General features: G+C 47.1%; 4 protein-coding genes across 9 annotated transcripts in view; 2 read left to right on the top strand and 2 right to left on the bottom strand.

Moving 5' to 3' along the window:
• Positions 1 to 3640: 3640 nt before the first annotated feature.
• Positions 3641 to 4651, bottom strand: LOC120699023 (translation initiation factor IF-2-like). Its single transcript, XM_039982870.1, has 2 exons — positions 4035 to 4651; positions 3641 to 3960 (listed from the first exon to the last, which is right to left on the bottom strand). The coding sequence occupies exon 1, from the start codon at positions 4533 to 4535 to the stop codon at positions 4047 to 4049; it is 489 nt and encodes a 162-aa protein (XP_039838804.1). The 5' UTR covers positions 4536 to 4651; the 3' UTR covers positions 3641 to 3960; positions 4035 to 4046.
• A 4192-nt stretch (positions 4652 to 8843) lies between these two features.
• On the bottom strand, positions 8844 to 23315 carry LOC120699022 (LEAF RUST 10 DISEASE-RESISTANCE LOCUS RECEPTOR-LIKE PROTEIN KINASE-like 1.2). 4 transcript variants are annotated; one of them, XM_039982867.1, is made up of 4 exons: positions 22365 to 23315; positions 10428 to 10455; positions 10078 to 10349; positions 8844 to 9968 (listed from the first exon to the last, which is right to left on the bottom strand). In XM_039982867.1, the coding sequence occupies exons 3-4, from the start codon at positions 10313 to 10315 to the stop codon at positions 9031 to 9033; spliced, it is 1176 nt and encodes a 391-aa protein (XP_039838801.1). In that variant the 5' UTR covers positions 10316 to 10349; positions 10428 to 10455; positions 22365 to 23315; the 3' UTR covers positions 8844 to 9030. The 4 variants fall into 4 exon arrangements, with proteins under 4 accessions (XP_039838801.1, XP_039838802.1, XP_039838803.1 ...); XM_039982868.1 differs by having other exon boundaries at positions 10078 to 10455; positions 22365 to 22471; positions 22572 to 22713; XM_039982869.1 differs by lacking the exon at positions 22365 to 23315 and adding an exon at positions 10626 to 11598.
• Positions 23316 to 25356: 2041 nt separating this feature from the next.
• On the top strand, positions 25357 to 33873 carry LOC120699021. The gene is made up of 4 exons (XM_039982865.1): positions 25357 to 26003; positions 33075 to 33315; positions 33430 to 33462; positions 33700 to 33873. Exons 1-3 carry the CDS (start codon positions 25535 to 25537, stop codon positions 33434 to 33436), a joined length of 717 nt encoding a protein of 238 aa, XP_039838799.1. The 5' UTR covers positions 25357 to 25534; the 3' UTR covers positions 33437 to 33462; positions 33700 to 33873.
• Positions 33874 to 61560: 27687 nt separating this feature from the next.
• LOC120699020 overlaps positions 61561 to 63864 on the top strand; it is a 4681-nt gene continuing 2377 nt past the window's right edge. For 2 of the 3 annotated variants that reach the window (XM_039982864.1, XM_039982863.1), the window contains exon 1: positions 61561 to 62761. In XM_039982864.1, the coding sequence (XP_039838798.1) occupies positions 61675 to 62761 (1087 nt within the window). In that variant the 5' untranslated portion in view covers positions 61561 to 61674. Of the gene's footprint in view, positions 62762 to 63542; positions 63633 to 63864 lie in introns of all 3 variants that reach the window. The other variant, XM_039982861.1, reaches the window with a different exon arrangement.

Below are 63864 nucleotides of genomic sequence, written 5' to 3'. Positions count from 1 at the left end.
CAACGATCTCTTTCAGAGGAGGAAACCTAGGAGTATATGAGATACGCCAAGTCTGGAAGACATGGTCTCAACCAGCACTCCACATTACACCTTCGGTAGATGGGAAACCGGGTGTTGGGTTGCTTTCCACGGTATAGTCATGTGTTGTATAGCATGCCGTCTTCAGCTTTATCCACGGCGGATAGCAGCTTGCTCAACCACCAGAGACGACTTTGCCCTGGAAATGTGTGGTGGATTGATGCAGCCTAGCAGGCATCCTCACCATAATTTCTTACAAAATCCCTGCAAAAAACATGTTTGTGTGGTTCACATAAGACACTAGCGATATTCCTTTTCAGAGTGTTTAGTACAAAAACTAAATGTAGAAGAGAGGTGTGGTGGTGGGCTAGCTGTTGGCTTTGGGGTTCCTTTTCTGCCCTGTTCTCCGTATGAGCTTGTTGGTTCCCCTAGTTGCCTGGCACCAACCCACAGAGATGGAGGGTTCAGGACTTCAGGTTCAGGCGTTCAGCAATCAGCAGTGGACAATCCACCAGCTAGCCGTGCAGTGGCGAAGCCAGCCCGAGAATTCACCTAGGGCGGACTCATACTCTAAGATTTTCGCTACCAACGATAACTTGCATGTTTTGAGTAAAAATCGTAGAACAACCAATGATAACTCTCAGATTTATCCTCTGCAGCTCGGCCGAGGGGACCTAGGGCGGACTCATACTCTAAGATTTTCGCTACCAACGATAACTTACATGTTTTGAGCAAAAATCGTAGAACAACCAACGATAACTCTTAAGATTTATCCTCTGCAGCTCGGCCAAGGGGACCTAGAGCAGCCGCCCTAGTGGTGGCTCCGCCCATGTCGCCGTGGTCATGGCGGCACAGACAGAGAACCAAACAAGACAAACTTCTGTTGGGGCCATCACGCCCTGGAAAACAGTCTTCCCATAATTCATGTAAAATTTTCGAAACACTGCTCTAAGGAGGGCAACCAATGCAATGTCTTGGCCACCACCATGCATTTGCCCAAATCAAACCAACACCGCCATGACCATAATGTTGGGCAACGACAATGAGCAATCTTTTCTTTATACAAAATCTATCAGAGTTGAAAGGTGAAAAGCAGATTTTTAGGTTGAAATTTGTATATGCCAGGTCAAGGTTAACTTGTAAAAAGTCGCAGTTAAAATTTAGTCTTTTTTTTTCTTTTGTTCTACAAATAGTAAGTTTTTCTCCAAAATTATAGAGGATTGAATAGTGAAGCTACTAGGTTGAGCCCGTCCCTGCCGAACTGCGGCCACTAGCAGATATGCTACAGCTTGGCGCCCCTTGTATCCTGCTCCTGCCATCGTAAGGGGTCCCTGGCAATGGCGAGTTGGCAGCCCAAGGGACAGATGGCCCGCTTTGATGGCCACGATGCGGCAAAACCAAACACAACGAGCTTCTGTTTGGACCACCGTATCAATACCGTGGTCCGTGGGCCCGTCTAGTCTTCCAGTGCCTTTTAGTCTAAGAATGACAAAAGCAGCTTTGTACCACTACGACCAGGCCACGGACAGTCATAATCTTACCTAGAAGAACTCGTACAAAAATGTTGTTCGTTATGGGATACCATACTAGGAAAAGAGTTCGGTCTGAAAATACTTCTGCATTTTCACCTCATTTTAGATGCATATGATTCAAACATACTCCCATCCTTATGTTACCTCCATTTGAATGTAAAAGTTGGAAGGAGAACACGAACTCTTATGCTGCTCAAGCCAGTCTTCAAAATGAATTACCGTTTATTAACAGTTATATAGGATATATAATTCCTTTTTCTCCTTTCCAAAATATCTATACAGAAACTAGAATAAAGTATGCACACGGGCTTGCTCAACAAACCATGCACATGCATGAATCATATAGTATGTCAGGTGCATTCACCTTCGCTTACACTTCTGTACCAGAGAAAACGACAGGCAGTCAAAGATTCCACCATTCAGTAACCAGTATTATGCAAGCATGTCATATGAGTCTAAGTGCTTCTGCTGACACTACATGCCTGCTCTGCACACAGAACCATTCAACATCGCTGCTGGTACCACAGATGCAGTATCCCAGCTGCATCAATTTAATTCCTCCAGGTCTCGATCATGGAACTAGTTTTCTCAACTGGCATATGAGAGCTACTGTTCACTCAAGATTCAGGCCTTGTTTAGATGCAAAGTTCAAAATTCCAAATTTCAAAACTAGCACATGCATGGAGCACTAAATCTAGACGAAATAAAAAGCTAATTGCATAGTTTGCTTATAAATTACGAGACGAATCTAATGAGCCTAACTAGGCATGACTAGACACTAAATTGCTACAGTAACAATACAGTAACATGTGCTAATGACAGATTAATTAGCCTTAATAAATTCGTCTCGTAATTTACAGACGAGTTCTGTAATTATTTTTGTGATTAGTCTATGTTTAATACTTCAAATGTGCAAAGATTCTCTTTCAAAAAGTTTACAAGGTGCAACTAAACAAGGCCTCAACAAGCAATCATGCAACTGTAAAGTATGAAACATACAGCATCAAGAAGGAAACTGGCATCTCCCCTGGCAACAGCTAAATCAGGACATCATGTGTGTCCATCGAAAGGAATAGCTAAATCTGCAGTCTTATTTAACAAAAGCACTAATGTAGGGACATTTCGTCCCCACCTAGAGATCGATGCCAAGTACTTCTACAGAGGAGCCTGAACATGCAAAGTTCATCATCGTCGCTGATAAAGCGGGCGAGACAAGAACTGAGGCTTGACATGCTACACTATTATGTATTTATGCTCGACAATGACAGCTTAGGAGTACAACTGTACAGGAATTGCCGCCCATACAAGCTGGATAATTCATTAGTGCCCATGCAAGTGCATTACAAAAAAAAAAAGCGCAAAGTGTGCCAAGACATGCAAAAATTTAAAACACAGGTTGCTATGATCACATGGAAGGTGATGGTGCCAAGAAAATATATCAATCACCAGCTTTATTGTGTTAATATGATAGGGACTGAAGGTGGGATACAGATGACAATTTCTATAAACCTACCAATCACTAGCTGAATTATGTTCATATGAAACAGACAGATGAAAGAAAGTTCAGTGAGCTAAACCATATCACACGCAGACCAAACCCAGCAATGACACAAAAGAAGAGTTGCCAGGATGTCACCACTCACCACAACCACTAGATAGCTTTTCTATATTTGTGAAATATATTCTGGTGAAAGATGACTGCTTCTGACTGAAGATACATATTAGATATCTGTAATGTAGATGATTAGTGACCAGCCCTCCAAAAAACAACTTTGAACTAAGCTGTGGTGATGTCAAATGTTAATGTCTTCCATTTGTTAAAAAAATCTATCAAAACTTGATATCGTCCTAGCAGAGCACCAACTTGCACGGGCATTAGTACCACATACCTGACCATTCATTCAAGCCAAAAGATAACAATGTGGTACAGTTAGCAATTTATAACTGATTCGTAAGGTGTGTCGAAACTCAAACTCAAAGAATAAACAATAGAAATGATGAAGAAATATCATCTCCACAAACATGTCATAAAATTCTGGCTTTCCTATCAATGAAAACAAATCTCCAGGCTCAGTAACAAGTATGAAGAATAAACCATGGTGGCAATATCAAATTCCTGATTATTTCATTTAATTAGTAACAAAGAAAGGCACCACTACTATCCATTATAGCCACCACCCAACAGAACTGACAGATGAATCTACATAGTGAAGAAAGTGCGCGCACCACAAACAGTGTCATGAACTTGCATTGCATCCGCCGCCGAATAGCTTATGATATACACTCACAATCTCAAATCCACTTCCAATTAGTAGTCGAACAGATAGATAAACAGACAACATCTGGAGCATTACCTTCCAAAAAAAAGGAGGAAAAAAAACTAAATCGCAAACATTCCAAGAACTCCGGTTCCTTTCTTGGGGGGGGGGGGGGGGGGGGGGGGGGGGGGGGCTGCCACCGTCCAAGAAGGAGAGCCAGCCAGATAGCTATCAGAGGTTACCATCCGTGGTGGAAGATCTCGGAGCACTTGCCCTTGAACCACCGGAGCCCCCGCCGCAGCGACGCCTTCACCTTGCCCTCCACCGAGTAGGCCTTGTAGCTGGCCACCCTTCGACGCCGCTTCATCTCCGGGTCGCTGAGGCACCACATGCTGGCTCCGCCCCCTCCGCCTTTCCTGCCAGCGCCGCCTCCCCCCATGCGCCCCTCCTTCCACCCAGGCGGCGGGGGCAGCGCCAGCGTGTGTCCCGGCGGAGGTGGAAGGTGCGGCGGAGGCGCCGTGGTGTAGATCTCGATCCGCCGGTCGCCGCCGGGGCCGGCGCCAGGGAAAGCGTCGTCCTTGGCGAAGGCTGGGGAGAAGTAGCCGTTGTTAGAGTGCGGGGAGGCCGAGGAGGAGAAGTAGCCGTTGGCGTGCGTGAAGGCCGGGTCCGGCGCGGAGGACGGCGGCGAGCGGAGGTCGCCCCGGTAGGGACGGTGGTAGTCACCCATGGGCGGTGGTGGGAGGCGGAGGAGGGCGGAGAGGAGATGGGTAGGAAAGCACGGGAGATTCAGGCAACAGTGGTTCGGTTTTTGTTGGTGGCCGGTGGGACCCACCGGTGGAGAGTGAGAAGAGGGCAAAGACGGGAATTAAAGTAGAGCACGGGGTGGAAGAAAGGGATCTTTGCTTTACGGGCTTTGTTCGTAGGAATCGAATAGGCCCAAATACAATGGCTTGGAGAGTTTGGTGGATTGAACTCTCTATTGTTTTCAAACATTTTTTTTTTGTGCAACAAGATATTAGAAATCTCTAAATCTCTAAACTTGGACCAAGCCTGAGCACCTCATTGAACCACGTCAACAGTTTTTTTCATACCGTCCAATTTTGATCCAGCCATCTAAAATCGGCCGGGCATATAGCATCTGGCGTTTCCAGAACCGTCCCGAGCGTTGGCTCCCTCGACCGATCGACCCGTAGCCACTTCCGCGACTCGGTCACGCCCCCGCATAGCCACGCGATGGCCTGACGGGCTCGCCGGCGGCACTCGTCCAAGCGGCAGTTGTGGCTAGCAGTCCCAGCACCAAAGCTCCTCCAGTCCTCCATTGCGCGCTTCGAGGCGTGGCGGCTGCACGGCCCGTAGGACCCATCACTAGGACTACAACGACAAAGCTCCTTCACAAGAAAGAGTATGTGTTTAAATATGGACAATCTCAACATGCCACTGATCTCAAGTAGTACACTGAGATGTTTGCACTTTTATTCATAATAGCAGGTCAGTGTGGATTGAATTGTTCAGAAATGTCACTTTGATGCTGTATAGATACTCTCATCTCTTCTTGCCATTCAGTATAACGTGCATGTTAGCATGTATGTTGAAATAATCAGTGGTTCCTATTAAAGCATGTGTGGTAAAGGCATATATAGTAGTTCATAAAAAAATACTCTTGAAATGCTACAGCATATATCTGGTTGCTTTATCTCTTCTTGTTGCTGTTTGATAGGGGTGCAATTATTGCTGATGTTCACCATCACTCTTTGTTGTTGTTTGATACTGTACTTACGTTTGGCAGATAATCTCTCTAGTCTTTCTGTTTATAGTTCCCACTGTAAACTGTCTGTTTATAGTTCTCCACTTGTTTGTTGAAATGGCTAGTTTGATTGAAAATGATGACAAGGTGCACGTTACTGTCGAATTCTCCACTTGTTAGCAAAAAAGTAACGCAACAATTGTATTTACCATATGTGCTATATCATGTGCAGGTCTGCAATTAGAAGCTGAGACTGATGCAAAACTTGAGGTCGTGCGTAAACTATGGATTTGCTGGAAGCTACTTTTTTTTCCAGAATTGTGAGAGGTTTTGCTAGATTAACCAGCTGCTCGCCATTGGATGGTTGAAGGAGTTTACCGAGGCATCCAGCTCCACAAGGTCTGTAAGGTTCAGATGTGGCATCGACTGGTTTGCAATTGCGAGAGAGCAGCCGGAAAGATGAAGAGCCCTCAAAGAAGGAATCATGTTTATTACATGAGGCCAATCCCCTACTGTGCTGAGATTGACCCTGTTGAGGTTAAGATATTGTATGGAAGGAAGACGTGTTAACCGTGAGAGATCTGTTGAGCTTGCGGCTCCCATATCGGAAAGATCCAGAGACTGCAGGTTTGATAAGTTGCCAAGCTGAGGAGGCACGTCGCCATGAAAGTTTATGTAGGAGAGGTTAAGATACTTGAGGCTCTTCAGAGAACCCAAGAACTCAGGAAGACGACCAGTTGGCCCTGCTAGTTCCTTGTGGCTGAGATCAAGGTGCTTCAGATGTTTCAGAGCAAGCAAAGAAGGACTTATCTCACCAACCAAATATGCTTTAAATTTGGCGCAGCTAAGTCGAAGCTCGTGGACGTGGCCAGTCCGGTTGCTGCACCGGACGCCACTCCACCGGCGGCAGTTCGGCTCACCTTCTTGCCGCCAAGAGTTGAGGAGTCCTGTTTGATCGCTGGTGATGCCACGCTTGAATGTCAGCAGTGCGTCCCTCTCGTGCGGCAGACAGCTCGGGCTCCCAGTGGTGTTACCACCAGTGGATGGCTGGGACTGCTGCTGCTGTGCATGCGTCGCGAGGAAGAAGCAGCAGGTGATGACGAGCAGAACGAGCATGACTACAGCTGGGCGAAGCATGGTGGCAAACTGGCAACCGGCAACGGCCGACGATGTGACTATGTTCAACTGCCCGTGGGCATTGCTTTATTAAAAGGCATGGTAGCTAGAAGCACAGCAAGATCAGTTCTGGTGTGTTATTTAGGTCGTTGCGGCAGAATGTGGTTGGTTCAGCGCGTCGCCGGCCAGTCACGCAAGTGTTGAAGCAGTCAGTTCGTGAACGCGATAACAGATTGCCGGCCTGTCACCTCACACAAGAGCGCCATGTCGCACGAGATGAAGAGCCATGTTGCCAGCTTGTCGCTTATGTTAATCTCGGCACATATTTTTGTTTTCAAAGTTGTGGTAGGCCCTTTTCAAAACTAGTACAAATCTCAGAGCCCATATTCTATTGTCCTGGTACTTACAAACAAAATAAACATCTACGTTCACTCTAGTTGATATCTACTATCTTAGTATTTAGCTAACAAAAGAAGTTTTTGCGTTCGCTCTCAAGGTCTCAGAAATCTCATGTTAATAAAAAAGAAAATAAAATTATCCACCACTTCCATTACATAAAAATTAGTCAAAAATATCCATATATATATATATATTTATTTAAATTACCCACCACTACTATTTTGTACAAATTTAGCCTAAAACACACATAGCCCTATTTAAAAATCACCCACCACCACTATTGCATAAAAATTAGCCTAAAATACCTTAATACTATTAAAATAAAAAAATTAAGTAAAATATCTTATATCTTTGGTCCATCCCTTCCGTAATGAAAGAATTAACCAAAACATTCATGCTTTGTTAAAAAAACTATCTACATTTTCTATTAGGATGAAATTAACACAATACATTATAAAAGTATAAATATTAAATTTCCTTTAGCTAGGTAAAACTGACAAATTCTACCATTAATTAATTAAAAATAAAAATAATAGAAGTTATTTAATCAAAAGAAAAATAAAATAAAGATGTATATATGTAGAGAGTATATTTATATGAGATTGACCAACAGAGATAATAATCTTAACAAAGAAAAAGATTATGATAATAGGTCTGAAATATTTTTATCAATAATCTAACATAATGTGCGTCAAGAGGGCACCTATAAGAGAAAGATAAAAATTCAAAAAAAAAATAAGAATGCAAAAATAGATTATAAACATTTGAATTCTAGATAGCCGTACATATACGTGGGACCAAAAAAAAGGTCAAGCAGAACCCTACTCTAGCCCTAAGGGACACCCAAATCACCTCCCACAGCCCCCAACCCTGGTGGCTCTGCCCTCAGCCCCCATTTGGTGGGGCCATGGCCAACCACCTCCTACCTACCCCGCCGGCCACCCGCCTCCTTCCCGTGCATCTCCGCTCGCCACCACCTCGGTGCCACCGTCCGAGCTCCAGTGAGGCTCGCTGACCCATGCCGCCAATAGATCTGGTCCCGACGCAGTCGAATCTGTCATCGCTAGGCCAGTGGGGTTGCAGTCTGCTACGCCGCCATTCGCTACGCCGTCGGCCCCAAGCTGCATCGCCGGTCACGCTCCATGCTCGCCGCAGCTCGTCTTCCTCCATGCCCGCCGCTGCATCACGCCCTCCTCCTCGGCTGCCTCCGTGCCACCTCATCTTGTCCGCCTTCGCGACCGCTGCCACCGTAGCTCAACCTCCTCCGTGCCGCCACAGCTCATTGCCACCCATCATCGCCGCTGAACTAGCCCGGTCGTCGTCCTCTATGATTTTTTTTATTTTTGAATTTTTTTTCTTGAGAAAATGGATGGGAAAGAAAGGAATAGATCGAATTTAGAGGGACTCTGAGATGAGGGCCAACCCCAAAGGCCATATGTAGGTCGTGATTTGGAGGCTATTGCTGGAGTGATCTAACAAAAACAAACACCTCCATAGAATAACATTGAACAAGATGAGGTTGCAGCCAATCTAGTTGTGGTATTCACTTGCCATGACGGAGTATTTCGGGCATTAAAAAAATGCTAAAACTGAATTAGAGGACCTTACGTTCTAAACAGACTTGTCTGCTTTTGTGGATGTCAGCTGAAACCACGCCCAATAACTTTAGGATGTGGAAAGTCACACGAAGTTCCTTGTGTATGTCTGAACATGGAAATGCCGCAGAAAGATTCGAACCGTCGTATGCAAGACGATGTTCCATCTTACGCTCGTACAGAAACAGAATGCAAATCACTTAAAGCATCTTCAGTTGCATTAGTGCAGAGGGTCAGAGGAATCCTCCGATCATCCATACCAACAATCTGAGCAACCGTACCTATCAATCTAGCTCATGGCCCATGTTTAATAGAAGAGTGTGCACACAGGTCACTGAAAGAAAAGGAAACATTTCTCTGAATAAGCCTCAACTGCTGTTATGGGCCGTCGTGGACGGGCTTGTCCACGGGTACATGACGGTGTCCGGCGACCCGTCCCTGCTCTTCTTCATCAGCAGTCCCACGTCATCCTCAGCCTGCTCCATCCTCTGCAACTCTCTCAGCGCGTCCAGCACCTCCCTAATCGGCGGCCTCACGTCCTGCTCCGGCTGCAGGCACCGGAACGCCATCTCGGCCACGACGTCGACCGTCCATCCGTCCGTCGCGTACCCGAGCCGCGGGTCCACCAGCCGGTCGATCCCGTGGTCCTGGATCATGAGCACGGCCATGTTGGCCAGGTTCACGTCTGCGCCGGTGCGGTTCATGTCCACCGCCGGCTTGGACGAGATGAGCTCCACCAGCACCACGCCGAAGCTGTACACGTCGCTCTTGTCGGTGAGCTGGTACCGCTGGTGGTACATGGGGTCGAGGTACCCCGGCGTGCCCTGCGGCGCGGTGGACACGTGCGTGGCGTCGGCGGGGAACAGCCGGGACAGCCCGAAGTCGGCGACCTTCACGTGGAACCCTTCGTCCTGGAGGATGTTGTTGGTCTTGACGTCGCGGTGCACCACCTGCCGCGGCTCCACGGCGTGGAGGTAGTCCAGCGCGCTCGCCGTCTCGACGGCGATGCCGAGCCGCGTGGGCCACGGGAGCAGCGGCGGCGGCGGCGAGGACCCCGTGGCCGGTCCGGCGCCGGCGCGCGCGCCGTGGAGGTGGTCGGCGAGCGTGCCGTTGGGGACGAACTCGTAGACGAGGAGGAGGTCGCGGTCCCGGCTGCTCTGCTGCGAGGTGCAGCCGTAGAGCGTGACCAGGTTGGGGTGGCGCAGCCGCGACAGGATGTCCACCTCGTTCAGGAACTGCTCCACGCCCTTGTAGCTGTTATTGTACTGCAGCTTCACCGCCACCACGCTGCCGTCGCTCAGAATGCCTGCAATGGAATATGGATATGGACACCGCCATTTCTCTTACCTCTGAGCCAGCTGAACTCACCAACCATGGAACACTAGAGCTGAAGCTGAAAATTAGTGAACACGTGCCTTTGTAGACTGTCCCGAAGCCGCCGACGCCGAGCTCGCGGGCTTCGCTGAACCCGTCGGTCGCCTCGTCGAGCTCCTCGTAGCTGAAGATGTGCGTGCGCGGCGAGCCGGTCATGCTGAATTCTTTCCTAAGAGACGCTAGCGGCGTGCCGTCACGGATGAGGCCGTCCAGTGAGGCGGATCGTTTCTTCTTCCTTCGCTTGTGTAGTATGACGAAAATGGCGGCGCCCATCATCATCAGGAACAGAAGAAGAGCTGCTGCGATTCCTGCTTGTTACAGTTTGGTGTGAATGCAGGGTACCGAAGACAAGAATGCCAGGCTTTTTCGTTCTGATAATATGGCTGTCCTGCTTGCTTTGATTGTCAACCCTTTTGTGCCTGCATGTTCAATGTGGAAATTTTGGTTCAGTCAGAGATGAAAAAAAAAACAATTTGGCCGTATGTTAGTATTAGTAGAAAGGAAAAAGAAATGCACAAAAGTATCGTTGTGATCAGTAAAAAAAAGTCTTTAATCAGCCTAACAATGATCAGGAAAAAATGTTGCAGACCCGTTATTTTCTGGCAGATCAAGGTTAAAATGCACAGTACTTGTTTCTTCGACTTCCGTAAGGAAAACTTCAAATATACTGATCTTCTGCACTACTACTATATGGTTGTACTGAATGACAAGTAGGTCGTACTTTATTAGTCAATGGAAGATTAAAGCTAAGTTTTTGATAGGAACAGATATATAGTTTACAGAAGTAGGGACAGCATAGAAAGAACGATAGCAATGACAAAGAGGCCTCTACTGGAGTACTGGACAAGCAAGTAGACATTGAAGTATTGGACAGGACGAGATTACAGCCAACGAAACATGAAACATCAAGAGTTGAAGCATGGAAGAAGGAAGCAGCCAAAGTGTTCACAGATCACGACGGCAAATGTGTACCAAGAGTTGAAGCAGAGGATATTCTCTGTCCCTGGCCTTGCGAGAAGGTCACTTGGCAAGTTGGCAGAAAATATCTAATGACAACGAGCGGTAATCTATCCATGGAAGACTTGGGAAGACTTGGACAAAGGAACACTCAGCATCTTACTAATAGACCTGACTGAAGACTTTAGCTGGAAACCTCATCCATTCTTTACTGCCGGGGGAATAAGAACAGGTATCAATCCCCTTCAGATTAGTAACCCAGTTCCCTACTCTCGAAGGCATCATCTCTGTGGATTCACTAACTTCCACGCAAATCGATCAGGACTCCACCGTGCGTGTTAGTCAGGAAAACATCAAGCATATGGTTGGACCAAATCGTCAGCCGACAAAAGGTTGAACAGTCGTGCTTATCAGAAAAAGCATAGTGGGTTGTGGCTTGCTGCTGCTCTCCATTGACCAGCCAGTGGTCAGTAGCCACAGCTCACAGGGATTGGCTTCTGCTGCTACTTGAGAGCCGCTTGCATTGTTAAGGATTGCTAGAAAAAGCATAAATGCAGAACCATATTTGCCACTAGTTTTGAGAAACGAACAAATGAGGAACGAGAGTACTCTATCCTGCCTGTGATGAGTGAATTGTCAACCGTGCGGTGTGATCGTGCGCTTGGTCTTTGGATTGCAGGTACACGGGCGTCGAGGGTCGACGGGGAGCTGCCGTGGAGGTGCTGTAGCCGATGGACCGTGCGGTGGACGGCGGTGATGGGCAGCCGGGACCGGAGCTCGGACCGGGCGGCAGCTGTGGCGTCCACTCCTGGATCGAGGGCGCAAGCGACGACGGAAGGCGAGTTTCTTGGTTTGCGCCACAAAACCAAAGAGGCGGACGGCGGTTGAAGACGCCAAGCCGTGGAGGCACTGGCGTCGGTCTCGGGACTGACGGAGGCGACGGGCGTCGACGGCGTCTAGGGCCTCGCTGCGGGCGAGGAGGTGACGGGCGTCGGGCGGCGTCTAGGGCCGTCAGAAGGCCGAGGCGGGAACGGCGTCTAGGGCCACGGCGTGGAGGCGGGAATCTTCCCGCGCGATGAGTTTTGGCGGTTTTCTCAAAACCGGCCACTTACCCGGGTTTCGCGGACCCTCCAAAACCGCGGACCGGATCTTCGTCGATGTGGCGGCATCGCAGCAAAGACTTCGAGTCGAAGAAAGAAGCTCCGCCGTCGATCGAGGCTGTACAGCGGGGTGCTGCTGACCCGACCGGTCTGACCGGTCTGGCCGCAGCAGCCGGGTATAAATACCCCCCACCAGCCCGTGGCTGGTGGAGTCTCTTGAGCCTTTTGTTTTCTCTTCGTTTTTCCTTCTCCCTGCCCCTGCTCTAGGTTAGGGCCAAGGTCTCCAACGCAAAGGGAGGTTAGATTATAGCTAATCTCTTCGATTTAGAGGGTGGATGATGGTGTGGTCGGCTCTAGCCTTTGTATAGGTGAATTCCTCCGTGAATTATGAATGAAATTGTGTTGAGATTCACCCGTGTGTGCTAAGCTTTTCGTCCTCCCCTCCCCTTTGTGTTTTTGGACTTGATTTTTCCTCCTTTGAGGTGTTTTGTGTTTGGAGGAGTCAAGTTCTTCGATTCGTGGTTTGATGGACTCGTTGTGATGATTCTAATCTATCTAGCCTAGTGCAAAACCCGCAGGAATCGCGAGTTCTCACGGATTGAGATTTTTGGGTTCTTGAGAAAACCCCAATTCTCTTTGATCTTCCCTTAATTTCTCTCGATCTGTTAATTTTTTGGGAAAGTTCTTTTGGGGATATGTTCATGGGGTAGATGCAAAGCTTTCCTCTAAGTTTCGCTGGATTTGGACTTCGTTTGCTCGAGATTTGACATTTGGAGTTTTGTTGGCGGGCTGTCTGGGAGCGACCGATCTGACGGGTCTAGAGTTTGAATTCCCTACCCGACCAGTCTGACCGGTCTGTGCAACCGGTCTGACCGGTCTCTGCAGTCCAGTTCTGTGTTTCGACTCGCTTTGCTTTTGCGCTGCGACCTGGGTCTTCTGCTTCGAGATAGCTTGTCCATAGCTATTCTCGCTGATCTAGGTTCGAGGGCTTGCGGTGATTTTGGGACATAGGCCGACGTTTCAAATTTCGAAGAAATTTTGATCGGCTCCCATTCACCCCCTCTGGTCGCCAGTTTCGGTCCCTCAATTGGTATCAGAGCACAGTTGACATTTTCAGTACCTTAACCGGTTCGAAAACCACTTGGCGACCATTGCGAGTCTTGGTAAGATCCCGATGTTTTCCGGCAAGGACTATGCTTACTGGAAGGTTCGCATGAGAGCCTTCTTGCAGAGCATGGGAGCCGAGGTCTGGGAAATTACCACGAACCAGCTTTACGAGGTGCTGGCTATTCGGACCATGCCTCTTCAGGTCACCCAGCACGAGGCTAACGCCAAGGCCGTCAATGCCTTGTTCGCTGGTGTTTCTCGTGCGGAGTTCTCACACGTCCAGGGTTTTCAGGAAGCCCACAAAATTTGGACGTGCCTTGAGAACTACCACGAGGGTACACCTCAGGTGAAGGCCAGACTGTTCGAGACTCACCGGCGTGAGTACGAGAACTTCACACAGGAGCCGGGTGAGAGCATTGACTTGATGTTCAGTCGTTTTCAGTCGATTGTGAACAAAGTCAATGCTAACAGATCTGCTGGTGCCCTTGAGTACACAGAGTACGAGAAGGCTCTCAAGTTGCTCTACGCGCTTGACCGCTCTGTGTGGGATCTCAAGGTGAACACGATCATTGAGTCTGCAGGCTATGAGACTCTGACCGTGAACGAGTTTTTCAGCAAGCTCAAGGCCACGGAGGTCGATAACCAGACACGAGCCAAGCTCAATGGTGCCCCTCCTTCCAAGAGCATCGCTCTTGTGACTGGCCCAGGTGGTGGATCGAGCTCTAACGCTAACTCTGCTCTTGGCTTTTCTCTTGCCTCTCTGCCTTCTGTTTCAGATGAGCAGCTGGAGACGCTAGGCGACGACGACTTGTACCTCCTCAGCAGCAAGTTCCAGCGCGTCTACCACAACAGGCAGAGGAAGAAGAACCCCGGGTGCTATAACTGCGGCCATTTGAATCACTTCATCGCCGATTGCCCCAAGAAGTCCGGCTGTGGCCAGAACAACTCCTTCGACTACTACCGCCACCGCGACCGCGACGAGGGAGGCTCCAACAAGGAGCGTCGGCGCCACAAGCACCGCAGTCATGACCGGGGAGGACGCTTCGACAAGGAGTCGCTCAAGAAGCGCTTCCAGTACAAGGCCAAGAAGCGGGAGAAGGCCTTCCTGGCGCAACTCAGCGACCTCGACAAGAGCTCCGACACCGACCGCTCTTCTTCACCGACCTCTGACGACGACGACAAGAAGAAGAAGAAGAAGCGGGATAAGGAAGCCACCGGCTTCATCGGCCTTTGCTTGGCGGCTGGTCGGCGCAAGAGCTTCTGCACCATGGCGGGCGAAGCCGATGGTGCTCGTGCGTCTTCGGGTGGACATGCTACACCGACGCACTCCGGCTCTTCTCCTGGATCCGAGAGCGATTCAGAGGTAAACTCCACGATCGACCTGCTTGATACAGAGGTTAGGGAGTTGTACGCCGCTCTCGACAACCAGAAGAGGCTGCTTAAGAAAGCAGCTAGAGAGCGTAGAAAGCTTAGGGCTGAGCTGGCTTGTGCTAGGGAGAAATCTAGTGAGGATGAGTGCGCTGGCTGCATATCTCACATGAATGATCTTGTTGCTCTCCGTGCCAAGCATGATGAGAACGTCGCGAACTTAGATGTTGCTAAGACTTCGCTTTCTGACGTGTCTCACGAGCTAGCCAAGGCCAAGCATGAGCTTGAACTTGTCAAGGACGCTCCCATTGTTAGTGATGTGCTTGAATGCGATGAGTGTCCTATATTCAAGTCTGATCTAGCTTCTTTGCAGTTCAAGTTTGCTACTGTTGTTTATGAACTAGAGGAGCTTAGATCTAGGCCTGCTTTGCTTGGCGCTTGTAAGTTTTGTCCCACGCTTAGGTCGGAGCTAGAGGAGAAGAACGTTTTGATCAAGTCTTTTGGAAAGACTAAGGTCGTAGAGTCTAGCCCACTTATTGACTGTTCTGTTTGCCTTGGTTTGATCTCTGATTTGGATAATCTTGCGGTAGAGAAAACCAACTTGGAGAATGAGAACACATACCTTAGGGCGATTCTGAGTTGGGTTTCTAGCAGTGAGCCGCAGTTGGGCATGATGATTAAGTAGTTCAAGCGTGGTGATGGGTTTGGGGTCGGTTACACATACACAAAGTCAGACTTTGACAGGTTGTATGGTAAGATTGGCAAGGCTGCTGGAAACACTGCTAGCACGAGCACGCAGCCTTCGCTTGTTGACCCCGCGGATGGTGTGCTTAAAGAACCACCGAAAGCAACTCCGCAGAAGTAGGTTTGGGTTCCAAAGCCCAATGCGCTGAGGAATCCCCTCGACACGCTCCCTGCTGCCACAGCCCAGGTTGCCCAGAAGAAGAGGGCTGCTCCTCCCCGTCCGCAGGCTAGGCCTCCACCTCCCAAGCGTGAGGTGAGGTACCACTGCGAGTTCTGTGACATGGAAGGTCACCTGGAGGAGTTTTGCTTCAGGAGGAAGCGGGTTGTGAGGAGAGAGAGCAGGAGAGACGGAACACGGACATGTACTCTGCTCGGGTGCATGGTCCTTCTCGGCGTGGTGGTAGGCAAGATGCTAGGGCGCGCCGTGTAGGTGGAGGTCAGGGAGACGGTGGTGGTTACCGTGCTCCAGCGGGTGGTCGCTTTGCCGGTCGTGCTCCTGGTCGTTTTCAATACGGCTATGGACCACGGGACCGAGGCTTTGAAGGAGGTTTCGATGCTCCACGCTTTCCTCGCGGTGGTGTTCGTCAGTCACGCGGTAGACGGGACGGGGGATACGCTTTGCCTGGTTTTGCTAACCCTTCTTTAGAGCAAATGGCTCGACACTGGTTTGCTTCTCACTTTGCTAACCCCAGTGTTGAGACATTTGCTCACCCTTTGTCTCACTATTGATGTGCAGGTTGGAGGCTTGGAGAACAGGTGGATCATGGACTCCGGTTGTTCGCGCCGCATGACCGGAAATGACAAATGGTTCTCCAGCCTCACCCCGATGCGCTCAAAGGAGTACATTGTGTTCGGGGATAATGGAAGAGGAAAGGTACGTGAACTTGGCGCTGTTCGAGTTTCTGATCGCTTTACCCTGAGAGAAGTTGCTTTGGTTTCGAATCTTGGCTTTAATTTGATCTCTGTTTCGCAACTTCTTGATGAGGGGTTTGAAGTTCGCTTCAAGGAGGGCTGTTCGCGTGTTCTTGATTCCAGAGGAGATTTAGTTTGTCGGATTACACCTCGCGATCGGGTTCTCTTGGTTGAGTTCTCTGGAACTCCTCTTGGCCCTTCTCGTTGCTTGTTGGCTGGTCCTTCTTCTGATTTGTGGAAGTGGCATAGGAGACTTGGACATTTGAGCTTCGATTTGTTGTCGAGACTAAACTCACTTGGCCTGATCCGAGGATTGCCCAAATTGAAGTTTGAAAAGGACCTTGTTTGCCATCCGTGTCGCCACGGGAAGATGATTGCTACTTCACATCCACCTGTTAATCTGGTGATGACCGCTCACCCTGGAGAGTTGCTACATATGGACACAGTTGGTCCTTCTAGGGTGATGTCTGTTGGTGGGAAGTGGTACGTTCTTGTGATTGTGGACGACTTTTCTCGCTATTCTTGGGTCTTTTTCATGAGAACCAAGGATGAGGCTTTCGAGTTTGTTCGAGACTTGATCTTGAGGTTGAAAAACGAGTTACCCCAGGCCATGAGAGCGATCCACAGTGACAATGGCACAGAATTAAAAAACGCTCGTTTTGACGTCTTTTGCAGTGATCAAGGGCTTGAACACCAGTATTCTTCTCCCTACACTCCACAGCAGAATGGAGTTGTAGAGCGGAAGAATCGGACGCTGGTTGAGATGGCGAGGATGATGCTCGATGAGCATAGGACTCCTCGCAAATACTGGGCTGAGGCGGTTAACACCGCTTGTTACGTGTCCAACCGCATTTTCTTGCGTGCTTTGATGCACAGGACTTCTTATGAGCTGCGGTTTGGACGCCAGCCCCGTGTTGACCATCTCAGAGTTTTCGATTGCCGGTGCTTTGTGCTGAAAGATGGAAATCTTGATAAGTTAGAGTCTCGTTCGTCTGACGGCATTTTTCTCGGTTATGCTTCTCACTCTAGAGTGTACCGTGTGCTAATTATTGATACTAACATCGTCAGAGAGACTTATGAAGTCACGTTCGACGAGACTGCACCGTGCAATTATTCTGTCTTTGAAGTTGCAGGAGATGATGAGCTGGGCACCTCCATCTTTGAAGATGATGAGGAAGAAACTGCGGAGGGCGAGGCTGAGGCTACCACGCGTGCTGTGGACCCAGTTGCCTCCGCCACGAGCTCAGACGATGATGACGGCCCCGATCCGACTATGTCTATTTCACGGGGGCTGATCGAGGAGGTGACTCAGGCTTCGCCAGCTGCACTTGAGAAGGCACCAGCTTTGGTTGAGGAGGAGGCGACTTCGACACGGGAAGCACCGCGGCACATTCAGCGTCGCCATCCACCTCAACAGATGCTAGGGGATCTCAACAAGCGAGTCACCAGGTCCAAGGTAACAAGTATCACTGGCTTTGCTCATTCAGCGTTTGTTGTCTCTTTTGAGCCCAAAGATATTGGACACTCTCTTTCTGATTCTAATTGGGTCAATGTCATGCATGAGGAACTTGAAAATTTTGAAAGAAACCAAGTTTGGGTCTTAGTCGAGCCTCCACCTGCTTGTGATCCCATCGGAATAAGTGGGTTTTCAAAAACAAGCAGGGTGACGATGGGTTGGTTGTTCGAAATAAGGCTCGTCTTGTTGCCCAGGGGTTTTGCCAAAAAGAGGGTATTGATTTTGAGGAGACTTTTGCCCCTGTTGCTTGTTTGGAAGCTATTCGTATCTTTCTTGCATTTGCTGCTTCCAAGGGTTTTAAAGTTTTCCAAATGGATGTTAAATCTGCCTTCTTGAATGGTTTTATCGACGAAGAGGTTTATGTGAAGCAACCCCCTGGTTTCGAAAATCCCAAGTTTCCAAACCGTGTTTATAAACTTCAAAAAGCTCTTTACGGTTTGAAACATGCACCTAGAGCTTGGTATGATAGATTGAAAACCTTTTTGCTGGCTCAGGGCTTTAAAATGGGATGTGTTGATAAAACTTTGTTCCTCATGCGATCTGACACTGATTTTCTATTAGTTCAGATATACGTGGATGATATTATCTTTGGTGGCTCTTCTCACGCTCTTGTCTCCAAGTTTTTTGAGCAGATGTCCAGGGAGTTCGAGATGAGCATGATGGGTGAGCTGCAGTTCTTCCTCGGGCTGCAGATCAAGCAAACTCCCCAGGGCACTTTTGTCCATCAAGCCAAGTACACTAGAGACTTGCTGCGGAAGTTCGACATGAGTGACTTATCTCCTCAGACGACTCCGATCAGTACATCTACGGCGCTTGATGAGGACTTGGACGGCGAGGCGGTGGACCAGAAGGAGTACAGGAGCATGATCGGCTCTCTCCTGTACCTGACGGCGACGCGACCGAACATCCAGTTTGGCGTCTGCCTCTGCGCGCGATATCAGTCTTCGCCGCGCACCTCCCACAGGTAGGTGGTGAAACACATCTTCAGGTATCTTAAATTCACCCCTGAATTTGGTCTTTGGTATTCTGCGGATTCTTCTCTGGTTTTGGTGGGCTTTTCTGATAACAATTTCGGTGGGTGTCGGTTGGATCGCAAGTCAACATCCGGCACTTGTCAATTTCTCGGTACATCTTTGGTGTCTTGGTCCTCTTGCAAGCAGGCTAGTGTAGCGCTTTCTTCCACAGAAGCTGAGTATGTTGCCGCTGCTAGCTGCTGCTCCCGGATACTTTGGATAAAACAAACCTTGCAGGATTATGGATTGAGTTTTGATAGGGTTCCCATCTTTGTAGACAACATGTCAGCCATTAGCATTGCAAAGAACCCTGTCCTACACTCCAGAACCAAACACATAGATATCCGGTTCCATTTCCTGCGAGATAACCATGAGAGAGGCCACATAGACTTGGTCCATGTTCCTTCAGAGAGGTAAACCGCAGATATTCTCACCAAACTGCTTGAGCAGGACACATTTGCTCGCTTGCGAGGGGAGCTTGGGGTTTGTTACCCCTTTTGATTGCTGACTTTTCTTTGGTTAGCTTTGTAGATTTTATTTGCTTCTCTTTGTTTTCTAGGTTTGGTAGTTGCATTATGCATATGCATTGTACATGTTTGCATTTTGCATTGTCTCACTTGCACTAGCATTCTTGTATACATTGCTATGATCTTCTAGTGCCTGCTAGTGTGAGTTGATAAACTTGATCATGTATAACTTGCTCCATTGTGTATATGACATCATCTGAGTTAAGCTATTTTGATTTGATAATCTGAAAACATGATCACCCTGTCTTGGCTACTAGCATGTTAGGGCGTGTTGATATGCTTTCCTATCTTATTCATGCTAGTATAGCCTTTCGTTCAGCAATTTATACTTGAAATGATATAAATCTGATAAAATTGCTTGAACTGTTCTTGAAATGGATTGAAAAGATTCAGGTGGGATTGCTTGTCGCACTGATCGAGCTTTCAGGACGGCTCACTTTGCACATGTGAGAACCCGGGCAAGGTTGTGCATGACTGAAATGAGTGCCTTAAGCTTTTGATTGTCTCTTGGCATAGGCTTGGCCTCATTGCTAAGTAAAGCATGACAAGCTTTAAACCCCTGGCATTAAGAATTGCTTGATATAAATTTGGTTGAAAAATGAATATGTGCAACATGCTTTGGCTGGTTTGGCTCACCTGTATGAGTATGAGTAGCACTGCTTTCCTTTCCCTACTTGTTAGTGCTAGATCATGGGTGATGCTTTTATTTCTCCTAAACTGAACTTGCCTAGCTCTAGACTGATTTGATATACCCTGTTGAGCTAGATGCAGGTCTTGTTTATGGATGCACACGTGCTTATGACTAGATGTTGCTCATATCATTGTATCCCTGAATGCTTTCACTTACACCTCCTGCATTGCATTCATTGCATAGAATCTGTTCAGGGGGAGTTTCAGCTTCAGGGGGAGCATTATGTCTTTTTCGACTTGATGTGTGCATGTGCCAACAAGGGGAAGAATTTTGGGAGAAGTGATCGAATAAGGGGGAGACTTGTTTGATTTTTGAAACACTTGTTGTGCATAGGGCTTTGAGAGTGCATCATTTTGGGAGAGTTGCACTTGTGAGAGGGAAAAACTTTGCTTGGGGAGTTTCTGCTTTGGTTTTGGCTCCTGGTTTCCTTGTTTTCCCTCTGCTTCTTGCATGACTGCGTCGAGTGTTACCTCTGTCTTTGAGGAGTCATGTTTTGGCTTTTGATCGATTGCGTCAAGCCGTTGCCCTTGTCTTAGGGAATCGATCTGTGCTTGAGTAAGTGACTATTCTTGACTTTCAGAGCTTTTCTGTAACTTGCTTGAGTTCTTCGCTTTCTTGTTTCTCTTTTTATCACTTCTCTGTTTTCAGGTGGTGTGTTGACAATGCACTCATCAAGGGGGAGATTGAGGAACGAGAGTACTCTATCCTGCCTGTGATGAGTGAATTGTCAACCGTGTGGTGTGATTGTGCGCTTGGTCTTTGGATTGCAGGTACACGGGCGTCGAGTGTTGACAGGGAGCTGCCGTGGAGGTGCTGTGGCCGATGGACCGTGCGGTGGACGGCGGTGAAGGGCAACCGGGACCGGAGCTCGGACCGGGTGGCAGCTGTGGCGTCCACTCCTGGATTGAGGGCGCAAGCGGCGACGGAAGGCAGGTTTCTTAGTTTGCGCCACAAAACCAAGGAGGCGGACGGCGGTTGAAGACGCCAAGTCGTGGAGGCACGGGCGTCGGTCTCGGGACTGACGGAGGCGACGGGCGTCGACAGCGTCTAGGGCCTCGCTGCGGGCGAGGAGGTGACGGGCGTCGGGCGGCGTCTAGGGCCGTCAGAAGGCCGAGGCGGGAACGGCGTCTAGGGCCACGGCGTGGAGGCGGGAATCTTCCCGCGCGAGGAGTTTTGGCGGTTTTCTCAAAACCGGCCACCTACCCGGGTTTCGCGGACCCTCCAAAACCGCGGACCGGATCTTCGTCGACGTGGCGGAATCACAGCAAAGACTTCGAGTCGAAGAAAGAAGCTCCGCCGTCGATCGAGGCTGTACAGCGGGGTGCTGCTGAACCGACCGGTCTGGCCGCAGCAGCCGGGTATAAATACCCCCCACCAGCCCGTGGCTGGTGGAGGCTCTTGAGCCTTTTGTTTTCTCTTCGTTTTTCCTTCTCCCTGCCCCTGCTCTAGGTTAGGGCCAAGGTCTCCAACGCAAAGGGATGATGGTGTGGTCGGCTCTAGCCTTTGTATAGGTGAATTCCTCCGTGAATTATGAATGAAATTGTGTTGAGATTCACCCGTGTGTGCTGAGCTTTTCGTCCTCCCCTTCCCTTTGTGTTTTTGGACTTGATTTTTCCTCCTTTGAGGTGTTTTGTGTTTGGAGGAGTCAAGTTCTTCGATTCGTGGTTTGATGGACTCGTTGTGACGATTCTAATCTATCTAGCCTAGTGCCAAACCCGCAGGAATCGTGAGTTCTCACGGATTGAGATTTTTGGGTTCTTGAGAAAACCTCAATTCTCTTTGATCTTCCCTTAATTTCTCTCGATCTGTTAATCTTTTGGGAAAGATCTTTTGGGGATATGTTCATGGGGTAGATGCGAAGCTTTCCTCCAAGTTTCGTTGGATTTGGACTTCGTTTGCTCAAGATTTGACATTTGGAGCTTTGTTGGCGGGCTGTCTGGGAACGACCGGTCTGACCGGTCTGAGTAACCGGTCTGACCGGTCTGGAGTTTGAATTCCCAGCCCGACCGGTCTGTGCAACCGGTCTGACCGGTCTCTACAGTCCAGTTCTGCGTTTCGACTCGCTTTGCTTCCGCGCTGCGGCCTGGGTCTTCTGCTTCGAGATAGCTTGTCCATAGCTATTCTCGCTGACCTAGGTTCGAAGGCTTGTGGTGATTTTGGGACATAGGCCGACGTTTCAAATTTCGAAGAAATTTTGATCGGCTCCCATTCACCCCCCTCTGGTCGCCAGTTTCGGTCCCTCAACAAAATACATATTTCGCCACTTGAATGAGGAAGTGGTTCAAAATTCCTAGAATAAGAACTGAGCATTTCAAAATTCAAATTGTGGCGGCTAGAGATATAGACAAGTCAAAGGGAAACACCAATGGACGAAACTTGAGGCTACGTCTTACTGGTTGTTTTAATCTTCTCTGGCGTCAAATGCAACTTCAATTTTGTAGACGAACAAGACTAGCTGTTTCAGTTCGTTTGTTTCAAAGGCATCGATCGTGTGTCTCCTCTGGGCATCTCATGTTTACTCAAAAAATCATAAGAACGGGACAAAGAGCAGGCACTAGCTAGATGAAAAATTACACTATGTGGTAACACGGGTTGCTTACCACTAGTAGTTGAGGACGATTCGGGACAGAGCCGCCCGTCGCGACAGATGCACTGGAACGTAAGCTCAACGAATCTGCACTCCCCACCGCGCTCCGGGCATTCATCGCAGTCTCGCTTCGGCGGCCGCTCCAAGAGGAACCCTTCCTTGATCAGTGTCTCGTAGCGATCACGAGGGGGTCCAGTTCCGCCGTCGACATCGATACCGCGCACAGGCACGCTCAAGATGCTGCAGTTCTTGGTACTCGTCAACGGCTCGCGGTCGCCGGAGATGCTCTAAGCTCCCATGGTGTGGTTGGGGCATGCCCCCGCCGGCAGCTTTAGGTTCCCAGGAACCTCGCAATTGTAGATGAAGGTGAGGTTCCTGTTTGTGGTACTGATGTTGAGCGGCAAGAGGGCGAGGCTGGAAGACACGTTGAAGTCCGGCCGGGACCTTGCATTGCATCTGTCATCATCGGCGAAGGTGGACTCGACGGCCACCACCAGGGAGCTGTTGTCGTAGAATATATGGAGGACGTGGTACAGGCGGTCCCTGAATGTCCTGCTGAAATACGTGCGGTTGGCGTCGCACGTCAGTTGGAAGGCCGGGAAGCCGCAGTGGAGCGGCTGCTTGCCGGTGAGCGAGAACGGGACCGGTAGGTGATGCTCAGGTTCCCGCATCTCTCCGGCGCGCAGCTCGTGTTGCCGCCGGGCGCGCTGGTGTCGTGTCGGCGAAGGCTATAGCGAAGGGCGGCAAGGAGAAGGGGAGCAGCAGCAGCAGGACGGCGGCGGGACGCATCGGCAGAAACAGAGAGTTGTAGGTGGTGGGCTCTTGTTTGCGTCTGCGCGGGTGTGGACTGCTTGTGGAGGGTTGTGAAAAGGGAGGTCCTCCCTTCGGTCACGGTCAGATACTTGGACCGCAATCTGTCCCCTGGTTCTGTCTCTGCCGTCTTGATATGATGGAGCTTTGGATCGTTATGGACCGTTCGACATTGCAACGGTCCCAACCACGGAGCATCGATCGAGTTCCACTGAAGGTTCCACGAAACTCACAGACTGTGCTCTGCTCTGCTAGTGGACTATTATGCTTGCTACAGATGGCATCTGCTTTTTTTGCCAAAACATACCACCATGTTGCGTTGCATCCAGCTACTACAGGCCGGCCCACAGCGAAGACTTGGACGACTCCGGCGTCCAGTCGTCTACGCTCCGTGCCTCCCTGCAGTCTTCCTTCCCTCACCGAAGCTGCCTGCTGGATGGATCGGAGTCGGAGTCGCCGGGGTCAGCAGCCACGGACGATCAACCACGCAACCAGGACCCGGATTTTGCTCCCCGGTTAGTTGTTCACCGGACAAACAAACAGCAAAGGCAGAACGAAAACCAAGCACACGCACGCAAGGCTGCGGTCTTGATTATTCTTTGCATCGCCGTCCCCATCGGCGCTCTTCCGGGAGAGCGACGGCGTCGCGGCACGGCGCGCCGTTGTTGGCCTTTTCTTTTCCACACCACACGCTCGCCTGCCTCGTCGTCTCCAGGCGCTCACCGGCTACGGCTACGGCTCCATTTCTGCGCGGCGAGAAATCTCTCAAGTCGAGGCCGCTGTTAGTTGCCACAGGAGCGAATCTGGCGTTTGTGTCCGCGCGCTCTTTTGAAAACGGAGGCAATTCTAGATGATAATGCAATGATAGTGTGCGAAGTTTGTTACCCCGTGGAGAAATTGCGCACCTTGAAGGCAAAATCGGTATCTTTCCTCTCCAACCAGGTTGCATAACGTAGAAAGTCCTCTGCTTTCTTTGGTCAAGACCTTACGTGGAGATCATATGTGAAAATTAGAGCTTAATAAGCAAACCTTCTTGCCTCAGCTTGTAACAGAAGTCAAGATTTCAGATTCAGAATAAGGCTTAAACCTGAGTAAACGAACGGCGAGTAGCTACAAAACCGCGCCTAGAATAGGCTCGGATTGGGGATATTTGACCGGCTGCTTACCAAGCGGGATTCAATATCCAAAAGGGCTCATTTACATGGGCCATTTTTTAATTCATTTTATCCGGTTGAAAGATCAGCACTTTATGGTTTACCAATTAGACAACATATCAGGGGCAAACCAACCTCTCCGTGTAAACTATGCAAACTTCAATCTGAGCTACCGGATCAACATCCAAGGATGAGGGCGCATGAGAGGTGAAAGGGGGATTTGCAAATCTCCGCCTGCCCTTGAATTGGGTAATCACACTTTTGCAAATCTCTCTCCCAATTAGGTAATCACACTTTTGCAAATCCCCCCTCCCACCTCCTCTGCACTTTCCCTTTGGATGTGGATCCGGTGGTCCAGATTGAAGTTTGCATAGTTTGCACGGAGAAATTGGTTTGCACTTGATATGTTACCTACCAATTACCAATCAACCATATCACACTGCCATGTAGACTCACTCTTAATTAACTACACGGGGTAAGGTGGCAAATCTTGAGAGCCACCATCATCAATGCTAAATCCTAAAATTATATATTCAGATTCAGACTTATCTGGGTTGGTGGCATAGCGTGATCCCTGTATGAAATCAATGTCTAAGGCTCCACTCCACATTCTAAAACAAGGCTTATATGTTATGAAACACCACTTTTACTAATGATAAATCCTAAGTTCTCCCCATTTAGATTCATGGATGTAGCATGATCCTGTATGAAACCTAGGGATGGCAACGGACCCGATCCCCGATGGGGATTTCATCCATTAAGGGATCAAAATGGGAATGTTTTACTCCCCGCGGGATCTTAATGGTCTAAAAATGGTCCCCATTCCCCGTCAGCCCCCGTTTACAGTGCTGAGTGAATGTACCGACGCTTTTGTCATCAACTGCAAACATTCAATCTTCGCGCGGATTGAAAAAGTCCAAATTGCACCGAAATTTACTCCCATAAACTCTTCTCGTCTATCGTCTCAAACGATGAAAAGCTTCGACAGCACAAGGAAATCAAAGGCAGCGCAATGATGCATCCCAGGCTGCTATTGTTGCCAATAATCATGGCTTCCTTGCAGCGGCTGACCGCCGCCGTCAACGCCACCACCGCAGACTCCGATTGCCCTCCGGCGACATGCGGCAACCTGACCATCACCTACCCGTTCTCGCCGGCGTTCCAGCTCACATGCGACTCCGCAGCGTCCGGCGCGTTCCTGGGCGTCAGCTCCTACATGAGGGTCCTCGACATCGACTACGGCAACCGCTCCCTCGTCGCCGTCCACGTCCTCGTTGCCGCCGACGCCGCATGCACCGTCATCTTCAACGTGTCCTCCGCCTTCGCGATCTCGGACAGGTTCAGGATCAGCGCCAACAACAGGGAGCTCTACGTCCTGTCCAAGTGCAGGGGGACGCCGTCGCCGCCGCCGCCCGGCGCGGTCCCCGTGACCAACTGCAGCAGCAACAACAGCAGCGGCACGTTCGTGTACCTGGGTGGAGGTTGTTGGAAATATTTCAGTTAAGATATATTGTGATCTTCACTATTAAGAAAGCGTTTAAACCATTTAAACGCGATTAAGGAAACCTAATGATAAAACCCTAATAGGCTGTGATCAGCAGGCCCATTAGGCCCGTTTCCAGAGGCTGGCCCCCAGCCCCACAGTGCTTATAAATATAAGGTCGTGGTTAGCACCTTAATTAACCCATTCACGTCATTCTAAAACCCTAGCCACCGCTAGTCTGATCGCTGAAGGCACTGGAGGGGTTTGGAAGGCCAAGCACTCCCGTTTGGCGCCCGAAGGACACCGATTCGCCGCTGCGTTTTCTACACCGACAGGAACGCCTACTTCCTCTACGGATCAGGCGTAAATGGCTACTGCAACTGCTAACGCTGGTATAATGTTTACCAATTTTTCTGCATTAGATTGATTCGTCATGAACTAGGTTATGTTAAGATCTTGGGTTATTAGCCTCTAATGTTTAAGCCTGGCTAATTCTAACAATCGGTATCATGAGCCATCTTAACCTAGTCATGCACGGTCAATTTTGAGCCATGTTTATGCCTCTGATTTTCGTCGGTTTAAGATGCAATTAGATCCTGCATAATGGCTTTTATGTGTTAATCATGCGTGATTAGATCTAAATCAAGGTTAATTAAGTTTCTGATCACGAGATTAGATCTAATCTAATTCGGTTTAGGTCAAATTTAAGATTAATCTTGATCTGTTAATGCTAAGTGTCTCGGATTAGATGCAATCATGCCTGAGTAATGAATCAGTTTAAGTTAATGTCATGATTAAAACAAGTAATTAAGGTTAGGGTTTAAGTTTGCTGACTGTTTTTTTTTCCAATTTATGCCTCTGTTAAGCTTTATTCCGCAAATTAAAGCCCAAAACTCATGAGGTTGATGCATCAGTGAGCATTAAGAAGGAGGGGAAAAGCAATTTTCAGATCGCATAAGAAATCCCCAAATCCCGTGATGAACCCTAACCCTAACCCTAAGATTGAATCTTACCTTGTGACCATGAGTTGGTTCACTGAGAATAAGCGGGCGGCGGGCGGCGCTTGCGACCGGGGTGGGCGCGCTGCCGGGTCCGCGCTTGAGCACACGCGGCCGACGGCCCGCACACGCGCTCCTAGCGGTGCGCAGGGCGGCCACCAGGCGGTCGCGTGGCACGCGGCCTGGGCGGCGAACCGAGCGGCCGGGCCTGACAGGCGCACGACGCCGGTGCTCCCGCGGGCCCGCGCATGACGCAGCGCGCGGCCGGTGGCCCGCGCGGTCGGCGCACCCGGGTCCCGCGCGACGCGTTGGACGCGCGCTCCACGCATGAGGCGCGCGAGTGCATGCTACAGCGGCCGGAGCTCAGACCGCGGGCCCGCGCGCGAGTCCCGCGTCAGGCGGACGCGCGGCGGCGCTGCCAGGCTCCATGCGCGGCGCGTCTGCACGCGGCGGATGCGGCCGGGCCTCGGGCTGCGTCTCCCGACGCGTGAGTTGCGGTGGCTCGGTCTGAGGGATGAAGAAGGAAAGGGAGTGGAAGTGATTTAGGGTTCAGACATGTCTCCTCTCTTTTATATGAAGCTACATTAGTTCGTGGCCCTCAGATCACAATGGACGGTCCAGATTTCACCGCATTAGGGTTTCGCGGGATGGGCCGGACTGGGCCGCGCAGCAGCTTAATGGGCCGCGCACATGGGGATGTTTTTGGGCTGTTTTCATGAGTTTTAGCCCATTTAATATTAAAGCCTTATTCTTTTACTGTTTCTTATGATTTAAGCTTAATTTTTAATTGCTGTTATGTTTAAAGGCTTTAATTATTTTTGTTGCACTTATTATTACCAGCATTATATTAATTAATTTTCATGAGTTATGTAAATGCTTTTAATTATGTTTTAATTGCATTTATTCACTGAAAATTATGTTCATCCACCATAAGCAATTAAGATGCACTCTATTTAAATGGAACCATCGGGAAGTTTATTTAGAGCACTTGTAATTAATTCTGACCATCGTTGATTTAATTACGAGTTTTAATGATAAATTTCGTTTGTTTTCCCCATCGGTGATGCAAATTGAAATTTATGTATGATTTTAATCAGACCATCGTAGGGTTAATATCATACTTCTTATGCGCATCTTAATTGTGAGTTTAATTAAGTTATTATTCTCATGATTTTCAGTGAACACTGTGACGGGCTACCTGAAGTCCATTGAGCCCCTGAATGGCACCAACTACCCCAGCTGGTATAAAGATGTTCAGGTGGCCATTGCTGTGTGCGAGTATGATCTCGCCTTACGTCAAGACAAGCCAGCAGAGCCCACTGATCCCAATGGTGATCGTACTGCCATTGAGAAGTGGGAGAGATCAGACAGGATGGCCAACATGATCATTAAGAACACGATCACTCCGGCCATCTGTGGTGCTATTTCTGATAAGGACAAGGATGGTAATGATCTAAGCGCCAAGGCATACCTTGCCAAGGTGGAGGAGAACTTTAAGAGTTCTTCCAAGACTTATGCTAGCACCCTGATCATGAAGATGCTGACTTCACAGTATGATGGGCAAAGTGGAATCAGGGAGCACATTATGAGCATGTGTGACATGGCAAATAAGCTGAAGACACTGGATATGGCTATCTCTGATGGTTTTCTGGTGCACTTCATCATGACTTCTCTGTCAGCACAATACAGTCCCTTCAAAATAAGCTACAACACTCAGAAGGCGACTTGGAGCATGGCTGAGCTCATTAGCTACTGTGTTGAGGAAGAAGAAAGGCAGAAAGCTGAGAGGATGACGGATGCTGTCAACATGGTCAGCGAGCGCTTTGGGCGTGTTAGCATGAGCAACACTCCTAAGCATCAGGCTGAGTCTGGCAGCAGCAGGCAGCATAAGAGAAAGTTTAAGAGCCATAAGAGCAAGGCCGTGTCACATAAGAAGACCTCTAATGAGAGGCTGTGCAAGTTCTGCAAGTCACCTAAACATGAGCAGAAGGATTGCCATGGATTTAAGGAGTGGCTTAAGAACAAAGGTACAATTACTGATTATGTATCTTTTATTGATGAATCATTCTTAGTGAATTTTTCTCCCAATACTTGGTGGATTGACTCAGGTGCCACTGTGCACATTTCCAATTCACTGCAGGTATTCAGTTCGATCCGAACTATAAGAGAGGGGGAGCGAAGTCTAAGAGTGGCTGATGGCAATGAAGTGAAGGTTGAAGGCATTGGGAGCTTCAATTTGGAGTTACCAGGCGGCTTCAACCTTAGTTTGCATGATGTTCTTTATGTTCCCAGTTTGAAGAGAAACCTTATTTCAGTTTCGCGTTTAGATAAGTCGGGACATATTTGTGAGTTTGGCAACTCTGTGTGCAACATTAAATTTCATAATTTAAGTGTGGGCCTTGGTCATTTGCAAGGCGATCTTTATTTGCTCTCTCTTGATAAAGTTTATTCTGTAATGAATGTGGATGATGTATCGCATAAGCGTAAGCGTGATGATGAGACTTCTTCGAAATTGTGGCATTGTCGTTTGGGCCACATTTCGAGGGGGAGAATTGAGCGTCTCATAAGAGAAGAGATACTCCATTCATTAGATCTCTCAGAATTAGATCAACAATGCGTTGATTGTATTAAGGGGAAATTCGCTAAGACAATTAAGAAAGGAGCTACTCGGAGTTTGGGCCTATTAGAAATAGTTCATACTGATATTTGTGGCCCGTTCCCAGTAAAGTCTGTTGATGGTTTTGACTCATTCATTACTTTCACAGATGACTTCTCTCGTTATGGTTATATTTACCCCATTCGTGATCGATCCGAATCATTAGATAAATTCAAAATATTCAAGGCTGAAGTGGAAAATTAGCATAATGTCACTATTAAATTAGTGAGATGAGATCGAGGTGGTGAATATTATGGGAGACATACTCCATTCGGCCAAGTACCTGGACCATTCGCTAAGTATCTTGAAGAGAATGGTATAAAGGCCCAGTACAGTATGCCGGGCGAACCACAGCAAAACGGAGTTGCTGAGCGTCGTAATCGTACACTAATGGACATGGTACGTAGCATGCTTAGTTATTCTACTTTGTCTGTGGAGCTGTGGATGGAAGCATTAAAAACAGCTGCACACATACTTAATCGTGTTCCTTCCAAATCCGTGCCAAAAACACCTTATGAGTTGTGGTTTGGGAAGAAACCATCGCTTAATTATTTGCGTGTGTGGGGCTGTCCAGCCGAAGCTAAGTTATTTAATCCACAGCAAAAGAAATTAGATGATAAGACGGTGAGCTGCTATTTCATCGGATACCCTGATAAGTCTAAGGGATACCGATTCTACTGTCCTGATCGTTTCACTAAGTTCGTTGAGACCAGGCAGGCTGTATTCCTAGAGGATGCAGGAATCAGTGGGAGCTTTCCGAGGAGGGAAATTAATCTTGAAGAAATACGGGCTGAGCTTCCCATCCCGGTGATTCAAGAAACAGTAACACCTCAGTTAGTGCCGCTGTTCGTTCCTTCCGTTCAGAGTACACCATCTGTTCAGATTACGCCTCCTGTTCAGAGTACTAGCGCTGCTCCGCCTGTTGAAGTAGCTCCTGAGCCTGCGAGCGAACAACAAGCTGAGCAAATGGCGCCTAATGCTGAAGTTGAGAACCCTGTCGAGGTGCCTCAGACTGCACCTCAACCAGCACCTCAGCCTGTTGAACCATTAAGAAGATCACAGCGGGTTAGGAAACAGACAGTTTTCCCTGATTGTGAGACATACTTAAGTGAAGACATGTATGATATTGGGAAAGCTGATGATCCTAACTCGTTTAGAGATGCAGTATCATGTGAGAACTCTGCCAAATGGGTTGAGGCCATGGAAGAAGAGCTTAAGTCCATGAGTTCCAATGATGTTTGGGATCTGGCAGATATTCCTAATGGAGTCAAACCAGTAGGCTGTAAATGGGTCTACAAGACCAAACGTGATTCTAAAGGGAATGTCGAACGATTCAAAGCAAGGCTTGTAGCCAAAGGATTTACACAAAAGGAAGGGGTTGATTATAATGAAACTTTCTCCCCTGTGTCTAAGAAAGATTCATTCAGAATCGTTATGGCGCTAGTGGCTCATTATGACTTAGAGCTACATCAGATGGATGTCAAAACTGCGTTCCTTAATGGTGACTTGGATGAGACCATCTTCATGGCACAACCGGAAGGTTTTGTTGTGAAGGGCAAGGAACATTTGGGATGCAGACTTAAGAAATCCATTTACGGGCTTAAGCAAGCGTCAAGACAGTGGAACCTTAAATTCGATCAAGTGATTAAGAAATTCGGATTTAAGGAGAATGATGTGGATAATTGTATCTACACTAAGATAAAGGGTGGTAAATTTATAATTCTAGTGCTTTATGTGGATGATATCCTATTAGCGAGCAGTGATAAGCGTATGCTGCATGAGACAAAGGGATTTCTTTCATCCAATTTTGATATGAAAGATCTTGGTGAAGTCTCTTATGTTCTGGGCATTGAGATACACCGAGATAGGACCAAAGGAGTACTAGGATTGTCTCAAAAGGCATATATTGAGAAAATGCTTAAGAGATTTAATATGGATAAGAGTAAGGCCACACCTGTTCCATTAGCGAAGGGCGATAAGTTTAGTGAAGCCCAATGTCCTAAGAACCAATTGGAATCAGATGAGATGAAGGACATACCTTATGCTTCAGCTGTCGGAAGCCTGATGTATGCACAAGTCTGTACGCGTCCTGACTTGGCATTTGCTACCGGAATGTTTGGAAGATATCAGAAAAATCCCGGAAAGGTCCACTGGGTTGGTGTCAAGAAGGCATTACGTTACTGCCAAGACACTAAAGACTTCATGCTCACATACAGAAGATCAGATAACCTTGAAGTTGTGGGTTATACTGATGCTGACTTTGCTGGATGTGTGGATAGTAGGAAATCTACATCAGGATATATCTACATGTTAGCTGGTGGAGCTATATCATGGAAAAGCTCTAAGCAAAGTTTAGTTGCAGCGTCGACGATGCAAGCTGAGTTTGTGGCATGCTATGAAGCAACTGGACAGGCTGTTTGGCTTAAGAATTTTATTCCGGGCCTCAAGGTAATTGACAGCATTACGGAACCTATAACGTTATACTGCAATAATCAGTCTGCAGTATTCTTTTCGAGTAACAACAAGTCAAGTGGTGCTTCCAAACACATTGACCTTAAGTATCGTGTTGTGAAAGAAAGATGCCAGGATCGAACCATTAAGATTGAGCACATAAGAACTAATGCTATGTTAGCGGATCCGCTCACTAAAAGCTTACCACCAAACGTGTTTAAGCAGCACGTTACTAATATGGGTTTGGTGGATAGTCTTTAGGTCCTGGTTTAGGGCCATTATGACTCCCAACTAACGAATAAGCGTTCTACCGAGGTGTTTCAGTGAGACTGTAGGTAATGGGGTCCCAGTAGTGCATCAAGCTACTGACGACGCATTGGTCCGGTACTTTCTGTTACTACTAAGGGTGAACATTAGTATAATACGAACATTAGCCTTAACCGTTCGATCAAGTGGGAGAATGTTGGAAATATTTCAGTTAAGATATATTGTGATCTTCACTATTAAGGAAGCGTTTAAACCATCTAAACGCGATTAAGGAAACCTAATGATAAAATCCTAATGGGCTGTGATCAGCAGGCCCATTAGGCCCGTTTCCAGAGGCTGGCCCCCAGCCCCACAGTGCCTATAAATATAAGGTCGTGGTTAGCACCTTAATTAACCCATTCACGTCATTCTAAAACCCTAGCCACCGCTAGTCTGATCACTGAAGGCACTGGAGGGGTTTGGAAGGCCAAGCACTCCCGTTTGGCGCCCGAAGGACGCCGATTCGCCGCTGCGTTTTCTACACCGACAGGAACGCCTACTTCCTCTACGGATCAGGCGTAAATGGCTACTGCAACTGCTAACGCTGGTATAATGTTTACCAATTTTTCCGCATTAGATTGATTCGTCATGAACTAGGTTATGTTAAGATCTTGGGTTATTAGCCTCTAATGTTTAAGCCTGGCTAATTCTAACAGAGGTTATGGCACGGGCCAGCCGCCGGCGAACGACCGAGGCTGCGAGCTCGCCATGTTCCCGGTGCTCGGTTCGGAGGCAGAAGGCGCCACGGCGGACAGTTACAGGCGGCTCATAAGGGCGGGGTTCAGGTTGGAGTGGGAACCTGTCGGTGACTGCGACGCCTGCAGAGCCAGCGGCGGCCAGTGCCGGTACGATGGCAACACGGCGGCGTTTGCGTGCCTTTGCTCGGGCGGCGACATGCGGTGAGCTAAGATTAAACTGTGGTGGTTTATGCAAAGTTTTAAATAATCATGTTCCAGAGTCGGTTTATAATATTTTTTTGATTCATCAGAAGTTTCATTGGTTTCTTTGTGCAGACAGTAAGCGCAAGAGCAGACGATCTTTGATTGGTAAGCATTCTGCTATGACTAGTCAAATACATACTCCTATGAACTACTTGTCTATCTTCAAGTCGCTTCATGCTCAGTTGCTCAAAGTTTTCCTAAACCTTTTCTTTTTAAATATCTTCAGTGTCATTGTCTGTCGTGGCTACCTTCGTTTGCATCTGTCTTGCTTGGCTGATGTACCGTCAGAAGCAAAATTTCAGATCAGGTGTCTTGACACTGGCAAACGTACTCTACTGACAGATCAAATGAAGAAGTCCTAAGAAGGCGCGGATCTCTTGCTCCACATAGGTACATGTATTCAGAGCTGAAGAAGATAACGAGATATTTAAGGAGAAGCTAGGAGAAGGCGGCCGTGGAGTGGTATTAAAGGGAAGCCTTCAGGATGACCGAGTAGTTGCTGTGAAGCTCTTGAAAGGATCCTGTAGGAGGAGATGATTGTTTGTATTCCTCCAACTCTAGAAGGGTGGGTATATATAATACCTATACATGGGCCTCTAGACACATGGGCTCAATATACTCCAACACCCTCGCAGTCTGAACTACCGGCGCAGCGGTGTTCAAGACTGTACAACAAGAAAGCTAACACCCCCGCAGTCTGAACTACCGACGCAGCGGTGTTCAAGACTGTACAAGAAGAGAGTACAAAGGGCAGATACCACCCCCCCGCAGCCACAACTAGCCACCGGCTATGTTGAGGCTGGATCGAAACACCGAGAAGGTCGAGGAGGGCAGCCCCTTGGTGAAGATGTCAGCAAACTGGGAGGTAGTCGGGACATGGAGTACCCGAACGTCGCCGATTGCGACTCAGTCGCGCACGAAGTGTAGGTCGATCTCCACGTGCTTTGTCCGCTGATGCTGGACGGGGTTGGTGGAGAGATACACGGCGCTGACGTTGTCACAGTAGACGAGCGTGCTCTTGGCGAGCGGGCTGTGGAGCTCCGCCAAGAGCTGTCGTAGCCAGGACGCCTCCTACGCCGTTAGCGACAGCCCGGTACTTCGCCTCGGCACTGGAGCAGGAGACAACCGGCTGCCGCTTGGATGACTAGGAGGCCAGGTTGCCGCCCAGGAAGACGGCGTAGCCTGAAGTGGAGCGACGAGTGTCCGGGCAGCTAGCCCAGTCAGCGTCGGTGTAGACCACCAGCTCAGCAGAGGACGAGCGGTGAAGCACCAGGCCGAGGTCCACAGTGCCACGGACGTAGCGGAGGAGACGCTTCAGCGCAGCAAGGTGTGACTCCCGGGGATCATGCATACGGAGACAGACTTGCTAGACAGCGTAGGTGAGGTCCGACCTGGTGAAGGTGAGGTACTGCAAAGCACCAGCCAGACTCTGGTAGGGAGTAGGATCAGCCATCGGATCACCCAGATCAGCGGACAGCTTCGCCTGAGTGTCGACAGGAGTGGAGCAGGGCTTGCAATCAGTCATCCCAGCCCGCTCCAGGATATTGAGTGCGTACTGCCGCTGGTGCAGGAGAAGACCAGACGGGTGAGGCTCAACAGTGACGCCCAAGAAGTGGTGGAGCTGACCGAGATCCTTCATAGCAAACTCCTGCTGCAGAGAGGAGATGACACTCTGAAGCAACCGCTGACTAGAGGCTGTGAGCACAATGTCATCCATGTAGAACAACAGATAGGAAGTCTCATCCCCACGGCGGTAGACGAAGAGAGACGTGTCAGACTTGGCCTCGTTGAACCCCAATGTCAGCAAGAACGTGGTGAACCGAGAGTACCAAGCCCGAGGAACATGCTTCAGTCCATAGAGAGACTTGTTGAGCCGGCAGACCATATCCAGACGACTCGAATCCATAAATCCCGCTGGCTGAGAGCAGTACACAGTCTCTGACAGAGTGTCGTGAAGAAACGCATTCCTCACGTCCAGTTGGTGCACAGGCCAAGAGCGCGAGAGTGCAAGCGAGAGCACCGTGCGCACCGTAGCGGGCTTCACGACTGGGCTGAAGGTCTCGTCATAGTCCACACCAGGCCGCTGAGTGAACCCCCGGAGAACCCAGCAAGCCTTGTAGCACTCCAGTGTGCCATCAGCTCGACGCTTATGCGTCCAGATCCACTTGCCAGTCACCACATTGCAACCAGACGGACGCGGCACGAGGTCCCACGTCTGGTTGGCAAGAAGAGCCGCGTACTCCTCTTCCATCGCGCGACGCCAGTGAGGATCCGCCAAGGCATCGCGGACAGAGGAGGGTACTGGAGAGACCCGCGGCACTCCCTCGGTGGCGGAGAGAGTCGCGGCCTAAGACGTCATCCGCCGAGTCACCATGGGATGGATATGCCGATGATCCCGATGGATGACTGGCGGGTGGTATACCTCCGGCTCGACTCAAGAGGGAGCCGGAGGAGGCGGCGGCGGCGACGGCTCTGGCGTCGTCGTCGCAGGAGCCTCCAGAGCAGAAGGCGGTGCCAGTGTCGGCGCCGAACGACGCCGGTACACCTGCACCGGCTCAGCGTACCGCTGCGGTGTTGGGGTCGGCGCCAAGTGACGCCGGTCACCTACACCAGCTGAGCGTACCGCACAGGTGCAGGTGAAGGCACCGGGGCCGCGCGTGGTGCAGCGGGAGACACCGGGTCCGCGCGCGGCACGACCGGAGGTCCGGGGGCCACGCGTGGCGCGACCGCGGGCACCGGGGCCGCGCTCGGCGCAGCAGGGATCACCGGAAATGGTGCCGGCATTCCGGGAAAACCTGCAGGAAAAGGACAGACAGGTAACGGTGTCTGAACCACCGGGTCAGTCGGAAATAGAGACTCCAGCTCGGGGTCAGGAGAAGGTGTAGAGGAGGTAGAATAGGGGAAATCCGACTCGTGAAAGACAATGTGTCGAGAGATCAGAACGCGGCGAGAGGTAAGGTCAAAGCATCGGTACCCCTTGTGGTCAGGGGAGTACCCGAGGAACACACAACGAGTCGAGCGGGGTGCCAGCTTGTGAGAAGCGGTGGCGGAGGTGTTAGGGTAACACGCACACCCGAAGACCCGAAGGTGGTCGTAGCGAGGAGGGGTACCGAAGAGAGCGTGGTGTGGAGTGGGAGCAAGAGAAGCAGTGGACGGAAGGCGGTTGAGCAGGTAGGTGGCGGTGTGGAGGATCTCAGCCCAGAAGCGCGGGGGCAGAGAAGCCTGGATCAGAAGGGTGCGCACGACGTCGTTCGTCGTGCGAATCATCCGCTCAGCCTTGCCGTTCTGAGGAGAGGTATACGGACAAGACATACGTAGCTGAACACCCCGAGACAGGAAGAAGGAACGGGAGGTGGAGTTGTCAAACTCCCGCCCGTTGTCACACTGGACGGCCTTAACGGTGAGGCCGAACTGAGTGGACACCCAGGCAAAGAAGTGGAGAAAGGTGGAGAAGGTCTCAGACTTGGCGCGCAAAGGAAACGTCCAAGAGTAGTGCGAGAAGTCGTCGACCACCACCAGATAGTACTTATAACCAGAAAGGCTAAGTACAGGAGAGGCCGACAGGTCACAGTGAACAAGGTCAAATGCATGCGTCGCATGCGAAGAAGAAGAGGAAAAGGGGAGCCGAACATGACGACCGAGCTGGCACGCATGGCAAAGGGGCTCAGTAGGAGCCCTAGTACCAGGAACATCGGTACTACGACTGAGCTGAGCCAGAACGTCGCGGCCAGGGTGACCAAGACGGCAGTGCCAGGTGGTGGAAGACGGCGTCGTGGCAAAAGCGGCAGACCAAGACGGCCAGGGCGAAGAAGAAGACGAGAGTGGTGCAGCGGAAGAAGGAAGGCAAAGGGTATAAAGGGGTCCCGTACTGTCACACCGGAGTAGCGGACGCCGGGAGGCCGAATCCTTTACAGTGAGGCCAGAAGAATCAAACTCGATGGAACAAGAATTGTCAGCTGTAAACTGACGAATGGAAAGATGGTTATGAACCATCTGAGGATAAATGAGGACATTCGGAAGACGAAAAGAGTCAGGAGCAGAACCCACGGCGGTTACAGGAAGACAAGAACCGTCACCAACCATGATGGAAGAAGGACAAGAGGGGTGTGTGGGTTGGACAGAAGAGAGGATACCGGCATGTGAGGTGGTGTGGAAGGAGGCACCCGAGTCGGCGATCCACTCGGTGCCGACTGACGGCGTCCGCCCCATGGCGCTGAGGTGATCGACCAGTGGCTGGTGTTGGTTACTGCCGGCCTCGTGGCAGTGTAAGACCGGATGGCTCCTCGCCATTGGGCCGGTGTGCTGGAGGAGGGTGGGCTTGACCTGCTGCGTGGCTCAGCCAAACCTAGCCCCGCGGAACCCATTAGCAAGGAGGAAAAGGAGCAGCTTGGCATGAAGGCTTGGGCTCAGGTTGGTACTCAGCTCTTAGAGAGAAAACGGTTCCGATGGCAATGCCTAGCACTTGCCGCCTTGACTTGGGCTCATTTCTCGGTTTACGAACCAGTGGGCCCGCCAACCAGAGAGACAAAGGGAACGTGGCTAGGGCTTGGTTCAAAAGCAGCTCAACTTGGTTTGAAAGAACGCCCAGCCGGTAAAGAGGGAAACTTGGCCGGAGCTCGGATCAAACGCAACTCAGCTGGATTCGGGGCCACAGGTCAGATGGGCATATTATATAAAGAGAGGTGGGGCTGATAGAGAGGATGGGAGGATTGGTAACTTGCTCGGTCTGGTGAGATCGGCAGGAGAATCCGATATGCAGAAGGTGCGTGCAAGTGATTGTGGAGTATCTGCATGTTTGGGACCTGGTCTCAGCGGTGCAGCTCACTGACAGGGAGGATTCCTTCACTTGGCGCTGGACCAGAGATGGCTCTTACTCTGCGAAATCAGCCTACACCATGCTACAGCAAGGTAACAATGACTTTGGAGGGGGGGAGGCAAGCGCTTCTAGCGGTCTTGGGCACCACCAAAAATCAAATTCTTCATATGGCTTGCTTCCCGACAGCGACTCTGGACGGTTGACAGGCGTCGGTGGCACAGGTTGGAGGCAAGACCACTCTGTTGGTTCTGCGACCAGGAGCTTGAATCTGCAGATCACATTCTGGCCAATTGCAGTTTCGCTCGTGAAGTTTGGTGGGGAGTTCTGAGCAGTTGTCATTGCCAGTGCTCCTTCCCGTCAAACTTCTCCCTGCAAGATTGGTGGGCACATCTGCGTCAGCTCCAACCCTTGGAGCACAGGAAGGGACTGGACTCGTTGTTCATGCTCACAGCGTGGCATCTATGGAAAGAACGGAACGCGCGTCTGTTCCAACATTCCTCGCGCGGCTGTTTGGAGCTGCAAGGCGCAATCCTGCAGGAAGGTTTCCTCTGGGTATCCACAGGGGCATCTCAGCTCGGTCGTATCTTTTCTCGTGTAACAATTTAAGTAGCTAGTCAAAGGTTGTGTGAGCATTCTGGGCTGCGGCTCGGTTAATGGTCAGCGCGAGCACTCGGCTGCTCCGCGTCGTGTTTGTACTCTCTTGTAAAAAAAACATTTTCTTCTGCTTAATACAAAGATGCGCAGCTCTCCTGCGTATTCGAGAAAAAAGAAGGTGAGGATGACGAATATTTGGTGGGAGATGGATTTCAGATTATGTAGGATCAAGAACACCGACTAGAGGGGGGGTGAATAGGCGGTTTAAAATCTAAAGCCAACAACACTAGAGAAATTTAATTAGTAACAAAGGAAAGCCCTACGTCAAGCTATTTCTATCTCTAGATGGGTTTGCAACCTAGGGTGACAAGATGCAAAATAAGCTCTAGTAAAGTAGATTGCTCAAAGTAAAACAAGAATTAAAGTGAGCAAGATAAGTAACCAAGCTTGACACAAGAGTTTATCCCGTGGTGTCGATGACTTGCCGGTCACCCCTAATCCACGTTGAGGTGGATTCGAAGAATCAACCGCTCCTCTATCAAGAACCTCTTGATCTTGAGCCGGCTTGAATCAAGGAACTGCTCCACACCTCGATTCCACTAGAGTTGCTCTTCACCACTCTGGTGAGGTGAGCACAAGACCTCTCACAACCGAAATCGGGGCTCCTCAACAATCTCCTTGGAGGAGCTCCACGAAATCCTCTTCTCCAAGCCGTCTAGGGAGCGGCAACTCCCAAGAGTAACAAATTGATGACGCTTGCTTGAAGTTTCCCTAATGCCACAAAGCTCAAACTCTTGATGCAATGCACTAGGAAGCTCTCACACTCTCAAGAATGCAATCTCTAAGCAAGTGTGTGTGAGAGAGGGATGCCTTAGCTCTAAGATGTCAAGTATGCAGTCCAAATGGCCAAGAGGGCCTCCCAAAGGCCGGGCAATGGGTATATATAGACATCCGTCCAAAAACTAGCCGTTACACTCTTTTCTGCGAAATCGCGGACCGTCCGCCGTTAAAAACCAGTGAGTCAGAGTGCATTTAATGCGTGTCAGAACTAGCCGTTAAGCCCTGGCGGACCGTCCGCGCCCCAGGGGCGGACCGTCCGCAGTTATGTGTTCCACACCACCAGAGACCAACAACGTCTCTGGAACAACTTTGAAGTTAGCCTGCGGACTGTCCGCGCCTCATGAGCGGACCGTCCGCAGTTCACTTTTCAGCCCAAACCAGAGAAACAACCTCTCTGGTACAAAACTGAGATTAGCCAGCGGACCGTCTGCGCCCCATGGGCGGACTGTCCGCCGTTCAACTTTGAAGCCCACCAGAGAGACACCCCTTCTGGTACAAGTTCTGAATAAAAGTGGCGGACCGTCCGCCCACTTGGGCCGGACTGTCCGCCAACCCACCAGAGCCTCTGCAAGCTCTCTGGAACGGGATCGGATTGTCCGCCCCTCGGGTGCGGACTGTCCGCCGTTCACAGTCAGCTCTTAAACTTAGTCTTTTTTCAAATCTTTTCAAAACGTTGTTAGCCCTCATGCATACAACTAGACATTTTGAGCAAAATGGCACTAGAGACCCGTCAAGCATGAGTATACAACCCCTCTTGATAGTACAGCTGTCTATCCAACAAATCCGGTCACTTTTCATCCACTAAACGCCTTGTGACCGGTAAAACGCAAAAGCCCTATTTTATACCTTTGCCTTGAGTCCGAGCTTTGCTCATCATCTCCAAAACTCCATATGTTCACAACCAAATCTCTTTCATCCGTGGATCAACCTATACTCATTATCTCAAACGAAATCGTTAATCCACAGACCGTTGTCATTAATTACCAAAACTCGAATTAGGGGCCTAGATGCTTTCAATCTCCTCCTTTTTGGTAATTGATGACAACACTAAAATTTGGAGTGATAAAAGTGTTCAAGTCAACTTTATACACTAGGCATAAGGTGGAATTGGAATTGAACTTTGGAAGGACTTACTCATTTTCTTGAAAATTTCAGAATATGGTATGAATAAATTCACCAAGTTCGATGAGTAGAGAGAACTCCCCCTTGATATGTGCATATAAATTTGTATGAATATCAAGTACACATATATATATTTGAAACTTTTGACGGAGTTTTCCCTACAAGTGGAAATCGAGGCATACAAGATACAAGATATATATGATATGAAATTTAGCTTGGTTAGCACAACCTCACAACCACAAGATGAACATAAATAGATAAGAGTAACACAAACCAACATAGTTCATCACACATTACAAACCAAATGTTCAAATCCAAACACAAGTCTCAAAAATGCAATAGTTCAACACAAATAATCATGAGTGGCAAGCGGAAGCCGAAAACAAATGATTTCCATAAGAAGTCCATGAGCTCCCCCTAGATCCAAGCACTCCAAAGCTCCTTCTCCTCCTTTGGCATCAATTTGCCAAGAAAGTCAATCCATCGGCGGTGGAGGAGGTGGTGGTGGGTAGAACGGCTGGTGCAGGTAGAACTCTAGAGGCGGCACTGGAGCCGGAAATACTGAGTAGAAGTGGTCTGTAAACCTGGTGAAGGTTGTACTGAAAGTATCAAAGCGCTGCTCTAGCTGCTCCTGCCTCTGCTCAAGCTGCTCAAACTGCTCAGAAGAGGGCAAATCCTCAAAGCGTGAGTCAAGAGCTGCTATATCTGAGTGTAAGCTCTCCTGAACCCCCTGCATCCGAGCCATCATGGGCTGGAACATCTGCTGCTGCATGTTCTGGAAGTTGAGATTCATCTGATTCTGCATCTGACTAGCCAACCCCGCAATCTGAGAGGACATGCTCTCCTGCATAGATGCAAAGTAAGGGTCAAAGTAGCCAGCTGGAGGAGCCCACTGCTGCTGTGATGGAGGATGCGGTGGTGGCATGGCATGCTGAGCTGCAGCTGCTCCCATGTGAGCATCATCATCACTATCATCATCATTTCCTTGTGTATCAGCATCCATATCATCTCTAGGGAAAGGGGTCAGAGGCCTCAAAAGAAAAACATTGTCATTCTTGAATGGCCTGAAAGGTGTGTGCTTGCTTTCACATAACCCTCTGAAGCTAGACTTAACCTTGATGATGGACATAATGTATAGAGCAAAATATAAGTTCATCTCCATGTTAAGCCTCAAATCTGCAAGCTGATCCATGATAAGAGCAATGATATTGATTCTATTTCCATTCATGATATGAGATATCACATTCCAATAGTGGCCTCTAATCTTGTCCTTGTTGCCACTCTTAGGCATGAATGTGACTCTAACAATCTTATTGATTACTGTAGGATGATGCCTCAGACCCTGAGTGCCCCCAAAGCTTCTAGCAATTCCAAGATGTGCAGGCTCATAGAATATGGGGTAGTCATTTTCATCTAGAGGGTTTTCTAACACAACACTCACACTTTGCTCACTAGTGATGAAATTATAATCCAACTGATTTGCCTCAGCAAATTGTGCAAATGTAGCATAATAGGTTCTTTTGCCAGTTGTCCACCTAAATGTTTCCTCAACCATGTTGATCTCTAGAGTGGCATAGAACTGACGTATTACAGTTTCATTCCAATCACACCTATGCTGTAGAAAATTTGCTAATCCCATTTGCTGAAATCTATCTACTAGATCAGTCATGACTTGTTGTTTGTTGTCTCATATAGCTTAGGTCAATGGTCTGATGTTTAAAAACATTTTTCTTAACTAGATGACCAAAGTAAGCATCTTTTTGTACCTCAGTTTTGAAGAAGAGAATGTTGGTGTCACGAGGCAAGCTGAATTGATCCACTGCTCTAGCATTGGCATAGCTTTCTGCAGTCCACTGACGGCTAGATAGATCTAGCCCCATCAAATCTGTAACATCATCATCAATCCCCTCTGTCTCTTCCTCTGAAGACTCATCACCTGCATCTCCTACTGAAGAAACTGCAGCCATCTCACTGACATTTGGAGCATAGTCCACATCATCCGAGTCATCACTGTCTCTTTGTCTTTTGGAAGACATAGCCTTCTTGATTTTAGAAGCTACCTTGATGATCTTCCGGGGTGGCCTAAGATCAGGATTTAACCATAAGAACAATTACTAAAGCAATAGGATCAATCCATAATGATATAAGTCAATTCAGCATTCATCTGAAAAATCTAACACTTGCGGACTGTCCGCACTTCTGAACGCGGACCGTCCGCGGTTCATGAATACCACGGCGGACCGTCCGCGTTCAGCAGGCGGACTGTCCGCGACCCATCTATTCTGTGCAGGATCACAAAATTGCCCTTAACTTTGATTCATCCATATTTTGAGTTTCAATTCAAATCCACCAACTAAATTTTAACCATAGCATCTCCTCATCACTACGAACAAGATCCCCCAAGTATTTTCAAGAAACCATGGTCCAAAAATAGATTGGAGCATCTAACCCTAACTCTTTCCAATAAAGAAATCCAAGAACAAGAGTTAGGGATTTGTCAAAATACCGGGAGGACATGATGCACAAACTTGAGAAGAGTCCGGGGATGTTCTCGGACCGTCCGGGAACCACGCCAAAATGCCTTGACCTTGTCGTCTCCCCCACGTGCTTGAGAGAGAGAGAGAGAGCTTTTGGATGTTGTGTGTGGTTTGGTGGAGGGGAGTGAGAGGGACATCCAGTATAAGTCAAGTCTGGCCGACCCCACCTTTCTGTCCATTCGCGGACTGTCCGCGGAACCCTGGTGGACCGTCCGCCTTTCAATTTTCACACTGCCACACAACTGAAAACTGCCTCTGGCAAATTCTGCACAGCCTCTGGCGGACCGTCCGCGGTCCTTTGGCGGACTGTCCGCTGTGTAATTTTTGCGGTTGACAACTTCTCTGCAGAGCCTCTGGTGGACAAGTCTCATGAACGGCGGACCGTCCGCCTCTTACCCACGGACTGTCCGCGCTACCAAAAATCTGGCAAGTATGAATTCTGCCAACTTTCTCAATTTCAACTCCAATTTGGGATCATTGCTCATATAAAAATCCAAAAATCTCAAATCTTGCATGAAAACCTTCAAAAGACTCATATGAGCAAGTTTCAACTAGAATTTAAAAATTAATCGAATAAAATCATGAAAACTCATAATTGGCTCAAAAATACCTCAAAAATTCAGAAAAATGAAACAAAGAGTGCATGAAAGAACCATATGCCACATGTGCTAGTTTTCAAGCCACATTTGAGAAGTCAATGATATTTAACTCATTTCTTAACTTGCAAAACCGAGATTCATCCAAAGGCTTGGTAAATATATCAGCTAATTGATCATCCGTGCCAATACCATCAATCTTGATATCACCCTTGTTCACATGATCTCTAAGAAAATGATGGCGGATATCAATATGCTTGGTTCTTGAATGTTGAACCGGAATAGAAGCAATCTTCACGGCACTTTCATTATCACACAACAAAAAAATTTCATCAAATTTCACACCATAATCGAGAAGAGTCTGCTTCATCCATAACAATTGTGCACAACAACTTCCGGCCGAGATATATTCCGCTTCGGCGGTTGAAAGAGCCACGGAATTTTGCTTCTTTGATGACCATGATACAAGAGATCTTCCAAGAAATTGACAACCACCGGAGGTGCTTTTCCTATCAACCTTGCACCCCGCATAATCCGAATCCGAGAATCCAACCAAATCAAAATGAGCACCCTTGGGATACCATAAACCAATATTAGGAGAATATTTCAAGTATCTCAAGATCCTTTTGACGGCGGTCAAATGACATTCTCTATGTGCAGCTTGAAATCGTGCACACATGCAAACACTAAACATGATGTCGGGCCTAGATGCGGTCAAATAAAGCAAACTAACAATCATAGAACGATAAAGCTTTTGGTCAACCAGGTTACCTCCCTCATCTAGGTCGAGATGCCCATTTGTGGCCATAGAAGTCTTGATTGGTTTTGCATCTTCCATACCAAATTTCTTCAAGATATCCTTCATATATTTTGATTGACACACAAAGGTGCCTTCCTTGAGTTGCTTGATTTGAAGTCCAAGAAACAAACTCAATTCACCAATCATGGACATCTCAAATTTCCTAGACATCATTTCACCAAATTCCTCACAAAAGCTTGGGTTAGTTGAACCAAAGATAATATCATCAACATAAATTTGACACACAAACAAATCCTTACCAATTGCTTTAGTAAACAAAGTAGTGTCAACCTTACTAATTTTGAAGCCCTTAGAGATAAGAAAGTCCCTCAATCTTTCATACCAAGCTCGTGGAGCTTGCTTAAGACCATAAAAAGCTTTAGAGAGCTTGTATACATGATTTGGCTTCTTGGGATCTTCAAAGCCGGGAGGTTGCTCAACAAAAACAAGTTCACTAATCTTGCCATTCAAGAAAGCACTTTTCACATCCATTTGAAAAAGTTTTATGTTGTGAGAGCAAGCATAAGCTAATAAAATTCTAATAGCTTCTAATCTAGCAACGGGAGCAAAAGTTTCACCGAAATCCAAACCTTCGACTTGAGTGAAGCCTTGAGCTACCAATCTTGCCTTGTTTCTCACAACCATTCCATCTTCATTTTGCTTGTTTCTAAAGACCCATTTAGTGCCAATAACATTATAATTCTTGGGCCTCTCAACTAAATCCCAAACTTCATTCCGGGTGAAATTATTTAATTCTTCATGCATAGCATTCACCCAATCCGGATCTCTCAATGCTTCATCTACACGGTTAGGTTCAAGAAAAGATACAAAAGAATAATGTTCACAAAATGAAGCAATGCGAGATCGAGTTTGGACACCCTTACTAATATCACCCATGATTTGATCCACCGGATGATCCTTTGCAAGAACATGATGAATTCTTTGAGGAACAATGGGTTCTTGAGTTGATGAAGAAGGTGCACTAGATGAACCAACTTGATCTTGTACTTGAGAATCATCATTACTTGAATCTTGTACAATTGATTGTGCTTGATCATTTGAGATAGAAGTTGAAGGATTAACTCTAATAGAGATAGAAGGACCATCTTCATCTTCATCTTTTTCTCTTGGTCTAACATCACCAATTGACATGTTTTTCATTGCATTTCTCAAACCATCACTTCTCACATCATTAAGATTTTCTTGTTCATTGTGAGACCCATTGGTTTCATCAAACTCAACATCATATGCTTCTTCAACAATGCCATGTGTCTTGTTGTAGACCCGATACGCCTTGCTACTAGATGAATATCCAAGAAGAAAACCCTCATCACATTTGCTTTGAAACTTTGATAACCGAGTTCCCTTCTTGAGAATATAACATTTGCAACCAAACACTCTAAAATATGATATATTTGGCTTCCTTCCAATGAGCAACTCATATGGGGTCTTGTTATGAAATCTATGGCAATACAATCTATTAGAGGCATGACAAGCCGTGTTGATTGCTTCGGCCCAAAAGCTATCCAAAACATTATATTCGGAAAGCATTGATCTTGCCATATCAATTAAGGTTCTATTTTTCCTCTCAACAAGACCATTTTGTTCCGGAGTGTACTTGGTTGAGAATTCATGCTTGATTCCTTTCACATCACACCATTCCTCAACTCTTGTGTTTCTAAACTCACTTTCATTGTCACTCCTCACTTTCTTCACCTTGAGCTCAAATTCATTTTCGGCCCTTGTAAAAAATTTCTTGAATGTGTCATATGTATCGGCCATGTCATGAAGAAAGAAAACCCATGTATATCTTGAGTAATCATCTACTACCACAAGACAATAGCAATTTCCACCAATACTTCTATATGTTGTAGGATCAAATAAATCCATATGCAATAATTCCAATGGTCTCTCGGTTGACATGACACTCTTAGTGGGATGAGTATTTGCAACTTGCTTTCCGGCTTGACATGCACTACATAGCTTATCTTTTTCAAACTTCACATTCTTCAACCCAACTACTAAATCATGCTTCAAAAGTCGGTTGAGTTGCTTCATGCCAACATGACCAAGCCTTCTATGCCATAACCAACCCAAGGATGATTGAGTGAACAAGCAAGTAGACAAATTTGCCTCTTTAGTAGCAAAATCCACAAGATATACATCCTCATGTCTAAATCCCGTAAAGATGTGATCTTTTCCATCCAAGCTATTCACTACAACATCATCTTTATTGAAGCTACACTTATATCCACAATCACAAAGTTGAGTGACCGCTAAGAGATTAAACTTGAGAGAATCAACCAACAATACTTTTGAAAGAGAATGATCACTTGAGATAGGAATTGTACCAACTCCTTTGACTTTGCCCCGGCTATTGTCACCAAAGATGATGTCACTATAGCCACCCACATTCTCATCTAGAGAGGAGAACATCATTGGATCTCCGGTCATGTGTTGAGTGCATCCACTATCAAGCACCCAATGTCTTTCTCCGGACTTGTAATTCACCTACAAAGAGGAAGTAACTCTTTTAGGTACCCAAACTTTCTTGGGTCCTTGAATGTTAGTGACCACATTAGTGACCAAGACTTTTGGCACCCAAATGTCATTCTTTTTAGCACCATTTATAGGTATCCCAACAAATTTTGCACTAACATTGCCATTTGAATTTTTCATAAGAATGTAACTTGAATCAAAGGATACGACTTTCTTGTTGGTGCAATTCTTCTCAACATGACCAACTTTCTTGCATTTTTCACAATATGGCTTACCACTATTCTTCACAAAAGTAGTTTTGGTTTGCACAAAAGCCTTCTTCCCTTTCTTAGGAATGTATCCAAACCCTTGCTTGTTCAAGGTGAACTTTTGGCTTGCCCAACAATGATTAAACTTGGCTCTACTATCATAGCACTTTCTCAAATCATTAGTCAAACAAGTAACCTCTTTCTTTAACAAATCATTTTCCATAATGAGAGATTCATTGCAAGATGAGTTATCAATTTTGGTGCAATAAGAACTAGTAGAGCTAGAGCCACAAGATTTATCATCAATTAAATCACAACTAACACCAATGCTCAATGTTGCTTTTCTTTCATGATTAAGCAAGGTATTGTGAGCTTCCTCAAGATTCTCATGAGTTTCTTTGAGATTCTCATGAGAAGTCTTTAGCTCCTTATAGGAATCTTGAAGAGAAGTAAACTTCAACTTCAAGTCCTTCAACTTAGCCTTTTCCTTTGTCATGAATTCATCGGCATCATTAAGCATTTCAACAAGATCATCATATGAAAGTTCATCAAATTCACCATCTTGTTGTACCTTTGCACCACCCTTTGCCATAAGACAATGTGGTGTAGAGAAGAGTGATGGAGCCTCCTTGATGGTGATCCCGGCAACTCCGCTGGATGGCTTGTCATCATCATCATCATCATCATCGGAGCTTGCATCGGAATCCCATTCAACAAAATAAGCTTGGCCATTCTTCTTCTTCTTGATGAACTTCTTCTTCTTTTCATCATTTTTCTTGTCCTTTTTCTTGTTTGGACAATTGACAATGATATGACCTACTTCACCACAATTGAAGCAAGTCTTGTCCACAAAAGGATTTTTTCTTGATGATTGACCTCTCTTGCCAAAGTTCTTCTTGCTCATCATTCTACTGAATCTTTTGACAAAGAGAGCCATCTCCTCATCTGTATGGCTGGGCAGAAAACCCGATATCCGATACCCGAACCCGAAAAACCCGAGTCCGAACCCGAAAAGTCCGAACCCGAAAAACCCGAACCCTAATCCGGGTTTCAACCCACGGTACCCGAAATTAATACGGGTAGTTCGGGTATTGGGCCACGGTACCCGAACAACCCGAAATGATTTGTTTTTTCATCTATGATTTGATTTGTGTGCTTCAAAACTATGTTTATTAATTGTGATATGTGAAGTGTGAACTGTCACGGTTTGAACGTGTGAAGTGTTAGTTAATTTCGTTTGAACTGTCAGTTTGGACGTGTGAACTGGATGTATGGTTGGGTGTATTTGATTTGATTTTATACTGCATATGTGGAGTTCCAGAATTTCGGGTAATTCGGGTAAAACCCGAACCCGAACCCGAATTTTCGGGTACCCGAATTTTCGGGTTCTTCTTTTTCCCAACTGATTTCGGGTATCATTTTTGAAAACCCGAAATTCCTAAAACCCGAACTACCCGACCCGAAAATTTCGGGTAACCCGAATGCCCGGCCCTACTCATCTGATTCTTCTTCTTGGCATCCACTTTCTTCTTCATTTTTGCTATCTTGAGCTTTGAATGCCACACTTTTCTTTTTCATATCAATTTCTCCACCATGAGCTTCATCTTGAGATTTCTTGAACATGTCATGGGTGAGAATTTCTCCCAATATTTGTGTGGGAGTTGCGGTCTTCACATTTGACCTTACAAGTAAGGTTACAATTGTGTCATATCTTTTCGGAAGACATCTAAGAAACTTGTGGTTGAAATCCCCATCCGGTACCCCAAACCCAAGTCCCTTGAGGTCATTCACAATGTCATTTAGCCGGTTGAACATCTCGGCTATACTCTCATCCTTCTTCATGGTGAATTCACTAAAATTCCCTTTAAGCAAATATAACTTGGCCTCCTTCACAGTTGATGTGCCCTCATGAATTTCCATGAGCTTCTTCCATATGTCATTTGCATTTGTGAGGCTCTTGACTCTATTAAATTCATTCACATCAAGAGCACTAAAGAACACATTAACCACTTGATCATTTAGTGTCTCATTTTCCTCATCTAGGGGTGTCAAACTCTTTGGGTCCAAAATGACATATCCATCATTTACTACTCTCCATAGCTTTCTACTCATGGCTTTGAGATGAGCCGACATCCTAGTCTTCCAATAATCATAATTGTTCCCATCAAAGAACGGTGGCTTCCCAACATGAATTCCATGATCACTAGTCATTGTTCTACTCCAAGATGGTTAAATCCGCAATTAATGGAGTACTTAGCTCTGATACCACTTGTAGGATCAAGAACACCGACTAGAGGGGGGTGAATATACGGTTTAAAATCTAAAGCCAACAACATTAGAGAAATTTAATTAGTAACAAAGGAAAGCCCTATGTCAAGCTATTTCTATCTCTAGATGGGTTTGCAGCCTAGGGTGACAAGATGCAAAATAAGCTCTAGTAAAGTAGATTGCTCAAAGTAAAACAATAATTAAAGTGAGCAAGAGAAGTAACCAAGCTTGACACAAGAGTTTATCCCGTGGTGTCGATGACTTGCCGGTCCACCCCTTGAGGTGGATTCCAGATCTTGAGCCGGCTTGAATCAAGGAACTGCTCCACACCTCGATTCCACTAGAGTTGCTCTTCACCACTCTGGTGAGGTGAGCACAAGACCTCTCATAACCGAAATCGGGGCTCCTCAACAATCTCCTTGGAGGAGCTCCACGAAATCCTCTTCTCCAAGCCGTCTAGGGAGCGGCAACTCCCAAGAGTAACAAGTTGATGACGCTTGCTTGAAGTTTCCCTAATGCCACAAAGCTCAAACTCTTGATGCAATGCACTAGGAAGCTCTCACACTCTCAAGAATGCAATCTCTAAGCAAGTGTGTGTGAGAGAGGGATGTCTTAGCTCTAAGATGTCAAGTATGCAGTCCAAATGGCCAAGAGGGCCTCCCAAAGGCCTTGCAATGGGTATATATAGACATCCCTCCAAAAACTAGCCGTTACACTCTTTTTTGCGAAATCGCGGACCGTCCGCATTTAAAAAACCGGACTGTCCGCCGTTAAAAACCAGTGAGTCAGAGTGCATTTAATGCGTGTCAGAACTAGCCATTAAGCCCTGGCGGACCGTCCGCGCCCCAGGGGCGGACCGTCCGCAGTTATGTGTTCCACACCACCAGAGACCAACAACGTCTCTGGAACAACTTTGAAGTTAGCCTGCGGACTGTCCGCGCCTCATGAGCGGACCGTCCGCAGTTCACTTTTCAGCCCAAACCAGAGAAACAACCTCTCTGGTACAAAACTGAGATTAGCCAGCGGACCGTCCGCGCCCCATGGGCGGACTGTCCGCCGTTCAACTTTGAAGCCCACCAGAGAGACACCCCTTTTGGTACAAGTTCTGAATAAAAGTGGCGGACCGTCCGCACACTTGGGCCGGACTGTCCGCCAACCCACCAGAGCCTCTGCAAGCTCTCTGGAACGGGATCGGACTGTCCGCCCCTCGGGTGCGGACTATCCGCCGTTACACAGTCAGCTCTCAAACTTAGTCTTTTTTCAAATCTTTTCAAAACGTTGTTAGCCCTCATGCATGCAACTAGATATTTTGAGCAAAATGGCACAAGAGACCCGTCAAGCATGAGTATACAACCCCTCTTGATAGTACGGCTGTCTATCCAACAAATCCGGTCACTTTTCATCCACCAAACGCCTTGTGACCGGTAAAACGCAAAAGCCCTATTTTATACCTTTGCCTTGAGCCTGAGCTTTGCTCATCATCTCCAAAACTCCATATGTTCACAACCAAATCTCTTTCATCCGTGGATCAACCTATACTCATTATCTCAAACGAAATCGTTAATCGACAGACCGTTGTCATTAATTACCAAAACTCGAATTAGGGGCCTAGATGCTTTCAGATTAGTGATGTGTGGGGCTCGGCTAGAGGAGAACAAGAGGCTCCGAAGACCGAAGTCCGCGCAGCTTAGTTCACAGTCTGGCTCGATCTAAGCAAAAGAGAAAAAGATCCCGCCGGCATGGAGAGACAAACAGGCTTTATGGTTTGACTTGGCCGGCTTGGGACAAGTGGGTCCCATTTTGCAGAGGGGGTCGGATGGGTCACCGGTTAGATGGATCGGCGTGTGCCAGGGAGGGTTGTGCACAGAGAAGAAGGAAGGTGACCAACTAGCAGGATCCGGATGAGGTCCCTGAAGTAGAACCAGGCGATTAGGGTAACAAGGAGGGGCTGTTTTATAGGTCTTGACGGTAAAGACAGAGGAGGTGATCTGGCTAGGGATCAGATAGATTGATCTTGGCGAAACCTTCGATTGCTAATTAAAATTAGCAAACGCTCTCCAGAAAACAAGGAACTTGACAGGCTACTAAGGCTAGAAGGATAGGACTTTACTTTGGAAATCACATTTTGAAAACCAGATAAAGACAAATGCAAAAATTGGAAAGTTTTTCACATGAAATGACGAATAAAACTCGGTTTTCCTTTTGAAATAAAAAGGTTTATTCAAAATTTGCCCAGTTGTCACAAATGCAACATGCAACATATGAAATGATTTTGTATGAAAGAACAAAAGGAGGGGGGGTTATGCAAAACGAAGATTACTGAAAACTGGTTCCGTCACAGGAACGGTCTCAACAAAATCAGATGTTTATAGCTATGGAATGATGCTCCTCGAAATGGTTAGAGGGAAAACCAACCTGGAAGGATTTGCAAACAACTCTAGTGAAACGTTTTTCCCACATTGGCTTCACGACCATCTCCTAAGGGATATGCAAAGTTGCCAAGTTGTCCATGGGTCTGAGGTGATTGCAAGAAAACTGACCTCAGTTGGCTTGTGCTGCATACAAATGGTACCGGAAAGCCGCCCTTCCATGAGCAGAGTTATAGAGATGTTGGAGAGGAACGCCAATGAATTGGAAATGCCACCTAAGCCATTCCTCTACTCCCCATTGCAGTTGACAAATGTTTCATCCATTACAAATGATGGGCTTCTTGTATATTCCAGCTAGTTGAGGGGCAACCCTTGGTTTGGCTGCTTTTTGCGTGTCCTTTTCTTTCTTTTCCTCTTTACTATTGGCCGCTTGTTGTGACTTTATTTCCTAGGGTTAATTGGATTGATGACATTACAATTTCTTAAGTTCATCGATTTGCCATTACAATTCACCTATTTGGAGATATGCCATTACAATTCGTTTTTTGCTTGAGATGTGCCATTTTCTACGTGTTTGATGCTCTTGGGTCCACTCACAGGTCTCCGTATTTTCGTATGGTTCAAACTACCCTTGCTGTTTTTGTTTTTCCCCTTCTGACCTGTGGGCCCCACATAATCTTCTTCCTCCCTTTCTTCTCCCCTTCATCCTCTCTCTCTCCATGGCGCGGCAGCTCGTCCCGAACAGCGGCTTGAGGCGCTCGATGAGGGCGCGTAGCGCGGCGGCGTCGGCCTCCGCATCAGCGAGGCGCGCGCGGAGCGAGGCGACCTCATCCCCGACCGCGGCGGCGCAGGTCAGGAGGCGGCGCTCGTCCTCCATCTATGCGGCGTGGTGGCCCGCGAAGATCTGGGCGTCGCGGGCGTGATTGAGGCGACGTGCCCGCCGCTGGTCCTCGGCGGCGAGCAGGTGCGCGGCGAGGAGCGGAGGTGGGGGCTTGGGAGCGGAGCCGGAGGTCCCGCCGCCCTCGGCCGCCATTGCCTTCACCTCAGTCGTCGCCAGCGCCATGGCCTACTGCTGCTCCGCCGCGCCGCGGGCCAACACCAGGAGCAGCAGTGGGAGTCCTACGACCGCAACATCTAATCCCATGCCGGCTCTAACCTGTGATGTTCCATTGGCCTCCTCGTCGAGATGCAGGCAGCCAGCGCCGCGACGTATGCGCTTCTCATCCGCGTGCTAGGCCTGGTGGGTGCACGCTCGAGGCCAAGGCACTCCTGCTCGAGATGCGCCGCCTCGGCCTGCACCTGGACGCCACGCACTACAACGCGAGTACCAGGCACTGCTTCTCCTGGTCCTTGTCAGCCGGAGCGGCAGCACGGCCTGCGCGGCGGCGCAAGGAGCAGCGGCGGCACCGCCTACCTGGCCTGCGGCAGAGGCACGGAGGAGCAGGGCGCGTCGGCAGAGATGGGATGGGGGAGGAAGAAGATGATGTGGGGCCCACAGGTCAGAAGGGGGGGGGGAAACAAAGACAGCAGGGGTAGTTTGGACCATACGAAAATACGGAGACCTGTGAGTGGACCCAAGAGCATCAAATACGTAGAAAATGGCACATCTCAAGCAAAAAACGAATTGTAATGGCATATCTCCAAATAGGTGAATTGTAATGGCAGAGCGATGAACTTGAGAAATTGTAATGGCATGGATTCAATTAACCCTATTTCCTAACACCCTAGCTAGCTCCTAGTATAGATAGATGGGTCATCTTCTTTTCTTGCACTAACAGCAGTACTTTGCTCCCACGTCTCTTAATGAAACACATACAATGTACGGTCTCAGAAGTTTTTCATGGTATAAGAATTACAATGACATAGTTCTAATCCTCTTTATTTTACACCAATTGGATATATGGCTACAATGCTAGGGTCCTTATACACTCCCACCTCTTCCCATTTGGTTGTTCTAAGATGTACATTCAAGATGATGTTTTCTTGTCTAGTTAAGCTTCACCGTGAAATGAAATGTACAGAACATATACAGAATTCTTCAAAAATTTAGGCATTTAGTCGATTCCAAAGTTCTGAGATCTACATATTTTTTAATATGCAGCTATAGATATAGTTAGAAAAACTAGTCATCAATGTTAGCACTGTGCCAAATGATTTGTCTTATTATTTCATTTTTTTGGAGGGAGTTTTGAAGCTTCCATGAGGTAGGATGTTTTAATTACGGGGTGTTTGGATCTTTTATTAGGCACTATGTAGCCTAGCTGAGCAATCAATTAATATTGAATCAGTGTTTGGTTCCATGGCCAGTTTTACATTCCAACCGAATTGGCTTACCATAGTGATGAGCAAGCCTTACCATGTCTAGCGAAGCAAGGCTAGGCAAAGCTGGCTCCACAACCAAGCATTCCCAAGCTCATTATGTAGACATGCATCACTGTATCGGCACAACCAAACATTTCCAAGCTCATTATGTAGCCATGCATCACCGTATCGGCGAGTTAATGCAGAATTTTTTTAAACCATCTGCACAAGCATGAGCAACAGGGGCATGCCGAAGCAGCACAACAACGCAAGACCCCTTCCCCTTTTGTGTTTGCATAGTGACAAGTTTTCATAATAGAACAAAGAAAAATACATCTCAACCATCATTTTGAACTAACTTTTTTTAATAGGAAAACTCCAAAGGAAACCCCAGAGCATAAAGGTGCGACACATAGGGTTTGAACCCTAGGTGGGAGCACTCCGGCTAGTGGCCTTTGCCACTACGCTGTGAGCCCCTTCGCCAGTTTGAACTAACTTAGCGATAAATAAGTGAAAACTCTTCGGGGGGAATATGCCCTATATGGGACATATATGGGATTCCAATTGACCAGAGATAAGTCAGACTGAGTTTGTGTGACAAATATTTCGGTGGTTAAAGAGAATACTCTCCTATGTTACTGCAACGTAGAGCCATGTATCACAAACAAAATACTCAGCTATAGTTCCAATGTTGGAATGCACTCTCCACAACGGTATAGGCAGGAACCATTGTCACCAAGTTTTTCTTGTTTGTCCAAAAGTGCAATGCAGACTATTCTGTTTCATTTTCTATAGCTGAACCAAGGGACAGAATGGCTCTTCCAACTACTTCCTTTGGAATCGGAGCTTCAGAAATATTGTATTTGACAAAATATATGTTGTTGTGAACAGGGGCGAATCTAGGATTGAAGATTAGGGGGGTATCTCCTTCCTTCTCTTCTTCCTCCTTCCTTTCTTCTTCCTTTTCCTCTCCCTTCTTCTTCCTTTCCTCTAAAAAATGAAGGGGGGGAGGTATAAGGGGGGTATCCATGGTGTTTGGGGAGGTAGGGGGGCTTGAGCCCCCCTGCACCCTCCTAGAATTGCCATTGGTTGTGAACTACTGGATCCTGGTTTGATAACCAGATATCGCAGACATCGTACAACAATATTGCATCCTTCTTAAAGGGGCAAATCAACTGCATATCCCGGGAATCCGGGATTTGAACCCTGGGCGGGAGCACTCCGGCCAGTGGCCTTTGCCACTACACAGTGAGCCCCTTCGCCATTTTGAACTAACTTAGCGATGCATAAGTGAAAACTCCTTGGGGAACATATGCCCGACATATGCCTTACCGTAGTATAGTCTAAGATGGTATACGAACCCAATATGGTGCGTACCATATTATACACCAAAACTGCTGGTGTAATGGTGTGCAACAGTGCATGTTGGAGGTCCGGGCTCACCAGCATATGCATCGGTGACAATCACTAGGCAGGCAGGCACCAGCTGGTCTTACACCATCTATGGTCATACCAACGAATGTGGAAATGTCACTGCGCACATAATAGTTGAAGCGGAGGAGGCCCTACATTTATTTGAGCTTTTTTAATTAATATATGATAAGTAGAAGAAAATTCCAGCCTCAACCACGTGAAGAGACGAAATCAGTCTCAAATTATTACACCATCTGTATTTAAATATATGATGTCGTTAACATGTTTCACCACTCATCTTCTTAAAAATAACTAGTACGTATAAACATGCAAAAGTTTAAATTGTGCTTGAAATATATTCAATGATAAAAACAAACTCACAACAAAATACTACCTACCATTTTTAAATACTTATCGATGTTGGCTTTTGAAATGATCTTTGACCATTCATATTATTTTTAAAAAACTATAAAAATTTTATAACTATTTGTAATAATCACAATAATAGGTAATTTGTTGGAAAATATAATATATCCATTAGCTATTATTGTTGACTATTCCAAATTGATGGTCGGGCAAATGTTTCTTATATTTTTAAGATATTTTTAGAATTCTATCTTTTTTAAGGTACTACATCTGCTTTACATAAAATAGTTGAGTTGAAAGGCCAGCGAGATCTGACGAACAATCCGTGGCCGCAGGGGCGGGGTTGCCAACGTAGTGGAGGCGTGATGGAGCAGCGACGAGAGGGAGTAGGAGTGATGAGAGGAGAGGAGGGGTGAGTGAGAAAGAGAATGGCAGGTGAGCGTAGCCATGTTAATGCGGGATTAGCAAAAGGTTAAAAGCACTATCACATCATCACTGACAACTGAAAGGGAGTATAGGTGCCAACTTTAAATGAGATTTACATTGAGGTGCCAACTTTATTGAGACAGTCTTAAAGGTAAGGTCAAAATTAGACAAATGCGATGGTTGAGATGCTAAAAGTAGACTTTCCCTTAAAACTAACTAAAAACTCCCGTACAAGTTCGATAAAACAATGGACCCAGCTAACGTACGGCCGGCTGTAAATTAGGCCGGCCATACGGCCTACCCCTTTTTGGCAACCTACGTATCGGGTTTTCTGTTTTTAGAAAAAAAAACTGCTAGCCACCTCGCTTTTCTTGCACTCCGTTACCAAAGTAGAATAAGGACCAAAAAGATGATATCAGCGCATGCAAAATCAATCTTAGGTTTTAAAAACTGTAATTTTACAACCAAGCATCAAAAACAAAATCTGATTGCACCATTGAGTTGCTCCCAACAAAAACATCAAAACAAGATCTCACTTCAATATGTTTCGATGATATTTTTTCATACAGTTCCAAAAGCACTTTTGTTAAAAGTTGAAAGAGTATCATAATGAACTCTGAAGCAATTTAGAATAAATGTACAAGCAAATAAAACAGATTGATTTGAAGCAAAATTAGAGTAAATATACATGAAAAAAACATCTGAGGAAATGCCTATCTGTTTCCCTTTCTAACCACACTAGACCTGCAATGGTTTTAAGAAAGAACATAATTAGAGGAAAGCACTAGAGGTTGAAAACTTTGCAGTATGTTGCCTACATGAAACATTATATCAGCACTACAAGACACAAATTACATTATTCTTGCATCATGAAATATTAGATTCAATTTGCCTACTGGAAAGTACTGAAAATACATCTCATAATTGCATCTCATAATTGATGTATTTGCTTACCGAAAAGTAATGAAATGCTTCTAATAATTTACATAATTCTCTATAGCAAAGTACTAAAAATGCTTCTACTACTTGACAAAAATGCCTATTGCAAAACAATAAAATGCTTATGATGATGTGAAAAGAACAAACTAAATTTCATATTTAGGAACCAAACGGAAGCTCCAAATTAACAGCGATATGGATACACCACCCACTCACGCAGATTAACCCCCCCCCCCCCAACAAAGGAAGAGCAATTAAATCAAAAAAGTCCAAATCGCTCACCTAGATGTTGGTGGCCTAGTCAATAGAAGCTACAATAAGCCCTTAGGGAACCATTGGAACTCAATAAGAAAATCTCAATATCCTTAAACACTCTTTATATTTGACAATAGCAACCAAATTTGCTGCCAACCTTATTTGGTGCCAACCTAAATAAACTGGATTGGATAGTTCATTAGTTCATATGCAAAGAGCTTCCACGTGTCTGAACATAGCGAAAACAGCCAAAGTACCAAAGCACATGTGATCTATAACTTTAGAACAAGTTACTAGGGCAGAAAAGGACACTTACTTGCTCATGAACCTTATCTTCATGAAACCACGCAACAATTCACGCTTGTAATGGCAATCGCCACTAAGGTGATTAGCTCGAATCTAAGAACAGAAAACACATATAAGTCAATGATCTACGCAACTCCCATTCCTTCATAAAAAATTCTGCATTACTCTATACTGAGGATAAGTTTCAGAATCTGCATTACAGTAAAATGAGGATAAGTCTCAAAATCTACTTTACTTGCAGGCAGAAAAAGGCACATCAAGTTTAAGATTCTAAACACTATTTTGTATGACTAAAACGAATAGCAAGTGCAATTAGCATTAGGACTAAAATATCAGCAAGGTTGGATACCTCAGGTAACAAAACATTACTAGTTCTATATAACCTAATTCAGAACTATATTATTGCCTAAAACAATTACATAATTTACCTAATCTAGAACAACATTGTTGCCAAATGAAGTACATATTTAGATAAAAAATTGCAAGAGATATACTTGCTCTCACTATATGTGTACTTACTTACTTGAGCTGGTTCATATGCACATCATATTTCTTCATGCATTGTACTTAAACCCCTGCAGGATAACTTGTGAACCTGCAATGGAACTGCAATGGAAGAATAGAAAAATAAAGAGAAATTAGAGAAGAAAGGGAATGCTATAAAATTGCCCGACGATATGTACTGTATTGCATTGACCTTACGATAATACTGCTTCATCATAGTACACTTATTTGCTCGTTCTTTCTAACTGCCAAATGATGTGTGTAGAAAAAAGAAAATAAAACTGCATAGTCTAACAACCACGTATTTGTTTTGTGTACAAATTAGGAATCATAGATATAAAATGGTAGGAAAACTGCATAGTCTAACAACCACTTTCTAATAACATTTTTTTCATAGAAGAACAAGTATATGCACTTAAGCAATTATGTTTAGAAAAGTAAGCAAGTTTTATTCAGGGTTGATGTGCAAGCATATGTGGGCACATTTAGAAATAATTAGACATATTCAGCAAAATTATCTAAATAGAAAAAACTAATAACTAGACATGTTCATGAAAAACAATTAGAATAACTAGACATATACTTACGCAAATGCTTCTCATGAACTAAAAAATTACAACATGAGCTGTTTTGTTAAATCTAGAAAATGCTAATACACAGTGAGCCAGACACAACCTAGGTAAAAAAAACACCAGCCTATTTGTTCAACCTGGTATATGATTATCGGGCTATGGTCAGCCAAAAAGAGATATCCAGAAAATCATAGAGCACATGCTGCTTAATTTGAGAGAGGGAAATGCACCAAGTTGACTCACCTTGTGTGCTTTCTCTTGCCTCCGCTGAAAATGCTTGGGAGAACAGCTATTGTTACAAACTAATTTTTGAGCAAAGTGAATAATGGTACATGCATTCGAATGTAGTACTCTAAAGTATCAAAAATCATTTACTAAATCACGATGTAACCAAAAAATGAACAAAGAAAATAACTCATACATGCAGCTAAAAATAATTCTCAGTGTTAACACGTTGATAGATAACTGTGAATCAGTGATCACTGATCAAGATCATGAAAAGCTGATACATTCTTGCTCCATTATCAATGCTACAACAGATCAAACTAAAATGCCCAAACCAAATATGTAGCAGAGAAACTTTAACAAAGAGTTGAAACTAACCTACAGATTCAAACCCTGAGGAAGAATGAATCAAAGGAAAATTAAGACTGAATGACGGAGGGGATCTTAAATAGGCTGCGTGAAATCCCTGATCCCAGCAAGGACCCCGCATCGAATCCCCTAAATCTCACCCTCAAAGGCAATCCCAATCACAACCCAGACACTAGGTGAGCTCCGTCTGATTCCAGGCCACCCCGACCAGCAACTACAACCGGCAACCGATAGCATGAATAGGAATGGATTTACAGCAATGAGAAGCTTCCCTTACCGGCAGGTGGAGGACGCCGACGACGCTGGTCCCAATGTCCATCAATTCGAGCAGCAATGCAACGCATGCAGGCATAGGAGGCGCAACTCGCCTCTCCACCTCCGATTTACGGTTCCCACCGCGTAAATTGCCGGATCTGAGAGTAATGAGGGCGAATCGCTGAGGGAACAGGAAGATAGGAGAGACGAGAGAGGCTAACCCTGAAATCAACCAGGGATGAGCACGAATGTCCCCTACTCCACGACCACCTCCAAATCCAAACGCCAAACAAATAAAAAATCTAAAATCAAAATCTCGATTACAGAATATGGGAGCACATGTTTGGATGTGCATGGGATAGAGGAGAATGAGAGGTCGGACCTTGACCTGATCCACGCTTCTGCGTACCACATGCAGATGCCACCAGCAGGATCCCCCCTTTGGAGATGAGCGCACTGATGAAATCTAAAACCAGAGCACATCCAAAATCGATGAAAAAAACCATGGGGGTAGGAGGATTTGGGTGGGGGAGGGGGTGTTGTGCGACAAAAAAATTCACTCGCCTCATCGGAGGGATGCCATGGACTACCACCGGATTCGGCTGAGCATCGATGCGAGGAGGATGCGAGAGGCTGGATGCGAATCGCCAGTCGATGCGAGCGAGGAAAGTGGGGGGAGAGAGAGTAACCTTAGAGAGAGAGAGCGGGGGATGAAATGAACAGGCGCATGTCTCCACCGCTCTCTCTGTCCAGCCTTCTAAGTTTTTCTCTGGAACGTGAGACTGTCTGTCAACTGCACATGGGTGCACACAGGATCATTGGATGGAGCGCGGGTAGAAGATGGAAGCGGCCGTATAACTGGATAAATTTACGGCCGGCTGTAACAGAGTCTTTACCTAAAACAATAACAGGTTAAAGCATTACAGATTGTGCTATTGAACATCATGTAGCTAATAGACTTATTATCCACCTTCTTCTTGCACAAGTAATATCGTTGCGCACAACCTCCTCCTCCCGCCCCTCACCTCTCCCCACTTCCTCCCATCTGCCCTATCGCCGAATTTGCTTTCCACCCCCTTCCCCCCTCCTTACTAACTACTCTGCCTCTTCACCCTGGCTACCTCCACTATTTATTCGCGGTCTCCATTGCCTGCTCCATCACATCAGTTCCTACCGACTGGTAACCCAAAAAAAGAACCACCATCCTTTAAACCTGCTGCCTAAAGGCTCTTCTAGCAAACAAAACACGACCGCATCTGTCTTTGACGAAGCAGATCGTGTATCTTTTTTAAAAAATTAAATACTCCATTTGTTTCAAAATGTACGTCGTTTTGGTTTTTATATGCACTCATTTAGCTATGCATCTAGACATACCTTAAGTCTAAATACGTAGCAAATATAATAAATCTAGAAAAGTAAAAAACGGCCTACATTTTAAAACGGATAAGTACAAATGGGACATGAAACTGTTATTTTTCTTTAATAAAAAATAAAAAAAAATTGCTGCTACGACAACCGCGGATGGCAATACGCACGTTTCCCCACCGGCCAGAGGAACCAACACAACACTCCACTTCAGAGTCTAGACACAGGAGTACTGGAGCAGAGGATGAGAGGAGAGCATTCTCCTTTCTCCTCCCCCGTCGCCGCCCCCGACCAAACCCTTGCCCTGGTCCGCCGCCCCCACCCCATCCGCGCATGGGTCCGCCGCCGCCTGAGCCGTTTCCGGACGAGATCGTCGAGGAGATCCTCGTCCGCGTCGCGCCCGACGACCCCGCGAGCCTCGCGCGCGCCGCCGCCTCCTCCAAGCCATGGTGCCGCATCGTCACCGCCCCCGCCTTCCGCACCAGGTTCCTTGGCCTCCATCGCGGGCCGCCCCCCCTGCTCGGCTTCCTCTGCGACCTCAAGGGCCCCGTCACCGCCCGCTTCGTCCCCACGTCCACCTTCCGCCCGCCCCGCGCCCACCACCGCGGCTTCCGTCCGCACGACGCGCGCCACGGTCGCGTCCTCCTCCGCCCCCACCCCTCTCACCATGCCGCCTTCGGCCTCGTCGTCTGGGACCCCGTCACGGACGAGCGGACCAAGCTGCCCAGGCCGCCGCTGTTCGCGAGCACCTGGAGAGCCGCGGTGCTCTGCGCCGCCGCCGCCGACGGCACGTGCGACCACCTTGACTGCCACCGCGGGCCCTTCATCGTGGTCTACGTCCTCGACCATCACAGGGAGGGTATCCTCACCTGCGTGTACTCGTCGGAGGCTGGCACATGGAGCAAACCAGTCTATGATGGGCACAGGCGCATCCTGCGTAACTTTCTCAGTGGGGAGCGCGGTGCACTTGCCAAGAATGCGCTCCACTTCATGATTGGGAACGAAAACTCAATCCTCAGGTGTGATTTGCGCACATTGAAAATGTCTGTGATCCATCTGCCTCGCCTGCACTCGGACCGAAGATTAACTCCCCCCGTGCCAATTATGCTGACAACTATGGAGGATGGTCGGCTGGGATTCGCAGTAGTGGAGGGCTCCAGATTTTGCCTATGGTCGATAGACGATAGAGAGTTCGGATGGCTACTAGTCAAAGTCATTGATCTTAAGAAGCTGCTCCCCCTTGATGCCTCTTCGACTGCCAATCCTCGTTTGCTTGGATTTGCGGAAGGTGTTGGTGTCATTTTCCTAAGTGTTGGAAATGAGATCTTCACTGTTGATCTAAAGTCCACCTTGGTGAACAAGGTATATGAGGGCTCAGGCGTCACTGGCATCATTCCCTACATGACCTTATGCACTCCAGGTAATAAGTCTCAAGCTTCCTGATTGTCTTTTTCCAGGCACGGATTATATTACCTTTAATTTGCTTAATAATAATAAGTGTACGACGTCATCTTGCGTTACTTCTAAGTCCTGCTCAATTATATTTTATTTTGCTTTCAGACATTCTTGGAAATCACTAGATACGCATAACCGTTTAGTAATGGCATGTGTTATGGATAATATTAGTGTCTCGACAACCTAGAAAATTTGGAGAGGTTGACAATGTAGCAGTCAATTCAAGTGACGGTTTAAATTTGCCTCTCAATGTCTTGCTGGCAAGTGGCCTGTGGATCCACGTCAGCGAGAGAGACAAATCCTGGGCACCACCATGTTAAATGACGATATAGGATGGTACAGGGAAAGTACCCAAAAGGAGCGAAGCCGTAACCTAAATGAGCTTCTATATGCAGTTCAGATATCAGCTTTGTTCCTTTCTGAAATCCTGCACATTCCTTAGCTATAAATGGTTGTGAGCTACGATATGGTAGTATCACTTGACAACATTGAAATATGGATGATAATACTTCTGCTAAACACAGTGTTGTTATTCTGGAGTTATGAGAACAACTTCTGTTATTGATCAACTGAGGCTAATACCTTATAGAGCTGTGGATAATAAGTTAATGTTGTTTACCTTTTTGGCTAGTCATTTGTGGCAACCTGTTGGTCCATGTGGTTGGTTAAAGTGTGAAAACATATGTTCAGTTTGGGGAAGTCCCTCAGCAAGTTATTGCCACTTCAAAATCTGTGCATTTGTGCAGTAATGGGAGTGCCATCTACAGATGATGGATCAGGAGCTGGTGGCTCAACTGATCAATGGTCATGTGTGGCCAGTGGTCTTCGCAGTCAAGGTAAAATTGTGTAGTACTAGTAATACTAATGAATATCATGCAGTGTCTTCTGGGACAACTCTTTAGCATCAGTGGGATTGGTTAGTGTTTCAATCTGTTTTCCTTCAGGGTTTCTGTATTTCTTCTTTTCTTTTTTCATCTTGATGTTTTTAGCTTGATCAGTGGCGTCATGCTCAATTGAGCTTACCAGTAAGCTCTGCAATATCCTAGTCAACTTGTACCTCTCATACTT

Source organism: Panicum virgatum, chromosome 3K, assembly GCF_016808335.1.
Source record: "Panicum virgatum strain AP13 chromosome 3K, P.virgatum_v5, whole genome shotgun sequence".
Lineage (NCBI taxonomy): Eukaryota > Viridiplantae > Streptophyta > Magnoliopsida > Poales > Poaceae > Panicum > Panicum virgatum.
Note: the sequence above shows the minus strand (reverse complement) of the source record. Positions and strands in the feature narration are given on the sequence as shown.

What these genes read in the sequence shown, in the direction of transcription:
- LOC120699021 (XM_039982865.1), top strand. Translation starts at nt 25,535, where the DNA reads ATGATGCATCCCAGGCTGCTATTGTTGCCAATAATCATGGCTTCCTTG. An exon ending in GTTCGTGTACCTGGGTGGAG is followed by an intron (nt 26,004 to 33,074) that starts GTTGTTGGAAAT and finishes ATTCTAACAGAG; the next exon opens with GTTATGGCACGGGCCAGCCG.
- LOC120699022 (XM_039982867.1), bottom strand. Translation starts at nt 10,315, where the DNA reads ATGATGATGGGCGCCGCCATTTTCGTCATACTACACAAGCGAAGGAAG. An exon ending in CTTCGGGACAGTCTACAAAG is followed by an intron (nt 9,969 to 10,077) that starts GCACGTGTTCAC and finishes ATTCCATTGCAG; the next exon opens with GCATTCTGAGCGACGGCAGC.
- LOC120699023 (XM_039982870.1), bottom strand. Translation starts at nt 4,535, where the DNA reads ATGGGTGACTACCACCGTCCCTACCGGGGCGACCTCCGCTCGCCGCCG.